General features: G+C 47.4%; 2 protein-coding genes, 2 long non-coding RNA genes and 3 pseudogenes across 11 annotated transcripts; 4 read left to right on the forward strand and 3 right to left on the reverse strand.

Annotated features, from left to right (window-relative positions):
- Positions 1–2,989: 2,989 nt before the first annotated feature.
- LOC120640788 (protein LAX PANICLE 2-like) lies at positions 2,990–15,359 on the forward strand. Of its 3 annotated transcripts, XR_005661994.1 has the most exons (5): positions 2,997–4,078; positions 4,310–4,360; positions 4,621–4,693; positions 14,387–14,637; positions 14,674–15,359. XR_005661994.1 is itself a non-coding variant. In XM_039916706.1 (4 exons), the coding sequence occupies exons 1-4, from the start codon at positions 3,330–3,332 to the stop codon at positions 8,161–8,163; spliced, it is 903 nt and encodes a 300-aa protein (XP_039772640.1). In that variant the 5' UTR covers positions 2,990–3,329; the 3' UTR covers positions 8,164–8,474. The 3 variants fall into 3 exon arrangements, 2 of the variants coding, with proteins under 2 accessions (XP_039772640.1, XP_039772639.1); XM_039916706.1 differs by lacking the exons at positions 14,387–14,637; positions 14,674–15,359 and adding an exon at positions 8,134–8,474 and having other exon boundaries at positions 2,990–4,078; XM_039916705.1 differs by having other exon boundaries at positions 2,998–4,078; positions 14,387–15,359.
- A 2,743-nt stretch (positions 15,360–18,102) lies between these two features.
- Positions 18,103–19,987, forward strand: LOC120640789 (60S ribosomal protein L12-1-like). Its single transcript, XM_039916707.1, has 2 exons — positions 18,103–18,676; positions 19,659–19,987. Exon 1 carries the CDS (start codon positions 18,173–18,175, stop codon positions 18,671–18,673), a length of 501 nt encoding a protein of 166 aa, XP_039772641.1. The 5' UTR covers positions 18,103–18,172; the 3' UTR covers positions 18,674–18,676; positions 19,659–19,987.
- A 1,435-nt stretch (positions 19,988–21,422) lies between these two features.
- LOC120640792 lies at positions 21,423–24,313 on the forward strand. The gene is made up of 3 exons (XR_005661995.1): positions 21,423–22,000; positions 22,810–23,235; positions 23,331–24,313. It is a non-coding gene; the product is annotated as an uncharacterized LOC120640792 (long non-coding RNA).
- A 501-nt stretch (positions 24,314–24,814) lies between these two features.
- Positions 24,815–26,337, reverse strand: LOC120640791 (annotated as a pseudogene).
- A 2,068-nt stretch (positions 26,338–28,405) lies between these two features.
- LOC120640084 lies at positions 28,406–32,195 on the reverse strand (annotated as a pseudogene).
- Positions 32,196–57,771: 25,576 nt separating this feature from the next.
- LOC120640085 lies at positions 57,772–59,102 on the reverse strand (annotated as a pseudogene).
- Positions 59,103–61,604: 2,502 nt separating this feature from the next.
- LOC120640793 lies at positions 61,605–65,521 on the forward strand. Of its 6 annotated transcripts, none has more exons than XR_005662000.1 (7): positions 61,605–62,279; positions 62,454–62,888; positions 62,986–63,507; positions 63,617–63,958; positions 64,083–64,148; positions 64,247–64,491; positions 65,036–65,521. It is a non-coding gene; the product is annotated as an uncharacterized LOC120640793 (long non-coding RNA). The 6 variants fall into 6 exon arrangements; XR_005661998.1 differs by having other exon boundaries at positions 61,610–62,279; positions 62,986–63,067; positions 63,459–63,958; XR_005661997.1 differs by having other exon boundaries at positions 61,614–62,279; positions 62,454–62,712; positions 62,795–62,888; positions 62,986–63,958.
- The last annotated feature ends 5,852 nt before the right edge of the window (positions 65,522–71,373 follow it).

The following is a 71,373-nucleotide window of genomic DNA, read 5'->3' on the forward strand; positions in this document are numbered from 1 at the left end:
AAAAACATCATTGGGTACGGAATCACTAGGCGTACATCAGTGGGTACTTTCTTTAACATCGGCTAAAAAGTGGAGGTTTACATGAGCTAGAGAGAGAGAGAAGGTGTCGACCATCGGGCTTGGTGGAGGACGCCATGGCCATGGATGGAGTGGACGGAGTCGACAACGAGGTCGATGAGGGCCGGAGTTGGGGACGCAGTGAGCGTCGGCGGTGAGGGAGGCAAGCTTGGTGTCAAGGTGGCCGGGTTGCACCGGAGCAGGGGCGCAAAGGTGGCGACGGCGATGGAGTTGTGGGAGTCTTCCCTTCACTTCAGCGCCACTTGATAGATCGGGTCAAGCTAGGGTTTATGCGGGGCACTGTCGCACATTCAACTTTGGTTGGCGTGCCCCCGTTGGGTGTTTATTTGGCGCTGCATGAAGGGGGCCCATAGGCCATAGCATAAATGACTGGAGAACCCCCAAATAGGGCGCGTGCGGATGGAGGAATCGATCTCCTCATCAACTGATTCGGAGATCAACACTAACATTCCCCCATTTGATCTCCGCCTCACATACGTCACTTATACTTCGTATTAGAACATCTACTTCTCAATGAATCGATGTAAAGAGCACGCTATATATCAGGACAGTCACTTCCATACCCTGACACAGCGACTACGGTGCACCTTTGCATCTCAAAATAGACACTTGTAGGCCCCTCTGTAATCTAGGAACCATAGGTGTGTGCGTGCGCCAATCCTTGGTTGTTTTTTTGGCAGAGCTCGTGCCTGGTATTTCAAAAAAAAAATCATGATTTTTAATTTGCAAGATTTGTTAGTATGAAATGAGGACTGTTTTTTTTGTTGTTCTTTCAAACCAACGGCCAGGATTTGAGCCAGAGCTACACGCTAGGCAGTCCTGCCAGGAAGCTTCATTCGCACCCTGTCCGTTGCTAATAAGCCAGGAACACGTAATCAACAATTGTATGTATGCATGCATGAAGACACGTAATCAACTCTTCTCCCTCTTGATGCAAGTGGGTACCCATTGGTGTTTTTGAGTTTGTCAGTTTAGTTCATTTTCTCTCCCAAACTAATTACGTATCATATCATTCTAGTTTATTTTATCAAATTTCTAGTTCATTTTATCAAATTTTGGGTCGACCCAATGATTCAAAAATAATGGGACTTGCATCCCTACTCTTGATGAAGAATGCATCAAAACGACATCACACAAAAAGGCCATCTAGATTTTTGCTTGTGCTCGTAGCAAGCGGGGACCAATTAAGCAAGTGATTCCACACTATCTAACTGCATACTTCAACACTGCCAAAACCCCACTCAGACGTGGCTTAAACGCCAGCGCTAGCTGCATAATCACGAGCCCAAAGTCTAAAGGCTCTCTCTTCCGTATGGCAGTATGTAAGCAAGTCATGTCACGCTGGCAATTAAGCTCTGATGTGGATGGAGATGCTTCTGTTTTCTCTGAAAACACACTGGCTGCCCGGCCGAGGTACGATTCAGTAGGAGGAACATCACCTTCTCCAAGATCCTTGGCATTATCACAAATTGCCATGGGAAAAGGGTACTACTCTTGGGTGCAAGCTAGAACCCTGTACTGGAGTAGCTAGTGACAGATCATCTACTGTTCATTAGGGCTAACACACTTGGGGTCATGGATCCCTAAGCAAAAAGCTTAAGTGGCAGCAGTGTAATTGAGCTGTACTGTGGCATGAGTGAGACACACTCAGAACAATTAAGTGGTGTGGGCCCTGCATGCCATGGATGATACTAAATGCTGGGAGGTGGTGCTGGATCACAATCCAGTTTAGGACACGAGGGATCATTTGGACTAAACCTGGCTGGGGTCATGCGTGGATGCTTTGTGCTGCTGGGCCACACGGCAACACAAGCCATGATGTGGTCCAGCCCAGTTGCACAAGAAGGGGTTTATGCTTCTCATATCATGCTTGGTTTGTTCTCTGAATAATCATGTATTGTCATCATCTGTTTAGTCTCTGTGATGCCTAGGAGAGATGGTTTATGTTTCAAATTGCCACTGAAATTCCGGCTGGTAAATACGATTTTAATATACTCTTTATATTTCTGAAATGCCATTGAAAACCATTGAATTAATTCAACTAAAATTACGTATCATCGTGAAAATTTAAGGCTCTAGTGGACTTTCTGTAGTCAATTTTCTCAAGGTATCCCCACGATCTTACTCCCTCCATTCTAAAATGCAGGCTCTTTTGGTAAATCTAGATATATAATTTTTTATTATACACCTACATATAAGCTATGTCTAGATACATATCAAAAATTTATAAATCTAAATTTGCTAAAACGATCTACAATCTAGAACGGAGGGGAGTTGTACAGTCTTTCACCAGGCTGAGAAAGAAAATCCAAGCAAACAAAATAACATTTTGGCTCACAAAGACTATGCTGGGAGTGAACAAGTTGGTTAATTAGGTTTCTTGTGAGAAATGCTCGCATATATGATGAATTTTCAATTTCGACTCGATCTGTAAAAATATGCTCGCCTATACGGTGATTGATGCAGTTACGGCGAAGAAAGAAGACGGAGAGGACGAGACGGCTCTCCCAGGAGCACTCAGTCGCACCTCCAGGGCTCTGTGCCGTAGTTTTCTGACGTCAGCGGCCACGTACGCCAGCGATGCTCCGGCGGCCACGCCGTTGGCCGTGACGAAACCAGCAAGGCAAGGCAACGCAACGGGTCGGTCCAGCGCGGCGGCTCGCCGGAGACGATGCTACCACCGCGAGCGGCGGGCCCCGCACTGACAGTGCCGCGCGGCCACGTAAGCCGCCCCGTGGGCCCCACGCGCCTCTCTTCCGCAGAAGCCCCCGGGAGACGGCGGTTTTGCGATTGGAAACATCCCCGGGCTTGGATGCACGGCCGCCTGCCGTTCTTTTTGCCCCCACGGGGGCCCAAAAGTAAAATCCTGCTTCTCTCTCCTGCCGCGTCGCAACTATATTTGCTCTCCACTCTCTCTCTCTAATATCTCTCCCCCCGTGCCATGCGGCTACTGCTCGGCTGCTCCCTCCTCCTCCCCTCTCCCACCTCCTCCTGCTCCAGCTGCTTCCTCTCTCTCTATCTCTCTCCGCCTACCTAATACTGCCCCTCTTTCTCTCTCCTCCCATCTCGTCTCATCTCCTGTACTAGGCTGTAGCCCGCACGAGCCGTCGCGTCGCCTGCCTCTCAGGCGCGGGGCGCTCGGCCGTCCTCCTCCTACAAGGAGGGAGGGGCGCACCGGAGGCGAGGCGGAGGCGGCGCGCTGGGCCGGGCCGGGCCGGCCGGGCGGATGGCATGAGCCGGCGGCGGCCCGGATGGTCCCGGCTCGGAACCTGCAGCTCCGCCGCGACGCGCATGCCGCGCCCTGCGCCGCCGCCGCCGCCGCCGCCGCAGCGGGGGGCATCGGCGTGACCACGGCGCCGCCGAGCCACATGGCCCAGGAGCCCATCGACCACCACCACCACCACAGCGAGCCGTCCAACTCCAAACTGCCGCCGCCGCCGCAGGAGCGGCAGGCGGACCTCCACGGGGCCCGCGCCCGCGGGGACGCGCCGCCGGAGCCGCCGGCGCTGCGGCCGCTGCAGGTGCAGCACGCCCACCACCAGGAGGCCGCGGGCACCAGCGGGAGCAGCAGCGGCAACGGCGGTGCCGGGGACTGGCTCCGGCTCGGCCTCGCCCCGGCGTCCCCCGCGGGCTCGCCGCTCGGAGCCTTCGCGGCGGGGCCGCCGCCGCTGCCGCCGCAGCCGCGGACGACGGCGGCGGCGGAGGCGCTGCCGGGCGTGGGCGCGCCGCCTGGCGCCTTCCTGCGGCACGCCGCGCCCGGCATTCCGCAGGCGTCGATAACCCTGCCCGCGCCGCGCGCCGGGCCGCCCTGGCTGCCGCCGTGGAGCCCCGCGGCGGCGCCACCGCCGCCGCTGATCCCGTTCGGGCACCGCGCTTTCTACACGCCCGGCGCCGGCGCCGGCGCCTCCAGCCTCGATGCGACGATCAGGGTCGTCCTGCCGCCGTCGGCCATAGCCGCGGCCGCCGGCGTCTGGTTCGTGCTTCAGGCCGCACCCCACCAGTAAGTACACTACTACCACTGCACCATGCGAGCATTTCATGTGCTCCTCTCTCTCTCTCTCTCTGCGGATCCGATTAACTCGTGCAGAATGTGGTGGTGCAATCATCTGCATGCTGTTTCGAATCGGTTATTACTTTTGCTCGATCGTATGTTTTGATTTCAGGTTCTCCTCTCTTCGGATCCTTTCCCCCCTCAAATTAACTTGGGACTTTTGATTATTGCTTCCTGCAGAGGGAGGGAACCATTCTTGCCTCAGATTCCGAGGAGCTACCTACGGATCAAGTACTATCTCTTTCCGAACTCATCCACTTCTTTAATCTGAACTTGTTGGTGCATCATCAATCAAGCATGTCATCCTGGCATTTGGATTCTTAATTGTAATGCTTCGCCAATGCTCCTCCCCTCCTCCCCAGAATCTTCATGCATGCAGCACAAAAATGCTGCACAACACATCCTGCAGTGAAAACACAATGAATTTGGTTGTTGAAACATACAAATTTTCATGATGTGGAAGTCATACTGTGCGGATGATGTTGTTGCAGGGACGGGAGGGTGACAGTCCGGCTGCTGATCAAGTACCTGGCCGCCAAGCTTGGGCTGGAGGACGAATCAGAGGTACAGTCTGCCAATTCATCCCCTTCCTAGAAGCATTGCTTACTATTCGCGTTGTTACTTCTTCTTGCTTGCTTGTGTGGATGGTTTGGTTTGGTTTCCATGCATCTTTAGTTTCTCCCCACTTTTTTTTTCGATGGGTGCTTTTTTTCTATGTTTTATTCCCCTCCTCTTTTTTCCCCTTTCTTTCTTCTTCACACTTCATCGTGCATGCTTCCTTGCTTTCCCAACATCGGTGATGAAAGGAACTCGAGAGCTAGAAAAGGGAATCGTTGTACCATACAGATGTGGGACTACCCACACATACATCTAGGTTTATATATATATGGCGCGCTCACCTTGCCAGCGTTTACATATATAATATATATGTATATGTTAACTAGTGCGTGTGGCTTATTCATCTAAAAAAATTAGTGCGTGCGACAACATGTTAGCGAGCGAGGTCTTGTTCCTGTTGTAGGTGAGGGGTGCATGTCCTGGGGTGGCACATCAACCCCCCTCTCTCTCTCTCCACACCACGGCACCACCCCTTGACGAGAGTAGCTCTCTCGCCCATCCATCTCTCCTAGCTAGAGAGAGAAAGTGAGGGGGTTAGATAGACGGTTAGTTATCACTGGCTAGTGATGAACTCTGCTTGCTGCTCCGTCCCTTCACCTGCATTTCTGCTGGGCGCACAGTACAGGACGTGTGCACACAAAAGCTCTCTTGAACTGCAGGCAGCAACAAAGGAGGCTAGCGAGTACCGAGAACTTAGGCAAGAGCCCCCATGGAGACGAGACGCCCTTTCTGTATGTTCTTTCTTTTCCTACGCACCCCGTAGCTAGGCTCAGAAAATGGCCTGGGTGCCCATCATTGCCACTAAAGCCGGCCGCCCTTTCTATTTCTCAGCCCCCTTTTTTTTCTTTCGATTTTCTTGTGATTCCTCCCATGGAGTAGAACAACATGCCGCATGCAGCTCATCATCTCATATATATGTTCTCATGGAACAACATGCATGCATGGACCACTAAATCTAGACGAAATAAAAAACTAATTGCATAATTTACTTATAAATTACGAGACGAATCTAATGAGTCTAATTAGGCCATGATTGAACACTAAATTGCTACAGTAATACTACAGATGCTAATGATGGATTAATTAGTCTTAATAAATTTGTTTTGTAATTTACAGACGAGTTCTGTAATTAATTTTATAATTAATTTATGTTTAATATTTCAAATGTGCAAAGATTCTCTTTCAAAAAATTTAAGGTGCAACCAAACAAAGCCTAGATTTGTGCAAAGTCGTACAGTGCCTGTGCGGCTCTGCTGCCAGCGTGTGCAAAAGTTTTGCGTGTGTGTGTGGAGTCGTGAGCGAGATAGATGGTGCCCTAGAAAGAGCCTCCTTCACCTACCATGCATCACTGAAAGCTATGCACCATCCTAGCTATACCTCACCGTATGTCAGGGAGCAACAAGTAGGTCTCTCGAGTGTCCTCTCTCTCCCCTCTCTTTCTCCCTCTACCGCCCCGCCCTATGTGTGTGTGGAGAGAGAAAGACTGCTGGTCGTGCACACACATCTCTCTCTCTCACTACACACACATCTTGCTGCTCCATCACTGGGAGATGGATCCTTTTCATAATGGCCTTGAGATCTTGCTTCCTTTTGCACTCGATAGGCCTAGCTCGCAAGCCTGCATATGCTCTCAGCAGCTGCAATGATAGGCTTCTTTTTGTTCAGGACTACACACACGCATATTTGTTCAGGACTACACACACGCATATACACGCCTCACCGGCCGTAGCTTTGTTTTCTTTTTCATTAACTATATATCTACATTTCATTTCGCACTACCACATATATATAGTCCTAAAAAAATGTATCTGTGTTTTGCCTGGCCGCATATATACTCTCTCTGTGATCAATCTTATTCAAAATTTTAACATGAATATAATGGTGCTAGCTCCTGTAGATTAGAACAAAAATATATACCAGCTGAGAGTGCTAGCTCTCTAGCTGATACCTGCACGCACATAGCTACCCATGCCATGTAGAGATAGAGATGCCATGCCAATGATGAAGGGGCGCGGGCGCGCGGCTAACTTTTCAGGTGGCTAATGCGCTTGCAATTCTGCACACATCATCAGATCTTAGAAAATGGGTGCTGGTATAAGCAAACAATTGTATACGAAAGATGCGTATATGGATACACACGTAAGTGAAGTGTACAGGCTGTATGTACGTTTGGACGGTAATCCATGTGGGTCTAGGAATTGACGGGCTAACCGCAGGTCTGAAGCGTACTAAGTAGTATCCTACATAAATTTTTGTTTAGATAATGGATCACGAAAATGGTTGCGGCTTTAATTAACCTCTCCCCACAGAGGGAAGAATATAATCAACAATAATCCATACTTATATTATTACATGTAGTAGTAGCCTAATGCTACGCGACTTTAATTTATGCAAGAGTTTACCGAAACAAAAGACAAACAGCTGAAAGATGTTTAGTTTAATTAATGCTGTGTGAATTAAGTTAGCAGACAATTAAAGTCAATGCAAGTAATACTAACTAATTGAATCGATTAGTCTGTTTGCTTCCCCTTTCTGAGGAATTGCAGTGTGATCAGTTGTACGTCGTAGCTCTCGATTGGTGACATGTGTGTTGGTTGTTAAGTGACACTAGGTTAAATTTAGATCATGGGTCAACTCAACCCTCTAGAATGAACAAATTGAAGTGGGGTGTGACTTGGCACGGCTCATAAAAATATGTATAGTGTACCCTTGGCTCAATTTTTTGCATATTTTTTCGATGTTGTGTAATAAATCCCAAAACAAGGTTCTTATTGCAAAATTTGAGCTTAGTTCATCATTATTATTTTGGCCTCCTAGTTCTGCTGAATTGAAAATCCCCAAAGACAAAAAAATGTACTAAAATAAACTGTGCTTCTTTTTCAGCTACATGCAATTAATTAAATGCAAGCTAAACTAGTGACTAGAAATTTCAAATTATTTCGGATAGAAGAAATTTAGTTCCACAAATTGATTTTATAGGGCAAATATCTAGCAAAAGAGGGTCATAGCACCTTATTTGTTAATATTTACAAGTCCCTATTTGCGAAATAGAATACTTATAACTTCCATGTCCTGTATCATCGTACTTTTCCTTTCAACTATCACCCACCATGCGTGCACAAATGTACTACCAATCAAGTGAACATGCAGATTGATGAATAAATGATTTTATTTTTAACTATCAGCTGTTGAATAATGACCTAGCTACCTTCACCGATGCCATGCAAAGACTATTTTTCTTTTTCCAATACAAAGATGCCATGCAAATAAATATTTCAAAAGTCAACTTTGTCTCTACCAACCAATTCTATATTATCTAAACTTTTTATCAACAATAATTGAGGAGGCTCTTTCCCTAAAGGGAGGTTATTGGTTTTATTTACTAGGTTGAAACATGTGTCAAGCTTGAGTGGTGAAAGGCCTGCGTGACTTGCTAGGGATATGATGTATGTGGATTTAACAATGTACAAGAATATGGAATGTGACAATGCTTTAGTTAATAGGATATTAATGAGGGCTTAGTGGCAGGTCATAGCTAATCAAAAGATTCCATCTATTTATGCTTTAATATAGAAGTGTACTGGACATCATCACCAAACAGCTCCACTTTCTATATGCCTGTGCATTGTACTTTCTTCCTTGTCTCTACTAGTTTGATGCCCTTTTTCCTTATTAGTTGTTATCCTAGTCGTGAAGTTAATGCAGCGAGCATCTAGCCGTCACTACAGACAACTCTGAGCCGGGAAATTTGTAAGTGGTAGGACGTCATCGACTGATTAATTTGCGAATTATGATATTCAAAATGAAATACTCACAACACAAACAAAACGAGTATTAATCTCTCACGGAAAGAGGAGATCAATAGAACATGAAACGAGAATGTTGTCAACACTGCGCTTGTTTTAGTTACTAACTTCTTGGTTTTCTTTTGGGAGGTGGAGTGTAAAAGTAATGACGCACACCCCTGTAACACCAGTAACTAACCCCTCACTACTCAAAACACCCCGAAGCTAGTCATTGTTTTCTATACCAAATTAATAATATAATGCAACGAGCCTCGTGAATGCTACTAATAATGTGCCGTACGTCATGCTATCGTAGAGCTTACCGCAGATCTCACTACTCCAGATTGTGAACCAAAACTATGTCTGCGATGTAGAGACGCATGATGTAAAGATTTCCTTTCACATCATACGACAAAGATCGGATTAGAGTAAGCTATATAGATTTATATGCACCATTACACTAGTAGTAGTTGCAGTGCTAGCCGGGGTGGTGTGTGTTGGATGACAAATACAAGGACGCTAAGTAGTGCCGCACTTTGTGTTGGATAGTATTAGAGACACACCCATCTTAGCTACGGCCAATGAAATGGATCCGCAGGGAGCACTAGTTTTATGCCCACACGATTAGCTTCCGAACAGAAAAAGGGTACGAAGAGAGAGCTACTAGAAAGAGAGAATGTGCGTGCATGGGAGTGGGGACACGCAAAAAACGCAAGCACAGTTTGTCTAGAGAGAGAAAGCAAGAGAGAGAGAGAGGACAGAGCGAGAGAGAATAATAGTAGCATGGCAAGTTGCCTCTGGTGAAGAGTAGTGAGAGGGCATCACGCAATAGAAGGAAAGAAAGCCAAGGGAGGGAATAGACGTATGAGCAAAAAGCCAAGAGGACCACCAGCTCTCTCATGCACTGCTAGTAGTACATCGGATTGCAATTCCCTCATGCATATGAATATTGTTCGTATACGAACGTGTCACGAACTGGCTCGATCAAGCCTGGAAACGGACGTGTCCCCTTCTTGATTTGCACTGTGCTGGTCCAGCCAATGCGTGTTTGGAGGAGGAATCGGTTGATTAAAATGCTGGAAGAATTGCATTGATCTACTAGATAGCTATAGCTTTTTAGAGGTAGAGAGAGCACTAGGAACAAGGAGTTGTGGACAAGAGGGCACTGAATGGCTAGCTTTAGTACTACTACTACACGTACTCCAATCTCCATGCTCGATCTCTCTCCTTTGCCATCACTTTCTCTCTCTTGGAGTATGCTTTGAGTTGGGGACCATGCATTCATATGCCTGCCCTCTGTGTGTGTGTGTGTGTGAGAGAGAGAGAGAGAGAGAGAGAGAGATTGAAGCACTGCGGTGCACCTACCAATCAAGGGGAGATTAGCAAATTAAGAAACCTAACACGACTGCAAATGAACACCTAATATGGGACATTACACAATAAATAGGCTCACCAGAATCACTATGCCGTAGTACTGCACCGGCATTTATTGCGTGCTCGATCCCCTCCAATTAGCAAATAGTTTAAGCGCAGGAAAAAAAATCCTGTACGTGATGATAAATTGTTTATCAATTTGGAAGGACCAAGAAGCTAGCGGTGGTTGGAGGGTATTTGTTGGTGACCCTAGAAAATATTCCCGGGTGTGTGGTGATTGATGGACGCATGCCCATGCATGCATGCATGTAGCCACGCCCAAGTCTGGCCAAGCAAACGTGAACGGTGCACTGCCTGCCTGTAAACTACTAGTACACTCCATTCTGGTTGGTGAACCTTGCACATCAATCCAATTTCCATGCAAGTAATACGCATGCATTGTTGTTTATTTGACGTTTTTTCCGTATTCTTTGCAAGTCTTATTTGTACTTGTATGGGAACGGTGGTTGCGAAATTGTACTACTACCTCTGTTTTTAAATTTGTAGCGTTTGGGATCAAGAACACGCTAATCGGTTTGTAACATTGTATTTTTTGAAAAACAGAGGGACTGAGGGAGTACGAACATAGTTTAGAAACTAAATACTCCCTACGCATCATGTAGCAAACACATCAAGTAACAATATTCTAGTGCTTATTTGTATTAGACTTGTAGTCTTTTAGCTGATAGCAAGCAGCAGCTGGTGATGAGTCACATTGGTGCATGTCGCAGCCGTAGCTCTTTTGGGGCAAATAAAGGGACGCTGGACGTTCGCCGGCCGCGACCAGATGTGGCCACCGGATCGCAGGCCATGGCCAATTAAATGTAGCCATGACAGGTTCTCGATCGTCATGTAGGTTAGGGACGCTCCTGTGAGGGAAAAAAAAACAAAAAGAATACACCCATCCATAGTAGTATATGACACTAGTTGTTTGGTTTCGTTCACGATTGTTGTAGGCATGTAATGCATCATCTTGCATATAACTGACACGCAACACCTAATTATTGGAAGGAATCTGATGATGACTATGCCCTCAAGAGCTGTTCATTTGTATATGTGTGCATTCCGGCCGGTGGTCTTTATATAATTCCCCTTGCTTGCCAAAGTGTCCGATCCCAAGCACGATCTAATACCCGTCACTTATGTTTACGCACGATCGAGGGCGATGATCAATGAGACTAGCTAAAGATTCGTGTATTTGTATTTTATTTATTTGCAATAGGTGCTCCTTTCTTTTCTGTTTTGGCGTGCTCTGCATGATTACGTTTTTTTATAATCCTGCTCATATTGCCCTTGCTTGATTGGTGGAGGGTTGCATTCCAAGTAGAAAAATGCATCCCCACATGTATGATCATGTTAGACCTAGCTAGCACTAGGGCTTAGTCAATATTATTTTGATTCTTGTTCCATAGCTTGTTTGAGCTTGCAGGCATTGTTTACAATCAGCGCTAATTATTGTTTCAGCAACTTTGAAATTAACTTTTTACCTACTGATTCCTGGATAAGTAATTTTTAGCTCTCGAATAAATGAATTGACTGCCTTAATGTTGCTGGAAATCAAACTTCTAACAGTGATTATTGCTTTTTGCTGCTCTGTTGTTTGAGATTTCTTCGAAAGAATGAATAAAGTTTTCATGAAAGAACACATAGTGTATTAAGTTACAAAGAGCATTATTATTTAACAAGCAAGAGTATAGGTAATTAGAATTTACCGGTACCATCTAAGTATACTGTTTTTTGTTCTACGTTTCTTTGTACAGATTGACAAAGTTAATTTGTACTTTTAGAAATGTCAGTGTTGCAATACGCAATGCTTGAGCTTGAACAATTAGTTCTAGATACTCAACTTATCTGAACATCTGGTTTCACATACATTACATTACTGTAGTGTGCAAAGCTAGGTGTAAAAATAGCTGTGCTACAATGGAATCTTAGGATTCATGATTTGATATGGTTTTCATCTGTAGGATCATAACTAAAAATTGTCATTTCTTGTAATTAGATTCGCAAATATATGCAAGAGATATAATTTGCACCAGCATGCTATTTTTGTAGAATTCAGAATTTGATTGATTTTCATTTGTTGGAACTTTGTTAATTTTCATTTTCTTGTGCGTGAGAGAGTTTTTTTTTCATTCTTCCAAGATAAAATTGTCACAATCAGCATGCCACAACCCTTTCACTTTGTCATTAAATTGCTCAACTCATTTCATTTAACTTATTCCAGGATAAAAATAACTTGAAACTCAAATGTGCTTGCTCCTTCTCCTATGCATGCCAAATAGGTGTAAATGATTGATTGCATTAGAGTAAACAGTAGCAAACAAAGATTATTATAGCTATAAGTAACAAAATTTGATTAGTCAAATCCTCTTTATAAGGTGACTGATGTACACAGGACTGTCTAGTTATAGTAGGTATGTGGTACTTTTACTTGTTTTTAGGCAATGGATGTGTATTATTGGACCACTAGATTGATCACTAATTAGGCGAAGGATGTGCAATAACTATCACTGATGCTAATCTTGTTCTGAACACTTCATTGTCTATTTATAATGGCACCTTAGGGTTTTCAATTTGTACTTCTTTGGCGTGTAAGCAAAACGTACAAGTAACGATGCTTCCACTTTAGTACAACACAAACAATATAATGACAGATAGATGATCAACACAAACAATAGAGTGATATTCTGGGCATAGGGGTTTTTTTTTGTTTCTTTACAGGTTAGTTTTTTCCCGGACAAGAAAACAAAACCTGTAACTTTGGGTGTTCTCACCCACTTCCTTCTTAATATATTGATACGAGAAAAAAAGAAAATGACTCTTTTGCTACACCATAATAAATTGATAGAAATAATAATGATTGCTTTTATACTATAAAGATATGAATAATGATTGGAGTCGATTTAAGGATTCATACCTAAGATACAATTTCAGTCAATTGATGCCACATAGGCCTAGCTGAGAAAAACATCCCCCATTGAATGAATTTGGAAATATTTGTGTGAGAGTATTTGGGAATATTACCTTCTTTTAAGGTGTACTATTAATCACATTGAGATGGAAAAGAGAGGAAAAGAAACATATATAGGAAACTGAATGACCACTTTCCCTTGGAGGAAGCAACTCAGACTCAGCACTCGAATTGAATTGGCGCCGGTGGAGGGGAGAGGTTGAGGGGTTGGACTTCATCTTGTAAACATGTCACCAGAAAGCGGCACTGATGCATGCACATTCCAATCTAGCATCTCTGCATGCATCTCTACTGCACTCATTGAAATTTGTCATATCCTTGGGCACTAATTATCGTCTTAGCAGGTAGCATGCAATTATTAGGTCAAATACAGCATCTATTTTATTCAGCGAGTATGCATCACGAGGCCTATTTTAGGTTGCGCAGCATGATCTGCTGTCGACGTCAGCAATGTCGGTGGCGCTGTTTACCTAAAATTAAAAAAAAAGAGAGAGTTCAGAGTAGGGCCAGGCGTTGCTGTCATGCTATGGCATGTTAGGTAGGCAAGCACGGCTAAAAGGCCAGTACAACACCTGCACATCACGGGTGTGGCTTTGCTTGCTAACCCATGCACATGCTCCTGGACGATTTTGGGATGGAAGAATCAACCAACCAATCAATCAACATTAATCCTTTCCTGGATCATGCCTAGTCTGAATTTCTGTGTTGTTTATGATAGGCATTCAGTATGCTTAGCACTTGTTTTCCAGATCTAAACCATTGACTTGAGAGCCTAGGGTGACTGATTAAACTAATGACCAACGTACATGGCCGGTAAAGAAAACAAAAAAAAAAGTGGGGGAACAAACAGGCAGGGAAGAGGTTCTTGTTAGCTGTGTGCATCTCAGATCTGTGCTAGGTAATTTGAATACATGTTTTGGACTACTTGCTCTTGAGATCTGTGCTTTGCAATTGCAACTTTGCAAGCACGTTTAGTTTGCTCTATTTTCTCCCGGATAAACCGTTTATGTTATAGAAGGTTGTCTGGCATCTCATCTCAGTACTCATGTGGGGAGAAGGTAATGCAGTGCCATTATCGCAAACTTACAGGGGAATCAGACATCGGCGTCAGGGCACCACTTCCTTTGTCTGGGCGTGCATCTTTTCTGTGTTGTAGCCTCGCAGAGATGGCATCGCCCATGGCGTTGCCAAGTTCTGCAATGCCTGTTTTATGCAGTGTGGGGTTGCTCCTAGGAGATACAATACAAGACCATCTGAACCCCATCACCATCTCACTCTTTTCCACGAATCATTAGAGTGCATCTGTGTGGAGTCGTATGCACACAATTTCAGTGCGAAGCAATGCTTTGATGTGCTACCTGTCATCTGTGCAAGTCTTGAGTTTGTTCTCTGATGACAGCGCTGAACTGAGCTGAAGTTACTGATCTGAACTGACGAAACATGCTTGTGTCTGATCTACCCGTGCAGGTGGAGATCACGTGCCGAGGGCGACCGCTCCCCGCGTTCCTGACCCTGCAGCATGTCCGGGACGGCATCTGGTGCCAGGGCGACGCTGCCGCCTCGCCGTCGGTGGCGCCACCGGACATGCCAGCCGCTAACCACCACCTCATGGTTTTGCAGTACGGCAGAAGACCGTAGTAGACAGACAACAGACCACCAACCAACCCAACACCCCCACCTCCGATGACAGAAATGTAGATCCTGGCATTCTGCCCCTCCTAACCCTTTTGTCGGCACGGCTGTTGCCGGACCGGCAATAGGCGGCATGACGGACGACGACGAGCTCCCGACCGCCTGCGCTGGCTGGCTCGCCTGTGCGCCGCCGATGATCTGCTGAAGAACCACAGGAGAGGTGCGAAGCCTTTTTTCCCCGCCGCCGGTGACCGTCGGCGCGGCAGCTCATCGGCACAGCGGAGGCCGTTTCTCTGCACACAAGTGCTGGATAGAATGTAACAGCTTGGAAGTTGCGCCTGACAGAGAGTCTGACGAGGCTGTGACGGCAAGAAGGGAAATTGAGCCCACTGAGGAGTAGCGACTTCCAAGCCATTTTGGCCTTGGTCACTTCACCCGATCTACTAATCTCCAGAGTTTCAGCCGTTACATTTTGTTAATTAATTGTTAATCCCTTGTGCTCGCTTCTGTTCTTTGTTGTGGAAGCAGCACATCTTGAAATGTTCCCGTTGCTAAAGGACCTGTCTTTCAGAGGGAAAACTTTGACATCTCACTGAGAATTCATTGATTCATGACTTGACCCCCCAGAAGCTCCTGTTTCTTTTAGCTATTAAAGTATTAATTCAGTGGATTGTGCCACAGAGATTCAGTTATAGCAAGCACCTTTCATGTCACAGATGTGTACCATTTGCCCTCCTTCATATTTATTGGAAAATTCAGCAAGCAGTTGCAGACTTCTGGTGGAAGTTGGAGACTTGGAGCTCCATCAGGGTCATTGTTCTTTCTTCAGATCTTCAGATTTTACATCTACCACACGATACATCTGTACAGTGACTCAAATAAGAAGAAGGACCTACTCTATCTTTTCTCGCCTTTTGAACGGTCAGAGCAGGAAGAGCAACAGCACATACATTGCAGCAACAAAACATGGTGAATCAGTCTGATGGAAAAGCAGCACGTCAGACGTCAATGTGTCACCAAATGCGCTCCTCCCAGCAGAAGGGGGCGCCAGTAGCAGGTCGCCGTCATCAGTAGGGAGCAGAGCCGAGGGTGATGCAGATGCCAAGGTGAGGTCAAGAGCGCCAAGCAACGGTACGCACAGGAGACGTCGACGCGTGCCAGGACGCACCCACGTGTGCTCCGTCTTCGCGCGACGCTTGCATAGCTGAATCATTGGGAGAAAAACTGAAAAAGAAAAAATAAAAAAAGGGAGTAGAGAGAGAATGATTGTACAAGCAAGATAGGAGACAGTCCAACGTACACTGCCACTGATCGAGAAAAACAATGGAGATCAGTGCAGGGCAAGCATGGATAAACCTACCCTTAGCTTCCTTCCCCTGAAGCAGCACTGAGGTCTAAGGATGAGCTTAACAAATGCTAAACGGCCTGCACGCTCGTTGCTCCTTTTCCTAGATAATGGAAGTACAGCTCCCTTAGCTCTGACAGCGGCGCCTGAACAACCCATCCGATCCATCACCTGACGGGAACAGGATAATGATAACAAGGCTGCAGTGGTTGGTTGATGCTCTTGCTCTCTTCTCCTTCTGAACTGTGTGTGATCTCTGATGCTGGCTCATCAGTGTAGCACCTACTCCTGTAGAGAAAAGAGGACGGACAGGACACCAAGTGGCGGCGGCAGGCCGGCCGGGCGGCGACCACACCGACGGATCATCGGAGGCGGCGCTTCGAAGGATGGGTGTCTCGACGAGACGGGACGGTGCAGCAGATGGCACGGAGAATCCACTGAAAACGAAGTGTGCCTGCAAGTTCAGGCTTTCCGCGGCGGTCTCGATGCCGTCTCTGAATGCCGAGTCGGAGAGCGACCTCGCGCTGGATCGGATGGATCTCCGGTCAGGCCTCGTGTTGGCGTGCATCAGCCCAGGTAAGGTTGACATCATCCATCATCTACTGACTAATGGCCAAGTCGTCGTCTCCGACTGATGCAGCGGCAGGTCGCCGGTCGATGTCCAGCGCTGCTTCAGTCCTGGTAATGATGACCATTAAGCTGCTGACACTGACCACTGCTACTAGTCTATTGCTCACGTCAAATATTCATGCACCGAAAAAAGAAGAAAAAGAGAGTAGATTCATCAGCAAGTACAGGAGTGGATGATTGGAAGGTTCCTTCCTGGCAGACTACTGCAAGCCGATTGCCCACATGCTAAATGTGGCCTGTCAGGTGATAGGGAGGAGTGCTAATCCGCCCACTAATGAAGGCAGCTGACAGTATTGGTTGAGGTAGGCTGTCGTGGGGCAGAGAAGGACCATCCATCAGCTGATCATCAGCCTCCCATGTTACTTGCAACCAATCGGGCGGCGGCGCTCGAGGCAAGCACAAGCTGACACAGAGAGCGAGCGAGGAGTACACTGTCGAATTGAAGCTGCAAGTGGGAGCTCACTCAGACTTAATGCAGTCTAACCAATGCTAATCCGTGGGATGAACAGTCTGAATTTTGGGCTCCTGAATCCAGGATCCATGGCGCGTCGGGATCGCGCGCACTGATTGGAGAAGGTGACGGGGCAGCAGCAGCAGCAGCAAGCAGCTGATTGCTTGGGATCCATGCAATGGTCAGCAGCACGCCGCGTCGTCGGCGTCATGCGTGGGGATACGCACTGCGATCGGCATGGCGTAGGCGTAGCCGTCGCCGTCGTCCTCTCCGTCGGCGGCTCATCATTGCTTCCAAGGCAGGAGATCGAAACCATGGCGGCAAATCCTTGACGAGACACAACCAGGTAGTAGTAGTACTGCAGAATCCTGTGAGCGAACAGAATCCCTAGTCTGGACGACGAAACAGAGCAGGCAGGATGTTGCAGATTTCACAAACTCCCATCTTGAGAATTGAGATGATGAGTGAGCCCAGGGCCTGAAAGGCAGAAACCACCTGGAGAGCGGATCGTGAGCAGGAGGCGTCAGGCAGGTAGCAGTCGCGATGTCATGTGTCGAGTTGATGATTTACTGATCCCACGAGGGATGAGTAATCTGCTGGAGATGTTCTTATGATACGATTGGTTGCACAATACACTTCGCATCAACTCGATCTCGAGTTGATGCGAGGTGCTCCAGCATTTCATCGCTAATATCAATTTTTCTGATCCCCAACATACACCTCCCTCTTGTTCCAGTGTAGGATTCCTCCCACCAACATACTATTTTTTGAGCAATCTGCTACAACACTTGCTATAAAAAATGTATAAAAATATTATTGATGATGAAAAAAGAAAATATATAGGATATGAAAGATAAGTAATTTGCTGGAGATGCTCTAAGCATCGACGACGATGGCGCTGAAATGAACGAAGAGTTGAAATGGACTCGTTGCGGATATGCATGGGCCTAAAAGGGAGGATGGGCCACATTACTTGCAATTGAAACGCCTTAAGGCCGAAATTTACAGCACTAGGAGATTCGGCCCATCGGCCCACCAAGAGATGCCGTGCTGGGTTCTATGTGGGCTTTCGCAGTGTCCCAAAGGCCCAAACCACTCTATATATAACCACGCCCAAACGGCCCGGCAAAAACCTTAGCCCCCGCCGCCGCCGCCAGTTCTCGCCCTCTCCCAAACCCTACCCGCCGCCGCCGCCATGCCGCCGAAGCTCGACCCGTCGCAGGTGGTGGAGGTGTTCGTCCGCGTGACGGGCGGCGAGGTCGGCGCGGCGTCGTCGCTGGCGCCCAAGATCGGCCCGCTGGGGCTCTCCCCGAAGAAGATCGGGGAGGACATCGCCAAGGAGACGGCCAAGGACTGGAAGGGCCTCCGCGTCACCGTCAAGCTCACGGTGCAGAACCGCCAGGCCAAGGTCTCGGTCGTGCCCTCCGCCGCCGCGCTCGTCATCAAGGCGCTCAAGGAGCCCGAGAGGGACCGGAAGAAGGTCAAGAACATCAAGCACAGCGGCAACATCGGCCTCGACGACGTCGTCGAGATCGCCAGGACCATGAGGCCCAGGTCCATGGCCAAGGAGATGGCCGGGACCGTCAAGGAGATCCTCGGCACCTGCGTCAGCGTCGGGTGCACCGTCGACGGCAAGGACCCCAAGGACCTGCAGCAGGAGATCGATGACGGCGACGTCGAGATCCCCTCAGCTTAAAAGGTGAAATTCCTCGTTACCTCTTCTTCGTCCTCTGCAGTGCTACTTTGTGATTTCTCTACTATCAGTGCGCTGCTGGATCGCTAGAATTTAGATGAGACCGATGGTGTTACTGTACTGTGTGGATTACTAAATTTAGATGAGACCAATAATAATTTTCCTGTGAGTTGTGGTAACATTTAGATGAGACCAATGTTAGTGTTTCTGTGTTCATTTCTTGGCGCTGGATTTGTTTCTGCGCATTGCTTCTGCGTAGATGTGATGTGATTGTTAGGTCAAAGCTTGACACTCTTACCAGGCATTCTGTATTACAATGATTACTTGGTGATACATAATGAACTGTCTTCATAGCTGATGAACTGTTTGTGCTTCGCTGAATTGTTTCCTGGATCCTGAGCAGCCTTGTTGTTTGGGAATTGGGTGGTCCATTTTCTAGTCAATGAACACATCATTGTGATGACATTTGGTCAGTCTATATGCTTCTGTAGGTCTATGTGCTTGATGCTGGATCACATATATTCTCCAGTTAACCACTCTAGTCAATTATTTTCAATGCTTCCTTTTCAGCAGTAATACACCACGAGTCTGTATTACAATGATTACTTGGTGATACATAATGAACTGTCTTCATAGCTGATGAACTGTTTGTGCTTCGCTGAATTGTTTCCTGGATCCTGAGCAGCCTTGTTGTTTGGGAATTGGGTGGTCCATTTTCTAGTCAATGAACACATCATTGTGATGACATTTGGTCCGTCTATATGCTTCTGTAGGTCTATGTGCTTGATGCTGGATCACATATATTCTCCAGTTAACCACTCTAGTCAATTATTTTCAATGCTTCCTTTTCAGCAGTAATACACCACGAGTCAACATGTGATTGATGAATGGCAGTAGTTACTACTGTCTAGTGCTGTTGTTTTTCTCATCATGTTATGGAGAACCATTTTGGCATATAATTTACTTATTTCATTTGTTTTGTACGCAGGCTAAGGAGACTGTAATTGATGCTGCTGAAGTGGTGTTTTGTTCTGCATGCTGTTGTACCTCCAAACAATGTGATTCCACCTTTTTCGTCTAGCTCTATTAGTGTTATTCTGTGAGAGAACTCAATGGTATTACCACATCCTTTTCCATTGGGAGTCCGGAATGGAGAGTTTCAAACGCATCTGCAGCTTGTGCCTCATGTTTCGGTGTTTGTTTCATGATCCTTTTTGTCCTATTTTTAGGGCAAAACGCTAGAGAGGGCAGCCTTTGGTAACTGCCTCTTATGGTTTGTTCGGAACAAAGAGGATTGCGGTGGATTCCGACTTGAAAGGCATTTAACCCCCTTGTCCCACAACTGCACCAAACTGAATATGTCCATACAACTGCAATGCTCTGCAAAACGTTAACAACATGCAGTCACTCAAGATTTGTAGTTGCCATTTCATACTGCCAGTAACCATTCACACACGTTTGTCGAATGACCAAGCCTGATCAGTAACAAAATGTTGGGATTGTTTTTTTTTGTAAATTAGATAAAACTTGAAGTTATTTGACTCATCGGAAAGTGAGTTGCATTCTTTTTGGGATGGAGGGCTGAAATTGTTTGAGAAATTTCTTTGCCGGATGATGATGAGGCTAAGGCCTTGCATTGTTTAGTTGGAGAATTTTTAAATTTTGGAACAGTAGTATTTTTGTTGTTATTTGACAATTAATATCCAATTATAAACTAGATTCGATGTGATGGATATTGTAGGAAAATTTTTGGGAACTAAACAGGGCCTATGTGAGATGTCCTGTGAGCCTTGGTTTTGTATTATACCCCGTTCCAAATTATAAGACATCTCAAAAATTTCGGAGAGTTGAAGCAATCTCAAGTTTGATCAAGATTATAGAGAGAAATATAAAGGTTTATGATATCAAATTGATGTACTATGAAAATATAACAAATAAAGAATCTAATGGTACTTAGTTTATATAATAAATTTTATTATTTTATTATATAAATTTGGTCAAACATAAAAAAGATTGACTCTCCAAGATTGTTGGAATGTCTTATAATTTGGAATGGAGGGGGTAGGATTTTATCTTGTTCTATATTCTATAGTTGTGTTTGATGCTGTTTATTTACTGTTCCTTGGCTACTCTCGTTAAGTTAATTACTAACATACTGCATCCTGCAACATGTGTGAATTAGTGGGCGCAACATTCAGTTTTTGATCTTGCTGTCGTTGTAGAGTGGAATGGTGGCCGCTGTGTGTTTGAGTTGAGTTGGAGTGGTACGGCGCGAGATTACACAGTATAACTTAGACATTAACAATGCACACATATTCATCCCTATGAATATACATATGCAAATCTTATCTCTGATTATCTTCGAAGATTGAGTTGGCAAATCCTCGAGATTGAACACATGCGGCTCGCAGTCAACCGGAATGTTGCCTACCAACCATTAGACTACACACTCTTTCACTGTTTCTTTGTTGTTTTGCTTAGTCTGGCTCTGGACTTTTCCTCAATTTTATTTATATAAAATTGGCGGTTCTCATGCATGAGTCGTTTTAAAAATAAAAACATCCTGCAGGTGTATTCCTTTCTATTTATTAGCTAAGAGCATCTCCAGCAGACCACCGATCTCATCTCCAATGCCAAAAAAATATCATTTAGGAGATGGGGGTGCTCCACCATACTACCGAATTCATCTTCAATACCTAAATATTTTTGGCAATCGCTAAAAACTCATCCAGTCTCCCCTACATGTACGCGGGGGGGGGGGGTACAGGCTTTCCCCTATGGCCCTATCCACGACCGCGTGCCATGGAGCCAGACCCCGCACCATTCTATCCCCGCGTCGCCGCCCTGCCTCCCTCCAGCTCGACGCCGCTGCCCGGCCTTGCTCCGCTCCGCCGCCGCACCATGGAGCCACACGAGCCATCCTGCCTCCCTCCACTTCTTTCTGACCCTTCTCCTTTGGCTCCTCCCTGCCGCAGCCAAGGACAGCACCCCGTCACCGCCGCGGTAGCTGATGTTCCTCCAGTGCGCTGCGTTCGTCGAGCGCCCCATCCTGCAGCTCGTGGAGGCACCGCAGCTCGCCCTGTCCACAAGGGAGAAGCCATCCCGAACCCTCGTTCTGCCTCCTATGGAGGAACCTCGATGTGCACATCCATATCGGCGCGGCGCAAGGCACACCTGAGCAAGCAGGCGCATGGAACTTTTGCTGCGCATCTTCCTCACGCTCCTGTGCTATATCCCATGCCGCAGAGTGCGCCAACTAGCGCCCCCCACTGCAGCAGGTGATGCTGACATGGACGATGCCTACCATATGCTCGAGGAAATGCCTCCAAGGTGAGTTGTTAACTTCTTTGCTTGCTGAGTTCTTGGATGGGATTTGTATTGCTTTGCTCTTGATGATACTTGTTAATCATGTCTTTCTCTAGAACAAGAATTAGGGAGTCAGTTCATCTAGCATCTCTGACAATATATATCAGTTGTCAATAACAATGTTGAGAGGCTAGAAATATGAGTTCTTGGTAAGTTCTGTCTAGCCAGGATCTTTGCCACACCCATGCGAATAAGCTTCCTCCTTGAGAAGGATGCAGAGCAATTTGCTGCCATGGCCGGTGTGGAGGTCATACCCAGCAGCCATGGAGGAAAGCACAGCATGGTTGAGCGCAATTCCCAACACTATGTGCTCAACGATGATGATATTCACTGGGTGCTCTAGGAACTTCTTGCTGCCCTATTCACATCTGCATATATACTGAGTTCGATATGCACTATTTATTTGTTTAAATAAAGAGAATGCTGCAAAGTAGACGTGTCAATCTTGGACCTTCTAGGAATAGTGAGAGGCATAATATTGTTTTCTAGGAACAGGTGCTCTGCTTTATCAAAGACAGGAGAAGTAGTTAATCAAGCTTGATTCAGTAAATTACACCGAGCAATACATCTAGTTTACAAGTGGTATTATAATTCCACTCCCTTTCTATGATTCAGTAAATTCGTAGGGGAGTGCATGAAAACCAATGCTTGTAAAATTGTATTGGACTACTATTTCTAGTTTAGAAGTGATAGAATTATTTCTTTGCATTTATAGCTCTCAAGTTTAATGGTGAAGATGATTGGTTAATTTTGTTATAATTCCATATATGCAGTGATCCAATGGCTAGCGGTGGTTCCTTTACGGGTATGCTGAGTGATGATGTTGGTATAGATGATATCTCCTTTTCAATGCCATATGAACAAGAGAGATATGCTCAACAGGATGCTTTGACATTCCTATACCAACTGCAAAAAAAGCTCGTCAGTCAAGATCATCCAACTACACAACACAAGAGGATGAGGCACTAGTCATGGCTTGGGAAAGTGTAAGTCTGGATCCAGTTAAAGGGAATGAACAAAGCAGCTGCACCTATTGGAAGCGCATATATGACCACTACCACCGCAACAAAAAGTGTGCGTCTGACTGATCTCTTAATTCACTTCAACATCGGTGGGGTACAATTCAAGAATGTTGCAACAAGTGGGCAAGCTCGCAAGTTGAGCGCCAAAGTCCAAGTGGTGTGCCGTACCAAGAGCATGTGAGTAATTGATCCCTAGCTAATTTCCATCGCGATTGCTCATAATATATTGCTAACATAATATATTGCTAACTAATACTTGCTCAATTTGGTAGATCAACATCGCCCAGGAGCGATACAAAGAAATGGATCCACTTAAGAAAGGGAGGCCATTTGTCATGCTACACTGTTGGGCCCTGCTACAACACCATCAAAAGTGGCTGAAAAGGAAAGATGAAGCTCCACCAAAGAGGCAAAAGTCAACCAACTCAATAGAGTTTGCTGGTGTTGAAGATATTGATGAAGATGGAGTACAAAATGAGGATGGGAGAGGCAGGAGTCCAACTCCATGCTCGACAGGACCTACAGATAAGAGACCCCCAGGAAGAAAAGCTTCAAAAGAGAAGTTAAAGAAAGGATCAGACAGTGGTATCTATAAGGAGATGTTTCAAGAAATGATCACAACAAGAAAAGAAAAGAAACAAGAAAATGAAACAAGGTGGATGGAGGTTAAAGCAATGGAGGAGCGAAAGGCAACCATCGAGGAGCGGAAGGCAACCATTGAGGAGCGCAAAGTGGCCATTGAAGAGGAAAAACTGAGGATCATGAGCAAGAAGGCGATGAACAAAAAGTTGGAGCAGGAACAAAAGATCATATTCATGGACAGCAGTTGTCTGGATGATGACCAAAAAGCATATGTGAGTGCAGTGCGTGCGCAGATATTAACAGCTCGAATTGGCACGTTTGTGGGTGGAACGTCAGGTGGTCTCACAAGAAGTTCGTGCTGAGCTTCATGATTTTTGCTGCTGCCTGCTACATGGTTGCCCTGCTGGTTTTTTGGAGAAACCACTTGCAAACCTGTTATTTGGATATTACTATGATGAGATTGAGTGTTCATATATCTCAGATAAACATATATAGTACTGCAGACCCGGTTGAACATTTGTGGCAACTTTATGGACAATAGTTTAGTTCCTATTATATGCTATCTCTTTTCTTTAAGGATATACTACTACCAGATTTGATCAGGACAATACCAGCTTTTCAACGGACATGCATATGATCCTAGTTCATGCAGAATTGCAACTGAATTGTATCATGCATGGCCTCTCTCCTTCAATTCAGTTTGAGTCTCTCTTTTCTTTTTCATTTTTGCAGATGAGTTCACTTCTTGGGGGGTTTTTTTTTCGGGCCATCCCATGTTAACGATGTGTCCGCTATTTCAGCTTCTTTTGCTCAATTATATTGTCACTGATTGGCATGGCAATGTGATTTGAATTCAAAATTTGAATTTCAAATTTATGAATTTGAAATATTGTCTAGTTATATGTGAGCCATTAAAAATGTTTGAACTATTGAGATGCGAAAGTATAACTAAAAGAGAGTGTATATTCATAAGAGGAAGAGAGATGGAAGAAAAGGAAATATAGGGTGGGAGGTTTTGGTAATCTGTTGGAGGAGATGACAAAAAACTGCATTACCAATAATAGGGGAGTACCCTACAAATGATTTTAGGAGATGAGGTTTTGGTAATCTGTTGGAGATGCTCTAACTGGTGCCGTACATGAGAATTTGGTCTGCCATCTTTGATAAAATCGGGAGAGCGAAAACCTAAAATAAGGTATAATATTATACCACATAACAAGTTTACATTGCCTATAAGACAAAACAAGTTTATTCGCGGGATTATTATTCAAGGATGGGCGCTAGAGCTTGAGGCTCTCGAGGAACCCTGTCCTCTTGGCCAGGGCACTGAACCTGACCTTGAGGTACTCCAACCTGGGGATGGACTTGTAGCGCGCCGCCTCGGCTGCTCCCCCGCGGAGCAGGTCCGGCAGCGGCGCCACCAGCCCGCCGACGGAGGCGTCCTGGAACACCACTGCCGTGGTCCGCCCCCGCCTGGCGGCGTCGGCGACCACCCGGTGCTCGACGCTCCGGTACGCGCCGTTGGTGAGGATGTGGAGGATGTCGCCGACGTTGACGACCAAGCCAGCGCCGCCCGGCGGTGGGCGCACGGGGAACCACCGCCCGCCCCGCAGCACCTGCAGCCCCGGCGTGTCGTCGGCGTGCAGCAGCACCGCCAGCGCGAGCCCGTCGGTGTGCGCCGTGTTGCCGATCACCTTGCCCGGGTGCCGGCACGGCGGGTAGTGGTGGATCGCCACGCTCTGGCGCTTCCCGGCGAACGCGCCCACCAGCGCCTCCCGGCCGACGCCGCGGTCCGCAGCCATGGCGCCCAGCAGCCGTGCCACGAGCTTCGTCACCGCCGCCGAGGCGCCGGGTACTCCTCGAGCGCATCCCTCGAAGAATCAAATCAATGGAATCCATACAGAATTAATTAACAAGCTTCCAGCAGCTTGCATGCATACAGATGATTGATCGAGTATTGAAACTGATGATTAGAGCAAGATCATGTGTCAAGATTGATTACCTGAACATTGGTGGATTTGTTGGCCAGAGCTCCATGTTCCTGTCCTGGACCGGCTGGGTGATGAGTATCACGCTCTCCGCCCAGTCCAGCTTCGACAGCCTGCTGTAGTGGTGGCCGTAGCCCTCGAAGCCGTCGCCTCGGACCGCCACGGCGTTCTTGCCGTCGAGTGGCAAGCCGAAGAACCGCACGGTGCTGTCCTTCATCCGCTGCATCGCAGCCTCGTCGACTCCATGGTTTGTGAGCTGCAGCAGAAACCAATGCAAACAAATTAAAGCTGTCGTCGTCAGGACTCTGAAAAATGCGACAGGTAACTGCAGGTGCAGTAGTCCTTGCTTGGAAGAAACCCCAGTCTCTGCAAGCAGAGCCAAGCTTCGACGTCTCCGACGCCGATGACTCGGGGTCGAGAAGCCTCGCCATGTCGACGACGGGCAGCTCGTGGGGCTCGTCTTCACCGACGACGGCGCTGGCACGGTGCTCATTGGTTCGGATGTACTTCTCGGGGATATCCCCGGAGTCGGAGGTGAAGGCGTCGTCCGTGATCCCGTCCCTGTGGACGATCTTGTTGCTTGCAGCCTCCATTGTTCCGCTTCTCCGGCCGCCCCTTTGGTTCGGCACAGAACCACACGGCTGCCTTTCTATAGGCTCACACAATTTCTATCTGATTGAGCCATTGAGGTAATCTAACTAGTACACGTGGATATTGCCCTCTTGCCACACCTAAATTTTATGCATGCAAAAAATTTGACCACTTTCAAGGGTGTGTTTTAGTATTCAGGTATTTTAGTGGAGTTTAACGGATGATTTTTAATAGTTACACCATTTTTTTTGAAGTACACCAATTATATTTAAGCTACACCAAAAGAATCACTTCATGTCTCGTTTAGATGCACCGTGTAAAGTTTTTGAAAGGAATTTTTTTTTCACAGTTGAAGTATTAAATATAAATTAATCACAAAACTAATTACAGAACTCGTCTGTAAACTACAAGACGAATCTAATGAGCCTAATTAATCCGTCATTAGCATATGTTTACTGCAGCTTTACTGTAGCAATTTAGTGTCTAATCACGACCTAATTAGATTCTTTTCGCAATTTACAAGCAAACTGTGCAATTATTTTTTTTTATTTTGTCTAGATTTAATTCTTCATGTAGGTGCCGCAACATTCTTTTGGAATTTTGAATTTTGGATCTAAATAAGACCAGCATGAGAAGAGAATGGTTCCTATAGTACTTTGTCTTTAGTAGAGGAGGTTTGAAGAGGCGCTAATAATTAAAGTATTACATCTACAAAGTAAGTTTAACTTATGCATAAATGAATTATAATTCTGATATTAACTAAGGATTGTATAATAAAAGGCATAAACAAAATTTTAATTATTAGCTGTAGTATGCTTGAATTTTTTTCTTGACACGTACTTTATCATCCTAACAAAGCACATATTTTGGTACATATTTCAAACACTAAAATTCAAGTGTTTTAGCCACCTTATTTAAATGCTTTAGGTGAGATTTCACTCGGCTTGAGGTTTATGCACACGTGGTATGTATTTCTTGTCCACTCGAATGTTATCTAGTCAGGGCTAAGGAAGCAAGACCTTACGAACCACAGAGTCTTCATTACTGTCGTTACTTTGTTCAACCATTAGAACCACTGGTTTGTGACCCTGATTTTTTCTTTCTATGTTCGCAAGTGAATGTAATTTTTTTTTTTTGCAAAACACAACAGACGCGATACCCGCATGCACGCACCCTAAAAATACACAAGAGCGACTTAAAAACTAAGAAAGTTAAGGATATTATTACTTTCTATGTCGAAAACAACCAATTGCACTCCAAATCTCATGATATGTGGCTTTATCTGACGAACATCATTTAGGGACCAATAATATCACCCAAATGTCAGCAGTATGTGTCGGACTGGGATGGGGGAGGATATTTTAGAATGAAGAGAGTTGTCCCTCCGTCTCAAAAAGAATGTAAATCTCGTTTCCCGAGGAGTCAAATAATTTCAAGTTTGATCGAATTTATACAAAATAGTATTAACATTTGTGTCACAACATAAATATCTTTAGATTAATCATGTAATATATTTCTATACTACATTTATACGGAGACATAAATGTTAGTAATTTTTTGAATAAATTTGGTCAAAATTAAAATAGCTTGACTTCTCGGAAAATGAGATTTATATTCTATTTGAAACGAAGAGAGTAGCTTTTTTGTTCTATCATTTGAAACGAGCGGAGTAGCTGTTTTGGCCCAAGGAAATGCAAGGGAAAGAGAAAGGTGACTATAACTACTCGAGTTTTTTTAGATTACACAGTACAATAGACACTCACAACGCAAGCACACACAACCCTATGACTATGAATGCATACACGCAAACTCTACTCATATGAGCATCTTCGATGTTGAGTTTTGCTGTCGACGGAAATGTTGCCTGCCATTGAAAACACAACGCCGTTAAATCCTAAAATATTCACTCTGACGGAGAGTCGAACCAGGACATTTGGTGCTACCTAGGCTCTTGTAACCACTAGCCTATATGCTCTTTCGCTATAATTTCTCGAGGTTGATTAAAAACTAAACATTTAATCTAAAAAAACTAAACAACATCTGCTTGAGTATACCATTAGCTTCTTTATTATTTTGTTGTGAATGGCTCCTAGGCATCATGAATTCAGCGATGGCTGATCGTATATGAAAAAATGGCATGTGGGGTAGCCCGGGACAAGGTGGCGGCCGTCGGCCGGCGGCGAGCTTCACTCACGGGCGCACACTATTATCTCGACAAACTTGCGGAAGTTGATCATGGATCCGCCGTCGAGCCGGAACGCCTCGTCCACCTCGGCCCGCAGCTCCCGCGCCCTGGTCCTCATCCGGGCCCCGTCCTTGCCGGAGAGCAGCGACGCCACCGCCGCCGCCACGCCGGCGCGCGTCATCAGCCCGTCGAACGACGTGCCGAAGCGCCACTGCTCCGCCACGGTGCGGGCGTTCATCTGCTGGTCGCCGAACAAGGGGCGGCACGCCATGGGCACCCCGCCCGACACCCCCTCGACGACCGATCCCCAGCCGGAGTGCGCCACGAACGCGCCCACCTCCGGGTGCTGCAGCACGGCGGCCTGCGGCGCCCACGGCACGACGAGGCCGCCGGCGGAGCCCTTGCTGTCCCCGGCGCGGCCCAGGAACCCCGGCGGGATCAGCGGCCACGACTCCTCCCGGAGCGACCACAGGAAGGGCGCACCGCTGGCCTCCAGCCCGGCGGCCAGCTCGCGCAGCTCGTCCGGCGGCGGCGCGGCGCCCGTGCCAAAGCTGACGTACACTACTGCGCGTTCGTGTCGCCGGTGGTCGAGCCAGGCGAGGCACCCGTGGGGGTCGTCGCCGGCCGCCGGGGCCGCGGCCCGATGGCGAGGGCGGCGGCGACCTCCGCCGGGTAGAGGCCCGGGAACGCGTTGAGCGCGACGGCGGTGGCGGAGCGGGGCAGCCTCTGCGCGACGCGGCGGCGGAGGAGGCTCATGACGCGGTGCATGTCGCCGGCGGCGTTGGGAGGTCCCGAGGCCCCGGTGGGAGGTCAGGAGCTCGTCGCCCCTGCTCGCCGCTGCAACGATGAGAGAACGAACTGAGAATGCATGGGCTCGAGAGTTCTTCTTCTTCTTCTTCCTCGGCGGGGGTGTTGGTGTCTTGGTGATCGATCGCACCGTGGCCGCCGATGTCCTCGCGCAGCGCGTCGCCGCGGAGGTGTGCCAGGAGCGCGCACGGGCCGCCCGTCCAGACCGCAACCCAGGGCACCCCGGCGTCCGCGGCCATGGACATGAAGGCGTCCCCGACCAAGCAGCTCACCCTCGCGGCCCCCGGCGCCGCGGCGCCGGCCGCTTCCAGCGACCGCTCGAGCCCGCCGGCCTCCGCGGCCTCCACGAACAGCTCCATACGGCGCCACGCCGGCGTCTCGTCGTCGTCGCCTTCCCCGCCGCCCCCCGTCGTGACCTCCACGATGTTGGGAATAAACCCATCGCCGTGACTTGACCATGGCGACGGGGGTGTGCGTGTGTTCGTGCCTGGCAGCGTGTGTGCGCACCAGGGCGTGGTGTGTGTGCGCCGAGCGCGTGGATTGTGCGCGCGGGCGTCGTGTGTGTCCAGTGCGTGTGTGTGCACGCAGTACGCGGCGTGATCGTGAGCGCGATCGAGGCCCTGGTCGTGTGGGCGATCAAAGGCTGGAGTGGTGATGCGATCCGCGTTGGACGCGTGGACGTAGAAGTCGTTAGGAGCTCCGCATTGGGCGCGGCATCTCAGTCCGTGGCGAGTGCGCGTCTGAGCGCGTCATGAGCGCCGTGGCGAAGCTGGCGCGCCCGTGCCGAAGTTCTAGGCTAGGGAGTGGGTCGTGTGGGCGTCCCTGGGGCTATAAAACCCCGTTGTACTCCATTGATGATGCCTGCGAGTTGAATTGGAGAGCGGCGTCCGGCGCCGTGCGTTAGAGCGCAAACTCGTCCCGCGGTACTGTTCATCTTCCCCAACTCGCCAGCCCAAATTCGCGCAGTGTGGTGACCAATTCATGAGGCTAGTGAGTAGGTGAGCTAGAGGGAGACGAAGTGCGTAGGCTGCGCATCAAATTCTTGGCCGGGGATCGCCGGAGGTGTGAGTTCACCGTCGACCCCCCGGCGGAGCTCTGTTCGTCATTCGCGGCGGCAATCGGGGAGATCCAACATTTGGCATCAGAGCCGGCGAGGTCCACGCACCATGTCGTTGCCACCGGAGCGCTCGTTGTCGCCGCTCCATCGTCGCGGTCGCTCTCCGCCGCGGAGGGTGCGGACCCGTGACGTCGTCATGGAGCGGGTCGCGACGTCGAGCTCCGTCAGCTATCCGGTGTTGGCGCCGTCGAGCTATACTGCATGGGCGATCAAGGTGGAGGCGATCCTTGATGCGTAGGGGCTCTGGGAGGCGGTGGCACCGGCGGACGGCGAGGAGGTGGATGTGCGCAAGAACAAGGCGGAGCGGGCCCATCTCCTCCAAGCTCTGCCAGAGGATATTTTGATGCAGGTGTTGACCAAGCCGACGGCGAGAGAAGTGTGGGAGGCGCTCAAGACGCGGTTCATCGGTGCGGATCGTGTGCGGACGGTGCGCCTTGCCACGCTCAAGGGGGAGTTCGACTCCCTGATCATGGCGGACGGCGATGCATTGGACGAGTTCGCGGGGAAGATCAGCGCCATGGCCGCATGGTTCGCCAGCCTAGGGTCCACGCTGGACGATGCGGGCATGGTCAAGAAGTTGCTTGACTCGGTGCCCGACCGACTATACCCGGCGGTCGCGGGCATCGAGCAGTTCTGCGATGTCATGGTCATGCCGTTCGAGGAGGCGCTTGGGCGGCTCAAGGCGTTCGACGAGCGGTCAAGGAGGCGCGCTCAGCTCTCCGGCGGTCAAGGCTCGTCAGGTGGCCAAGACGACGGCGGGCGGCTCCTGCTCACGGAGGAGGAGTGGAGTGCACGGCGCAAGGCGAAGTCGGGCATCGGCAAGTGCTTCAATTGCAGTGTCTGTGGGCATTTCGCCCATGATTGCCGCAAACCAAAGAAGGAGGTCGTCATGGCAGCCACGACGGAGGTCGACGACGAGCCGGCGTTGCTCTGAAGATCCGGCGTTGGCGGCGCTGGGTTTAGGGGGTGAATGTTGGGAATAAACCCATCGCCATGACTTGATCATGGCGACGGGGGTGTCCGTGTGTTTGTGCCTGGCAGCGTGTGTGCGCACCAGGGCGTGGTGTGTGTGCGTCGAGCGCGTGGATTGTGCGTGCGGGCGTCGTGTGTGTCCAGTGCGTGTGTGTGTGCACGCAGTACGCGGCGTGATCGTGAGCGCGATCGTGGCCCTGGTCGTGTGGGCGATCAAAGGCTGGAGTGGTGATGCGATCCGCGTTGGACGCGCGGACATAGAAGTGGTTAGGAGCTCCGCATTGGGCGCGGCATCTCAGTCCGTGGCGAGTGCGCGTCTGAGCGCGTCATGAGCACCGTGGCAAAGCTGGCCCGCCCGTGCCGAAGTTCTAGGCTAGGGAGTGGGTCGTGTGGGCGTCCCTGGGGCTATAAAACCCCGTTGTACTCCATTGATAATGCCTGCGAGTTGAATTGGAGAGCGGCGTCCGGCGCCGTGCGTTAGAGCGCAAACTCGTCCCGCGGTACTGTTCATCTTCCCCAACTCGCCAGCCCAAATTCGCGGAGTGTGGTGACCAATTCTTGAGGCTAGTGAGTAGGTGAGCTAGAGGGAGACGAAGTGCGTAGGCTGCGCATCAAGTTCCTGGCCGGGGATCGCCGGAGGTGTGAGTTCACCGTCGACCCCCCCGGCGGAGCTCTGTTCGCCGTTCGCGGCGGCGATCGGGGAGCTCCAACACACGAAGCGCAGGTTCCACGAGACTACCGCGCCGCGGAGGAGCCGCTCGAGGGAGCCAGAGGTGGAGAGGAAGGAGAAGGTCGCGGATGGCGCCGCGGTGGCAAGGGCGCGCGCGACTGCGAGGAGCTTCGGGGCGTGGGAGCTGAAGGGGAAGGCCACCACGGCGACATGCGGAGACCCCATCGTAGGTAGCAGAACAACCGGAGATGTGTTGCGAAACAGACCGGGTTCCCGAAAGGTGAACCCGACACTCTGTATTGTCGTGATAGTCCCTGGATCAGTAGCTATCACATACAGAACTCATTTCAATTGAATATCACAGACATAACTCACGTTTACAACATCACATGGGTTTATTTATTACATAATCCAAAGGATTGTAATACGAATCTCGGAGTACAAGCCCCTTGGGCTAAAAGAAAACAAACAGAAAACGGAAACGATATCTAGTCTTCTGGGCAAACTACATCTTCACGAATCCTCTCCACAGGCAGCTCGGAGTGTAGCTCGTGCCATCCTTCACATCATCTACCTTTGTCGTCCTGCCGTCTCCTTTACTCGAATCCAGCATCTATCAGGCTATCCCCAAGGACGGGATAGGTTCACGTCACCATCCGTATGCAAGCTTTATGTGGATGCAGATGGTATAAAAGTAATGCCAAGGGTAGGCTATGTTTTCCTAATGCAAGCAATATATATATAAGTCATCCACAACACCTTTCAACACGGGCAGCTCCGGCAACCCGGACTCCCAGTCTCCAATCTTCCACTACAACTGTCTCAACCCTGTTTCGGTGCGGGAACTCCCTCTCCCCGCACCTCAGCTGCTATCCAAGCAGGAAAAGTAGACTAGAGGGAGGTAGAAAGGTATATGTGGATCTACCTACAGTGTGGTGCCAGATCCAGAGTTATACATGACTGAGTACGCGGCTATACGTATAGTTTTCACCCTGCAGGGGTTGTACACCTGTACCCACTCGCCACGAATCCGGCCGGGAGCGACCCGACCTTCTCCGAGGCACCAGTCAAACGAAACTAACGGCTACGGCACCATCCTACTCCCGGTCTGGGGCGCGTCCTCTCGCAGAAGGTCGCCCGGGGCTGTGAAGCTATCTAGAATAGAATCTCCATGGATCCTACGATCGGGGGCGATAGGATCCTTCCCTCTCCCCCTGACACTGAAACACTATCCTCCTGCAGTAGTGGTGCCGCGCATAGCTAGCTCGGGCTGAGTCCCCCCTCATAAAGGATAAGTGGTGTGCACGTTTGACATAGTTCCGTCACTAGGGCCACAAAGTCAAGTCCTTCATCTAGCTGAGGCGAGTGTCTTCATCCAAAGTTAGCATCCCGTCAACACGGTCTGCAATCGATACCCATTACAGGTATCTCCTCCATAACTACACCTCTACTATGTTTCCACAGGAACGGTCTAGCACCCACTACAGGTGCCCGTCACCCATTACAGGTGCTCACAGGATCGTGCCCAACACACAATCCCCGGCTCTCGATTCGAAGATCAGAGAAAAGGGTCTGCTCGCCCCTGCTGTAACCTAATCACCAACTCCCATATATGTGGAGGCATCTTCTAGCAAGCAAGGACTATCACATCATATAATCCCATACCCAATCTCACTCATAGAAGCAATAGCATACAACAATTCACATCTAAGCATGGGAAACAAGGAATACAGTAAATAAATGGCCATGCAAGCTCATCTCATCACACTCAATTTGGGAGCGTAGCGTATCTAGCAAGCAAATGCCTAATAGGTATTCAATCGCGGACGGGCGTGAACCTGATAGGTCTTCGTAGTCTTCCTGGTCCTCCGGGGCTTCAGGTCTCCGGGTACATCCTTCTGGGTCCTTCGGGTGTTGGGGTAGTCCTTCTGGATCTTCTGGTCATCCGGGATGTCGGTCAACTCCTCCAGGTCAGGACCTAATCGCAATTACATATAAATACAGGGGCCAAAGTGTAAGAATGCACAAAACAGGCTCAAAAGAGATCAAACTCACAGCAAAACCTATTCTAATGCGTAGGTCATGATTTTAGAAGAATTATTAAACTGGTTTCATATTTTTCGGAGCTCTGGCTGAATTACTAAGATTTTTCTAAGATCAAAGCATTTTCTGGAATTAATAAATGATTATCGAAAAAGGAAAAACACAGAGGTGGCACGTGGCAGCACCAGAGCGTGCCACGTGGCATGATGACGTCAGCATGACCCAAAGGCACGTGGCAGTACCAGGTGGGTACGTTCTGCTGAAGTCAGCAGTGGGCCCTGCTGACGTCAGCGTTGACCTAGTCAACGCTGACCGTTGACCGATCAACCGGGTTAGTGGGTTCGCAAGTCGGTGGGCCCTACTGGTCAGCTCACAGTAGTGACTTACAAGTGGGGCCCGCGTGTCAGGTTAAACCAGAAAAGAAAAGAAAAAGGGTTAGGGGTTTATTGGGCCGTAAGTGAATCAGGCGGCCCAAATAGGCTCGGCTCACACTGGTGGGCGGCTCGGCCTGCGGGTTGCAGGCCGGCTTCGGTTCGGCTCAAGTAGATGGGCCGGCTCAGGTTCTTTGCTAGTAGGCCGGCTCGGCTTTGGCTCACGAAACAAGGCCAGCCTGGGTCTTTTGGTTCGTTGGGCTGGATGTGGCCCAAAGGGCCACGAGCTTTCCCTCCTCTCTCTACTCCCTGGCTCTCTCTGGCTCGCGGGCCGCTGGCGAGTGGGGCGCGCGTGTCGGTCCTCTCCTTCCTCCTCCCCTGCTTTCTCCCTTGGCTCCCTCTTTCCCCTCCTTCGCGCAGACCACAGCGGGCACGACGACGGTGAGGCTCTTCTTCAGCGGCGGCGGCGCTGAGATGGCTCACGGCCTCTCCTCCCTAGGCGGTGGCGGCTCCTCCCATGGCGGCTCGGGGTGGCGAGGTCCCGTGGTGAGGCAGATCCAAGGGGCGCGGTCTGAGCTCGACAATGGTGGGAAGCAGCATGAACGCGGAGGAGGGCGCGGTCCTGCGGCTTGGAGGCGCGAGCTTCGTCGGCGGCGACGAGGGTTCGGTGGAGATCCCCAGCAAGGCTTCTTGGTGACGGAGCATCGAGGCTTGGCGAGACATCGACGAGGTCTGGCGGTGCGTCCAGGGCCGAAAGGTAGGGCAAGGGTCAGGGGCTAGGAGCGGGCGGAGCTTGGCGGTGGTGCCATGGTAGGATCGCGATGGCAGCCGTGGTCCGAGTGCGGGGCGGCCAGGCTCAGGTCACGACGCAGATGCGTCGTGCGTCCATGACGTTGTGGCGTGGCCGTGGCCACGGCGGGTTCGTGCGTGCTCAGTAGGGCCAGGGCGCGTGACGAGCGCGGTGTTGGCTCGACTAGGCAACAAGGTAGGCCAAGGGCCAGGGCTAGGCTGGTGGGTCACGGTGCGTGCGCGACGTCGCGGTTGCGACACAGCGTGGCGCGACGTGGCCATGACAGCGACAGGGCTGCTACGTGTCAGTTGCGGCGAGGCGATTGTGACACGCAAGGGCTCAGCGTAGAGGTGGCCGTGGTGTGTGCGCGGCGCGTCGTGGCGAGGCCACGGCGAGACCGCAGCGGCGGCGGGCTCGAGCGGGGCCTCGACCGGCGAGAACGTGCGCGTGGTCGCGTGAGGGCGTGTGGTTCGTGGCGTGTGCCCGCGTGGGCTCCATGCCGCAATGTCGTGGCACGGCGTCGACGGCGGGGCACGGCGCGGTCACGATACGAGGGCGGCGAGGCTCGGATCAACGACGCACAGGCACGCAACACGAGGGAAGGCAAGGGCAGGGGTTGGCGACGCCTACCAGTGGGCTCGGGGGCGACAGAGTTATTGCAGCGGCGAGGCGGGGTAGGAGAGGGGCGAGGCCTTGTAGGAACAACCGCGACGGCGATGTAGACGATCAGGCGCAGGCCCGGCGTCGGCGTTCCCCGGCGGCGTCGCTCCGGATCCTCCTTCTCTCCTCCTCCTGCTCCTGGCGTTCGGCACCTCCTCCTTCTTCTTCTTCTCTCCCTCTCCTCTTTCTCTATTCTGGCGGCTGGCGGCGGCGGACAAGGGAAAAGCACTTGGGCTCTAGGGTTTGGGCGGAGGCTGCGGGTTAGAGCTCAGATTTAATTTGAATGGCTCAATTCAAATTAAACCCCACACAAGTGTTAGCGTTTGAAATTAAATTGAGGGGCACACCTCGATTTAATTTCCACACAATTTCACACAATAAAATAAATCCAAATCGAATTCGAATTAAACATGGTAGAGCCAAATAAAATCCAATTAACTCCAAATATTTTCACACTAGCAAAAATAATTCCTTAATTCAAATCAAAGTTTTTAATTACTAGGATTTTTTAGGAGGCATAAATCCTACTTAAGTTGATATTTACAGCATTGCCACGATTTTTTTTTTGAAATTCACATTTTTCGACTTTATAACATTCCGGAAAAATCCGGGATGTTACAGTCTTCCCCCCTCACGAGAATCTCGTCCCCGAGATTAAAGACTTCCTAGGGTTTCGTAAGGGTAAAAGATCACTGGCACTGTCGGTTCTGTAGATTTAGCACGTTGATTGTGGATCTTCTCCTTTTGTCCATATTTGTCTCCAATATTCCCTCCCGGTTTTCTAGGGCCGAGTGCTTTATTTTCCCACGAAACTTGGGGAGCGAACATGTGCGCTCCAGTACTTCGCAGAGTAGCTTTCCTCGAAGATTCCCTTGTTGATTTGTGGTTAGGCTCTCATCCATCGTAGCAGTTGAATTCCTTATATCCGATATCTGATTTTTGGTTTGATAATGGGTGATCAGTTACATTTTTGAGTGTTCACGTTTTCTCATCCATTCAGACGGGTGTGTATCGTTCCTTATATATGACACCAAATGGTAGTATCTGGCATTATCCAGGGTTGGTTGGCTTTACCATAGTTCTTACGTAACCTTCCTGAAATTCTGACCATTCCTTGAGATACCAACTGAAGCAACTAAAAGCTCGAGATCGGTTGAGATCTTTACTCCATTTATCCGAAAACATCCTTCCTGGGCGTTGTACCTCCCGTGAGATCCTTCTCACGGGGTCCTTGCACTACGAGTGCGTCTTCTGTGTACGGGGTCACCCTTGGAAAGGATACCAACTAATACTTACTAATCTCATTTGAAGTTGTTGGCTATCCTCTGGATATTTGCTTGAACTTCTTCTTGACTATTTTAGATACCAATTGAAATATCAATTGAACTAGTGGAGTCAATCAATTGTGATTTCGCCATAAATCCAACTGAAACTTCTGCCGGTAACTCTTAAGGGTCGTCCATGATTACTGGTAGTCTTCTCGTGGCGTCACTTGGCGACGGGGAAAGGATCAATGTTGATTCTTCGGCAGCTTCTTGCCGGTATGCTCTTCTTCTCAGGATTGCTTCTCGATCTGGTGGGACTTCTCCCATCAGGGTTGCTCCTTGATTTGGTTGTTCCCCCTCCAATCGGGGCTCTTGGACTCGTCACCTTCTTTCCTGTGTCCCTTCTCTAAGGATCTCTAGGGTATTTTCAAGAACTCCTTCGTCCAGCGACGTATCTTCAATTCTTCCTATTTGCAGCTTCCTTGTCGAAGTGTTCTCGGTACTTTACATCTTGCTTTGGTTCTTGATCCATTGATTCACTTTTCGTCTCTATTCTACACTGTCTTCTCCTTCGTCCACCTGTCCTGTAGGGCTTCTTGAAGCTCTGGCAGTCAGGGCTGCGTCTCTGCCTTGCTTCGTTGGTGGGTATGACATCGGAGCACAACTATCCGCCTTCTGGCTGACATTCCTACTAGGTGTGCTATCAGGGTTTGGATCTATGCACTTGACATTCTAAGAGAAAGATAGTCGAGCGGATAAAGATGGAGATGCATCTCTACTACAGAAGGGTTTATGGGTACTCACTGGTACGGTAGTGGTGGAAAGCTAATGACAGGCCTTGCACTGCCTTGTTGGTAGATCCTAGGGTTTGACAGCGCTTCCTGTTCTTCTTATTATGAGGGCATAAGGATGCTTTGTGTCCCACTTTGCCACAGTTGAAGCAGATGATTAGAAGGAAAGGAAGATAAGGCTCAGGTGTAGGCGGTTGCTTCTTGGTCTTCCGGTTTGGGCAAGCAGAGCACTTGTGTCCATACTCCTTGCACTTGTAACACTTGATCTCGCTTTTCTTCGGGGTGCTTTTAACTTCGTCGGCTTGTCCTCCCATGCTTGGTGCTTGAATAGAGTCTGACCCTAACTTGGCCTTCTTGTTGGAACAGCTTCCTTGAGACTCCTCGGAGTGCGGAACGAGATCTTGGTTATCCATAGCGCTCTGCACCGTATAGGGGTGATTAACTAATTTTAGAACGTCTCTCACCACAAGGAGACTACTTAACAAGACAATCATTACGAGTTCACTCAATAAGAAGATGCAATTAAAAAGGCATTAAATCAGCATAAGATCCAAGCATTCAATCATTATTAGAAGCCTTACACTCATGTCATCTCAAGGTTACATCAAACCTTACAGACAACACATCTACCGATCTAGGATTACATCGTGAAAGATTACAAAAGGGTGACTCTTAGCATAACAGCTTGACAACTCTGACTGATGCTGCTAAGGACTGCTCAGACGAATTCAGCCAGCATAGGACATCGGCTCTTGACTTGGATTCACGGAGGCTTACACCGGAATGGGTCATCGGAGGCTTGGTGCGACTCTGACTCTTGCCGGAATGGGACTTCGGCACCCTAATTATCTTACAACTCTACTTTATTCTGACGACTCGGGACTCGACTACTCGGAACTGCGGGGCCTCTTGTATTGGAGAACTCCCTTAGACTCCTCCGAGTAGAACGGTGGGTACAGACTGCTGATAGCGGCGTGAGCTTCCAACACTTCTTCTGTCTCGACTGGGGGTAGCAGGTCCCCTAAGGCACACTTCTCGGGGCGAAGCTTGGAGGGGATCAGCGTGAAATCCTCCTTCCGAATGGCGCGCTGGTGCTTCTCTGGTAGGCGGTCAAGCAACTCCTGGAGTTCGTCGACTCGAAGGGAATCGGACTCCATCCAAGTCTTCAGGGTGCGGTCGGCCAGGTCACGGTAGCACTCAGCAACCAGTGTCAAGTTGGTGAGGTTCTGCACGTTGTCTTCCAGGCGATCCCTCAAGCTGAGCATTCTGTGCTCGTTGGCACTCTCGAGGTGGCCTAGAAGAATCTTCTGGTCCTGTTGGTCTCCCAGCTAGCTTTGGAGGTCCTTGTTCTTCTTCTGCAGCTCCTTCTGCTTCTCCTCCAGCTCCTTCACCCTCTTTTCCAGCTTGTTGATGTTGTCGGGGTGCTCCTTCTCCCCATCTTGTAGGAGGACGAGCTGGTAATTGGCTGTCTCCAAGCCTCCTTTGGCGTCGGCGAGCTTCTCTTCAGCTTCAGCTCTTCGGGCTACTTCCTCCCGTAGCATCATCCGAGTCGAGTAGATCTCTTGGTTGGCGCGGAGGGCAGCTTCATTGGCCTTGGCGTAAGTGATTGACCATCCCTTAACTTCGGCTTCGAGGTCGAGGATGCGTCGGGCGTTCGCATCTTGCCCCAGGTGAATACGAGAGTTCTCGATCTCTAAGTCCCCCATGAGGTTGTCCACGTCGAACAGGTAGGAACTAGTGCAGTGCAGCAGGTGGGGGTCTCTTCCTCTCTCCTAGTTGGGCGCAGCTGCCATTGCTGCAATAGCAGCCCAATGGTCTTCCTTCACGGAGATGGCCCTCGGGATCAACCTGAAGATGCTCTCCTTGAACTTGGCATTCCAAAAGCGGGCGATTATCCTCTTGATCATATTTTTGGCCACAGACTGGATGGCAGTAGCAAGATTGAAACTGGTGCTGGACACCATCTCTCCTGGGAACTTAGGTACGGCGGGGTCAGGCTTAACCACGAGAATTGCGGTCGGGCTGCGGTAGAGCGGTGGAACATGAGCCTCCTGTGCTGACAGCTTGACATAAGCTTGGTTGATGCCGGCTGCTCGAAGAACGCATTCCATCCAGCGTACGAGTCCTTCATGGTGTCGGACGTACATCTCCGGATCATGGGTCACACTTTCCATCGCGGTCTTCATGGCAGCATCCATCTGCGCACACGTAAGAGTGGTGTTAGCGTAGGTAAGAGAAAAGGTAGAGCAAGGGGTAACGAAGTAGACAGGTAAGAGAATCAAGTAGAAAAGTAAGTCTAAAAATAGGTAGAATATAGTTCAAGGTAGTATATCAATTAGATAGAAGCGTTTAGAGAGTCCTGGATCTAACGACCATGTCTACGGCTCGAGCTACGGTCCGAGTATGCTCTGATACCAGCTGAAACAGACCGGGTTCCCGAAAGGTGAACCCGACCCTCTGTATTGTCGTGATAGTCCCTGGATCAGTAGCTATCACATACAGAACTCATTTCAATTGAATATCACAGACATAACTCACGTTTACAACATCACATGGATTTATTTATTACATAATCCAAAGGATTGTAATACGAATCTCGGAGTACAAGCCCCTTGGGCTAAAAGAAAACAAACAGAAAGCGGAAATGATATCTAGTCTTTTGGGCAAACTACATCTTCACGAATCCTCTCCACAGGCAGCTCGGAGTGTAGCTCGGGCCATCCTTCACATCATCTTCCTTTGTCGTCCTGTCGTCTCCTTTACTCGGATCCTGCATCTATCAGGCTATCCCCAAGGATGGGATAGGTTCACGTCACCATCCGTATGCAAGCTTTATGTGGATGCAGACGGTATAAAAGTAATGCCAAGGGTAGGCTATGTTTTCCTAATGCAAGCAATATATATATATAAGTCATCCAAAACACCTTTCAACACGGGCAGCTCCGGCAACCCGGACTCCCGGTCTCCTATCTTCCACTACAACTGTCTCAACCCTGTTTCGGTGCGGGAACTCCCTCTCCCCGCACCTCAGCTGCTATCCAAGCAGGAAAAGTAGACTAGAGGGAGGTAGAAAGGTATATGTGGATCTACCTACAGTGTGGTGCCAGATCCAGAGTTGTACATGACCGAGTACGCGGCTATACGTATAGTTTTCACCCTGTAGGGGTTGTACACCTGTACCCACTCACCACGAATCCGGCCGGGAGCGACCCGACCTTCTCCGAGGCACCAGTCAACGAAACTAATGGCTACGGCACCATCCTACTCCCGGTCTGGGGCGCGTCCTCCCGCAGATGGTCGCCCGGGGCCGTGAAGCTATCTAGAATGGAATCTCCATGGATCCTGTGATCGGGGTGATAGGGTCCTGCCCTCTCCCCCTGACACTAAAACACTATCATCCTGCAGTAATGGTGCCGCACATAGCTAGCTCGGGCTGGGTCCCCCCTCATAAAGGATAAGTGGTGTGCACGTTTGACATAGTTCCGTCACTAGGGCCACAAAGTCAAGTCCTTCATCCAGCTGAGGCGAGCGTCTTCGTCCAAAGTTAGCATCCCGTCAACATGGTCTGCAATCGATACCCATTACAGGTATCTCCTCCATAACTACACCTCTACTATGTTCCCACAGGAACGGTCTAGTACCCGCCACAGGTGCCCGTCACCCATTACAGGTGCTCACAGGATCGTGCCCAACACACAATCCCCAGCTCTCGATCCAAAGATCAGAGAAAAGGGTCTGCTCGCCCCTACTGTAACCTAATCACCAACTCCCATATATGTGGAGGCATCTTCTAGCAAGTAAGGACTATCACATCATATAATCCCATACCCAATCTCACTCATAGAAGCAATAGCATACAACAATTCACATCTAAGTATGGGAAACAAGGAATACAGTAAATAAATGGCCATGCAAGCTCATCTCATCACACTCAATTTGGGAGCGTAGCGTATCTAGCAAGCAAATGCCTAATAGGTATTCAATCGCGGACGAGCGTGAACCTGATAGGTCTTCGTAGTCTTCCTGGTCCTCCGGGGCTTTAGGTCTCTGGGTACGTCCTTCTGGGTCCTCCGGGTGTCGGGGTAGTCCTTCTGGATCTTCTGGTCGTCCGGGACGTCGGTCAACTCCTCCAGGTCAGGACCTAATCGTAATTACATATAAATACAGGGGCCAAAGTGCAAGAATGCACAAAACAGGCTTAAAAGAGATCAAACTCATAGCAAAACCTATTCTAACGCGTAGGTCATGATTTTAGAAGAATTATGAAATTGGTTTCATATTTGTCGGAGCTCCGGCTGAATTACTACGATTTTTCTAAGATCAAAGCATTTTTTGGAATTAATAAATGACTATCGAAAAAGGAAAACACAGAGGTGGCACGTGGCAGCACCATAGCATGCCACGTGGCATGATGACGTCAGCATGACGTCACCAGGTGGGTCCGTTCTGTTGACGTCAGCAGTGGGCCCTGCTGACATCAGCGTTGACCAAGTCAACGTTGACCGTTGACCGGTCAACCGGGTTAGTGGGTTCGCAAGTCGGTGGGCCCTACTGGTCAGCCTCATAGTAGTGACTTACAAGTGGGGCCCGCGTGTCAGGTTAAACCAGAAAAGAAAAGAAAAAGGGTTAGGGGTTTATTGGGCCGGAAGTGAATCAGGCGGCCCAAATAGGCTCGGCTCACACTGGTGGGCGGCTCGGCCTGCGGCTTGCAGGCCGGCTTCGGTTCGGCTCAGGTAGACGGGCCGGCTCGGGTTCTTTGCTAGCAGGCCGGCTCGGCTTTGGCTAAGGAAACAAGGCCAGCCTGGGTCTTTTGGTTCGTTGGGCTGGATGTGGCCCAAAGGGCCACGAGCTTTCCCTCCTCTCTCTCTACTCCCTAGCTCTCTCTCTGGCTCGCGGGACCGGGGCGACAGCACGCTGGCTGTCGCTGGCGAGTGGGGCGCGCGTGTCGGTCCTCTCCTTCCTCCTCCCCTGCTTTGTCCCTTGGCTCCCTCTTTCCCCTCCTTCGCGCAGACCGCAGCGGGCGCGGCGACAGTGAGGCTCTTCTTCGGCGGCGGCGGCGGCACTGAGATGGCTCACGGCCTCTCCTCCCTAGGTGGTGGCGGCTCCTCCCATGGCGGCTCGGGGTGGCGAGGTCACGTGGCGAGGCAGATCCAAGGGGCGCGGTCTGAGCTCGACGGTGGCGGGAAGCAGCGTGAACGCGGAGGAGGGCGCGGCCCTGCGGCTTGGAGGCGCGAGCTTCGTCGGCGGCGACGAGGGTTCGGTGGAGATCCCCGGCGGGGCTTCCTGGTGACGGAGCATCGAGTCTTGGCGAGACGTCGATGAGGTCCGGCGGCACGTCCAGGGCCGAAAGGTAGGGCAAGCGTCAGGGGCTAGGAGCGGGGCGAGGCCGTGCAGGAAGAACCGCGATGGCGATGTAGACGATCAGGCGCAGGCCCGGCGTCGGCGTTCCCCGGCGGCGTCGCTCTGGATCCTCCTTCTTCTCTCCTCCTCCTCCTGGCGTTCGGCACCTCCTCCTCCTTCTTCTTCTCTCCCTCTCCTCTTTCTCTGTTCTGGTGGCTGGCGGCGGCGGACAAGGGAAAAGCACTTGGGCTCTAGGGTTTGGGCGGAGGCTGCAGGTTAGAGCTCGGATTTAATTTGAATGGCTAAATTCAAATTAAACCCCACACAAGTGTTAGCGTTGGAAATTAAATTGAGGGGCACACCTCGATTTAATTTCCACACAATTTCACCCAATAAAATAAATCCAAATCGAATTCGAATTAAACATGGTAGAGCCAAATAAAATCCAATTAACTCCAAATATTTTCACACTAGCAAAAATAATTCCTTAATTCAAATCAAAGTTTTTAATTACTTGGATTTTTGAGGAGACATAAATCCTACTTAAGTTGATATTTACAGCAGTGCCACGATTTTTTTTTTGAAATTCACATTTTTTGACTTTATAACATTTCGGAAAAATCCGGGATGTTACATGTTGTGTGCTTATGGTTGCAGCTAAATTTTTACAAAGCACAGTACAGATACATAAATGTAAACGTATGCACACTGTAAGAAAAGAGGGCGTTAGTACCGGTCGGGAACCTCCGGTTTGTACCGGTTTCCCGACCGGTACCGCCTGATCAGTACTAAATGCGCCAACATTTAGTACCGGCCAGGTTGACCGGTACTAAAAGCTCAATTTAGTACCGGTAGCTAATACCAACCGGTACTAAACTGCCTGCCACGTATTAAAAACTTGGCTCCTGGCGCGGCAGGTTAGTACCGGTTGGTTGGTAAACCAACCGGTACTAAGTGTTTTTTGGTTTTTTCCTTTTAATTGTGTTTCTCCTCTTTTCATTTTAGTTTTAGTTAATTAGTATTAGTATTCGTAGGCATTTGATGTATTTGTATTCGTATCTTGCATTCATATATATTTGTTCGCGCAAAGAAAAAGCAATTATATATACATATTATATTAATATGCACTTCATTAATTACAATTGCTTATAATAGTAGTGCAATTTGGATTAAAAAATATTTACAAGTATCCATGGTCATTAGTTTTTTCTGACAAGTATCCAAAAAGGAGAATAATACTAGTCGTCGTCGTCTTCGTCGTTGTTGTCACCCCCGCGCTTGTTTCTATCAAGTTGACCCACGCTTATCCTTTGATCCGAATAAAATTCTCCTTTTCGATTTATGACCTCATATACCAGAAATCCACAGAGTGATTATTGAATTGCCCTGATTCTTTCCGGTTCGATGAGATCCTCCTTCATACGCCAAATCTGTCAAGTGCAAACACCAAAATTTTCAATTAGTACCTGCATGGAATTAAATGCAAAAATTGTTATTAATGTAACACGTACATCGAATTATTGTTGTGTCATCCTCTTGGTGGAGGAGCAAAAATACTGTATGTGCTCACATACATAGTAACCTCATAGGTTGGTTCCTTGCTCCTGTCTCAAATACTATATAGATATGTGGGTTATGAAATATTCACGACATTTAATGAAATCACAATAGATGCGCGATATGTATTCGTACTGGAAAGTCAGTCTTGATATAAAGATCAGAAGGCGTTGTCGCAACTCCTATGTGTTTACGGATAAACCGAGCCCATGTATTCGTACCGGAAAGTCAGTCTTGATATGAAGATCAGAAGGCGTTGTCGCAACTCCTATGTGTTTACGGATAAACCGAGCCCATGTGCTTTGAAGGATGTCTATGAGAGATTGATACCAGTGGAAGCTGTTGAAATTGAAGTGATGAAAAGAAGTTAAAGGACTCACTTAAATTTGTACGTGATGTAAAAAGTTAAAGGACTCATTGTACGGCAATAGAATGAATGTGCAAGCGTGTTGCCTATCCATGGCCGTGAATATAATATTCTTGGTGCGATTTGGCCATTTGCGTACCGAGTCCTCATTTACGACATGTGTGGATTAATGAAGACGATGTTGTAGATCCCCTTTTTTCGGCATTCTTACACCTTCATCCTACACGATTAGAAATAGAAGGACGGGATAAGAAACCACAGACTTAGTATAGCTAGAGAGTATAGATATGAGAGATGATACACTTACATGTAGAATGCACCGAGGAGGGAAATGTCTAGAGCATCTTGATGGTATAGATCCCACAGATTTTCAAGTTCGATCCATACGTCGTCCATCCCCCAATGGAAATTGTTATCTTTAATGTGAGCAGCGAACATAATATTTCCCTCTGAAGAATATTTCATGTACCATTTATGCAACTCACACATTTTCGTTGGGAGCCTGTCAATGTTCGTGGCTTTGTTTCAGGCTCACTTTCTCTAAAACTATCGAGAAGAAAAAAATGTTTGTTTCGAAACATGTCTATGTCGTTAACTTTGACCTGACGGTGATGACACTGGCATTCGAGGCTAGCATTGATATCCACGATACAGTGTGGTACAATAGGACGCGATGAAGGAGTACGGCCTTGGTCCGGATAATTTCATTCTCAACTCGCTCAAAGGTGAGGATTTCATTATTGGGACCAAGTCCGTACTGCTTCATCGCATCCCCATAAATACCTCACCACATCGTGGATATTGATGTTAGCTCCGAATAGCAGTGTTTCACTGCAGGATCAAGGTTAACGGCACATCCATGATCCGAAACAAAAAAATTTTAAGCTTCTCGATGGTTTCCATATGAGCCCGAATAAATACATCATTAGAGTGTCAAAATAATATAACTAAATGCATAACAAATACCAAACTAATTAACCATGCATGCCACTTGAAAAAAATTGAAAAAAAACACTATAAATTATCCACATTGAAGCTATCCAATAGACCTTCGCCAAATTCAAGCAATGGGTTCTATACATTTCAAATCCATGAATAAATCAAAAAAATCGTGCTCATTTTTACTATTTTTAAAAATCACAAATTTCTCTAACTATAGAGCATGAAACAAATAATGAATACCACCAAACAAGAGATGATGAAGTTGCAAACCTTTGGTGCACTTGGATGAGTGAAATCCCCACAAAACTTGAGAAAATGGGGCAGCACCACCTCTCTAACTCGACATGGAGAAGAAGAAGCTCAAGCTCGGTCTGTCTACTGGCTCGGGCTCGGGGAGGAAGAAAGTGGCTAATTTATAGTAGGCCCATTAGTACCGGCAGGTGGCTCCAACCGGTACAAAACGTAGAGGTTAGTGCCGGCTGGAGCCACCAGCCGGTACTAAAAAAATTTGGCGCCATTTAGTACCGGCTGGTGGCTCCAGCCGGTACTAATGGGCTCCTGGGGCACTATAGCTTTTGCCCGGTACTAAATTGAGACGTCGACCGGTACTAACGTGTGTGGACGAATGTGCCGTTTTCTGGCAGTGGCACACTTATCCCTATAAATACACGCATGTTGCGACTACAGGGCCAAACCAGCGCGTGACTCCTATCTTTGTAATCATATTGTTACATCTAAGAATGTCAAGGACGCTTATCCTAATCTTAGATATTGGACCATCAAAAAAAATCTTAGATATTGATTCTACAATGTTATACTAAAAGAATCTTGTGTGGCACACGTTATAATAATATACCTAGCAAGAGAAGAATGGTTTTGTTATGAGTTTATGCAAACATGCACAAGCTATGGCCCTAGCGGCCTAGTTTGACTTATAGGTATACAGTAGGTCAGGAAGAGGGAGCATATATAGGTTTCATTTCAGAAAGAAATTAAAGAAAAGGGGCCACAACTCAAAGTTAACCGATGGTTGAGTTTATTTTCTTCATAGTATACTATTTTCTATTAAGTTAATGTTTTAACGTTGACCATTGGCAACTAAAAGTTATATATATGGTTGACTATGTGAGAATTGTTTTACTAGATTCATCATGAAAGATACGATAATAATATACAAAAATTTATAATACTCCTTTTTTTATATATCATATTGGTTAGCTTTTGAACAAACCAGCATAATATATATAACGAACAGAGGAAATATTATATGATTTCTTATTGAAGTAATATATTTTAAAAAAATATTATCCATCATCAAAGTATCATATTTGTGACTATATCAATATCATAATATGATTATATATATTTGGAACTAAGGATCAGGTATTTATTATAGAGTTAAGGAAAGGTACTTAAAATAATGGAGTTAAGGCAACGCAAAATTGTGTGGTGGAATGCCATGCATGTATAGCTAGCATATGTATGGACATAACGGTGTTAGTCTGTCATATGAACTACATGACTCAATTCTAAAACTTCTAGTTATTTTCTAAAGGTACTCCTCACGAAAGAATGCAACTCTTGCTTCCTGAGAAGTTGAACAGTTTCAAGTTTGATTCAATTTATACAAAATTACTAATATTTATATCTCCAAATAGATTTAGCATGAAAATATATTACATGACTAATCTAATAATATTTATTTTATAATATAAATATTAATTTTATTTTATTTAAATTTGGTCAAACTAAAAATTGTTTGACTTCTCGAGAAGCGAGAATTGCATCCTTTTGTAAACGGAGGGAGTAGCTGCTATGGTGGTGGGTTACAACTTACAAGCTACGTCATACTAGACACAGCAGCTTGGCCTCCCTTTTTGCAATAGCGAGCTACTACTGACCGTGTTACATTTACCAAGGTTACTACAATACAATACTTCCATCTATATATCCAAATAAAAGTCCATTATTAGGACATTATACTCGCACATTTTTTCAATGTTCCATTTCACTACAAATATTTGTACATATATATTATTTGAAATATAAAGAGTTAGATATCATGAAAGCATGTTCCATGATGAATCAATCGACCTCAATCTCATATTGTTAGTGACTGTCTCTATGAATTTTTATTCATTGATGGTCATAACTTAAAATATTAATTTAGCAAGAAATGTAGATAGACTTAAATATATTTTTGATCGAAGGAAGTATTTATAATAAGCAGCTTGGGTCAAGAAAATTATTTATGTTGACATGAATGATTAATTTTTTCCCATATAATATTCTTTTTCCCCACATGAATGAAACTTCAGCCACCCAGCATTTGTTAAATATTCTTGTACATATCATTAAAGACTGATACCATAACATAAAGCTGCCCAAAATTAAAACCAATTTAGAGGGCCTCAAGCTTGTGAAAATTTTCCGTGTCATCCCATAAGATAGCTTAGGTAGCCCTTGTCATATGTCATTTGTTGAACATGCTTGGGGACATCTTTACAGTCTAAAACTACAGTTGAAAAGCAGCCAATCGAACCGAGTCTGAGTGCCCCAAAATAAAAAAAAAACCAATCATCATCACAACATTTCCATATCGTCAATATATAGGATATATATCTGATGAAACCCCAACCACTATCATTTCTTGAAATTCCTATGAATATATTTAAAGGCTAAAACCATGATTGAAAGCTGTCAAAATGAGCCGAGACAAATTTCTGCACAAGTAGATGATGAAACACCAGGCACCTATCATTTGTTGAACCTTATTGTTCCTAGGAACGTCTACAAGACTGTGACTGCAACTGAAAGAAACCCAAACAAACAGAACCAGAAACCATCAAAGTGGAGATGAACCATATGCACTCACAACTATTGATCACAGAATTGACTTTTTTGTATTCTTGCTACCCTTTCTTTGTCAAGTTTTCTATGATTACTTATAGAGAAAAGTCTGTTTTACCCTACTGAATTTGTTAATGAATCTGAAAAACAACCGTGAACTAAAAAACGAGAAATCTTGTATACCTCAACTTTCATTACCGATAAATTTACCCCCTTACCGTTTTGAAGTCATTTTCTATGGTGATTTTACTTATGTAGTAGCAGGGCCCACATGTTAGGAATTTCTCTCCTCCCCTCTATCTCTCTCTCCTACTCCAGACTGTTGCTCCTCTCTCCGCTCCCTTGGCTTTCTCCGAGTTCCCACTCCACCTCTCCTCCGGCCCTACCTCCACCGTCTCCTCTCCGACTCCTGTCAGACCTGGGGCAGCAGAACTGCTCACCGGGGCGGAATATTCTAGAGTAGGGAACAGAACATGGCAATGCCCTACCTCTTTTGTACCTACCCGAATAGGAGTAGAACTAGTCGACGTTTCCAGAAACTAGCCGAACGCCTCGGACTAGGATCCTAACCGAACTCGACTAGGATTTCCATGTAACCCTGTTCCCCCAGACCTTATAAGGGCGAGCAGGGACCCTCCAAAACATCGAACAATACCTGAGGAAATACAAACCACTACACAGGACGTAGGGTATTACGCTCTGGCGACCCGAACCTGTCTAAATCTTTGTGTTCCTTGCACCATCGCGTTTTGATCTCGGCGAGTCCCTACTCACAACCACTCTCCTTGGGATACCCCTCGGAGAACCCGATGGTAAAACACCGACCGCTGGCGCCCACCGTGGGGCATCTCGCCAACGATCGTCAGAAGAACTCGATGGCTTCTCTTGACGACACTCCGGTGCTCGAAAAAGGCACCTCCTTTCGCGTCGGCTCTTGGATCCTCATCGCCGACGGATCAGGCGGCTTCGAAAGCTATTCAATCAATCAAGATCCCCCAGAAGTTTCAGAAGCTGCAAAACGCCGTGAATTCGATGAATTCATCGATCAACTCAAAGAAATCGGATTTTCGAACCTCAGCAACGAAGCCCGGATTCAACCCGAATTCGACGCGATCAAAGCCAAAACACTCTCCGAATTGGAAGATGACTTGGAAAAACTGCTGGAAGATTCCAAGCAAGAAACCGCCACAGTTGGAAAGACATTACCTGCCAATTGCATCTGTCCCGCTGAACCAAGTCCTCGGATGAAAAAGTCAAAGACTAGCTTCAAGAAAACCACTCGCAAAAGGAAGCAGCCGAAAAACACCTTTTCAAACATCGATGATATCGATGAAAAGATCGAGCAATGCCTCCACAAAGCTGAAGACACGTTCAACATCAACACTCTCAACTCTACAGAACTGGAACAAGATCAGGCTTTCGTCAAATATCTCGAAGAATTGGATGAATCAATTTTTGAAGATGAACTAGCTGAATGGTCACACGACATTGACCTGTTCATGGAAGGATTAACTAATCCCAACAAGCTTGAAGCTCTGTGGGAGAAATCCAAAGCGAAGAAGCTGTGGGACGATTCACAAAACAAGTCAGCAACTCAAGTGGATCAATACCTATCACAATCCCACCCTGCAGAAGACTCTGTTTCAATAGAAAACTACATGAGTCGCTGGTGCAACACCATCCAAACTCCAAATTCCCCTACTCCGCAAGAAGATCTCTACATGCCGCAGTTATTTTCACCGAAGGAACATGACAATTTGGAAAAAATATGATAAATTCATAAATGAACTTTCAGTCCGAATCGAAGGCGGATGGCTCCCAGCTGACATCCTCCCATATGATGAAGACCTTCTTCGACATACTCTAGGACTCTCTCCAGATTCGAATCAGGTCCTCAAAAGAAACCGGCTCGCACTACGACCCGATTCGGACAAGAAGACTGAGTCCGACAAGGAGTCGACTTCTACGGCCACTACAAAAACGGAACTGCGGTCTTCAGAGAAGCAACAACTCTTAGAAGACGAAGAACTACCGTTCCAACAGGGCTTTCTGCTAAAGGAAGACAACATCAATTCCTCCCTGAACTGGAGATAACCGAAGCAGCAGCAGCTAGCCATGAAAATCCTCCACCGGGAATCACAGTCACCGTCCATCTAGATAACAACCCGAAGATGATTCTCAAGACAGAGCATCACCAACAACTTGGCAACTCGTTCGACTACTCCAACAGTGACCTACAGAATGTTATCAACATTGGCCGTAACGCAAAATCAGTCGTCATCAACAAAAGGGAAGATCATGAGGAAGTCGAAGCCTACAGTCCAACATCTAATTTCCGGAAACCTGATATCTACGGGTACAACCCGCGAAAACAACGTCGCGACAAGGCAGCACCTCCTTCTCAACCAAGGCAGTCAATGATTGACTCTACTCAATAGAAAATCCATTCAAAGTGCTTCTTGCATCCCAAAGGAAAGCACTCGAGTTTTCAATGCAACACTCTTCATAAAGCACTCGGAGCACCTCCAACTTCTGCCAACAAAGACAACCAAAAAGAGAGCCAACACGAGCAAAATCCTTCCCAATGAAGAATTAAGCATGCCAGTTGCTCAAATGAGTCATCTATTGGGCTTACCCCCGGTCTTACACCCAATAAAGGCTAGGATGGGTTCGCCCGAGCTCTGACTCGAGTCATCTATTGGGCTTACCCTCGGTCTTACACCCAATAAAGGCTAGGATGGGTTCGTTCGAGCTCTGACTCAACCCCAAAATTACTAGCATTGGCAATCGAGTCATCTATTGGGCTTACCCCCGGTCTTACACCCAATAAAGACTAGGATGGGTTCGCCCGAGCTCTAATTCAGTTCACTACTCGTGTTGACAGAAGGCAAAATACTAAAATGAGTCATCTACTGGGCTTACCCCCGGTCTTATACCCAATAAAGGCTAGGATGGATTCGCCCGAGCTCTGACTCAGTTCACGACCCGTGTTGGCAGAAGACAAATATTCAAGTCGATCCCCGATCTTACACCCAATAAAGACCAAGACGGATCCACTCGAATTAGACTCCAATATAAAGAAATCGAGTGCTTCAAAACTGGATGAAAAAGAAGATTTTGTCACCAGAGCCATGAGCTCCCCCCTCCCAAGGGATTACTTCTTCAGGAGTCGATACTCCATCAGTTATTCCGAATACCAACCTTTCCTTGTTAAGTTAAGGTCAAAGTCACGGCGAATCGGGTAGCTGGGGCTAGGGGACATGAGCTTCACGGCCCAAGAGACAAGTTCTCTACCATCTTCAGGAGTAAAACCTGGAGACATGAGCTACCCCTCCCCAAGGGTGGTTACTCCTTCGGCTACCTCGAATACCAACCTTTCTTTGTTCACTCAAAGTCAAAGGCACGGCAAATCGAGTAGTCGGGGCTAAGGGACACGAGCCTTACGTCCCTAGAGACAAGTTCTCTACACTATCGTCCATGAGACGACAACTGATCGACTACTACGGTACTCGATGGGGCAAGCTCCCTATTTTTCCAAGAGGAACTTCTCGTCCATGAGGCGACAAATCATCGACTACTTAGGTACTCAACCTTCGGACGGGACAAGCTCCCTATTCCCAAGAGGAACTTCTCGTCCATGAGACGATAATTAATCGACTACTTCGGTAGTCGACGTCCGGATGGGACAAGCTCCCTATCTCCCAAAAAGGATCTCTTCGTCCACGAGACGATAATTGATCGACTACTTCAGTACTTGATCCTCGGATGGGACAAGTTCCCTGTCTCCAAGAAGGACTTAGTCATCCAAAGAGATGACAATTCATCGACTGCTACGCACTCGACATCCAACTACTACCCTTCGTCCTCAAGACAACAACTCATCGATTACCACAGTACTCGACCAACGAACAACCTCTTCTTTTTCCACAAAGGAACTACTCGTCCACAAGACGATAAGAAAATCGACTACTACTGTACTCAAAAAAATGGTTCAAGACAGCCGAAGACAAGCTTCATAAAAAAGGCAACCAGCCAACCGGCCGTCAAATAAAAGAAAAAAAAGTACTATACATCACAATGTTAAAAGTACTTAAGTGGACTGACACCCACACAAAGGCCAAGAGGATATTACAACAACTGTTCAAGCGATGGGTTTCATCTCCGCAACATATTCAGAGAATTGCTCCTCCGAACAGCCAGCACCAACCCCATCGCCAATAAAGGACAAGTTCACGGAAGGGAGAAAGGACTTAACTAATCCTAAAGCATGAGCCAAGTAATCCCTAGAAGTGTCGGAGAAGAAGCTGCCGAGCCACTGAGGGGCTTCATGAAGATGCTCTAGCAGACTCTTCTCGCCAGCTTCTTCATCCTCGACCATCCTGACAACTACTTGAGCCGCCGCCTCAAGATCAGCTAGCTGCTGAGCCTTCTGATCACGATCAGCCGCCAAGTCTCTGATCTGCTTCATATCACTGACCATTTGCTTATCAGCGTCAGCCTTGATCTTGGTCGGCTTCTCCAAAACATCTGCGTGACGATACATAATATTGGTCAGATCAGTCACCTCATTATCCTTTCGCAACAACAAGGTTTTAAGTTCTGTCAAAGTAAGGAAAACATGAGAACACAAGAAAACTACCCGAAGGACAAGCATCAAAGAAGGAAAAGAATACCTTTCTTCTCCTTGGCAGCAGCCTTGACCTTCTCCTGCAGTTTGGAGGCCTTATCCTTAAGAGCAGAATTATCCTGCTCCAAAGCTTCGACTCGAGCCTCCAGAAGACAGATCTTCCGCAACTGCTCCTGAGAAGACCGCTCAAGAGCAACCATCTTCTCAAGTTGCCATGCTTGGTCAGCAGACAACTGGAGACCCTCTCCAGCTCGCCGAAGGAACTCAGCCTGCTCTGCGACTTGCTTAGCCAGATTCTATCATCAAGACAAAGTCAAGAAAGGAGTACTCAACAACTCGACAAAAGTACCCGAGCACAAGAAGCCACTCACGGCAAGAGTAGAATGACAGCCCAGAATCTCCTGGGCTATAGCAGTCGAGCCCTCGACTGGCTTCTCCGCCCCCTACCGCGGCACATCCAGCGGAATCAGATCAACATTTGCAGCAGGCGGAGGACTCTCCGGCCGATCCCCGGTCTATTTGTCTGAAAAGCACAAAAGACATTAGCAAAAGCTCGACGAAAAAACCAGTTGATTGCATCAAACCACTCACCAGTGCCAGTAGCAGGAGACTCCTTGCCCGCCTCCCCGATGGGCAGATCACTCACCGCGCCAGCAGCGGAATCGGCCAACTGCCCCTCCTTTGGCGAACCCAGTGGCAGCCGGGCAATACTCTTAAGGGAATCAAAAATCCCCTTCTCCGACTCGTCAAATCCAGAGCATCCGGATTACTACAAAAATAAGTACTCGACACTTCAATCACAGTATCAAAAGAGCAGATACAAGCAGTCGCTAAACTGACACACTTACTGAGAGGAGTGCTTCAGAACGAATCTCTTCGCCTTGACAAACTTCGGGACCACAGTCAGTCCCGAAGCGCTCTGCCCCTTAGCAGAGCTGCTCCCATCGGACTCAGCCGGCACAGCTAGAGTCGAGTCGGCAGGGCTCATGTTAGAGCCCACCGCCTGCCTCTTAAAAGAAGAAGGAGGCCTGAGAAAAAGAAAAGCCATCAAGAAAAGGCAACAACTCAGAAGGGTACCAAGCCATACTCACATGTCACTACTCCCAGCAGAGACGGAGCTCCGCTTCCGAGTCCTCACAGACTCGACGGCTGGCTCATCCGCCGCCCGCTCCTGGACGTCTGACGCCGTCCGACTTGCCGAAAGACGCAAACAAGATTCAACTACGATCAAACAAGGATCCAAAGGCAATTTCAAATCAGAATACAAGACAAAAGAAGTTAGATGCACACTTGAGTCAGTATGCGCCAAGGGCACATCTTCAGGCAGCGGAGGCCTACTCTGATAGTTTTCAGGATTAATCTGCATGAAAGATACCGAATCAACTCAATTACTCGACAAAAGTACCTGAACTACACTTCAGTCGACTACTCGAAACAGTACCTCCCGAGGACGCCTGATAGCGCTAAAAGTCCCAAAAATATTGGCCGTCCCGGGTACGTTCTTCAGCAGTTCCAACACCCGATCTCTCAGATCATCCTCAGCAATCTTGGTTCGAGTATAATGGGAAGGATCCGCCTCTCCCGTATACTGAAAGCCCAAATGGACCCGCCACTGCAACGGCTGGATCCTGCGCATCGACCAATGCGCAATCACAGAAGCACCGCAAATCTGGTGCTCTGCCTTCAACCTCTCAGTCTCCCTGAGAAGAAAGTTAACCTGGCCCCCCCCCGCTCCCCTTGGAATTCCAATTCGACTTCTTCACAGGGGGGCCAGGAGTACGAAGAGGAAGGGAAGAAGAAAGATTCCTAATATAAAACCACATCGACTTCCAGTCGATGACCTTGTCACTCAAATCGTAGGGGATATACTTGGGTTTCCTCTCCTAACGGAATTGCAACCCGCCCCCCCCCCCCCAACTACATCCACCTTGGATTCATTAGGATGAGGTTTCAGATGAAAGAAATACTGAAACAAATCGAAGTGTGGCTCAATCCCCCGGAAGGCCTCACACAAGTGGACAAAGATAGAGATGTGGAGGATGGAATTAGGGGTCAAGTGATGCACTTGAACCCCCCAGTAGTGAAGGAGGCCACGGAAGAAATCAGAAACGGGAAAACCAAGGCCCCGAAGAACATGAGGAAGAAAAATGACAGACTCGTTTCCCCCCTCATGAGGAAAAAGCTCTCCATCCGAACTCCTCCAATGGATCACGCTCTAGGGCTGAAGAAGGTGACCCTCTACCAGATTCAAAAGGTGGGAGTCGGTGCACTTACTCGACTTCCACTTTTGGACCTCCGCCCCATCACCGGCAGCCTCGTCCATCTTCCCCTTCGCAGCAGACCTTTTCGGCGCCATTAGAACGATTCTCTCTCACCTTGTCAGACCTGGAGCAGCAGGACTGCTTACCGGGGCAGAATATTCTAGAGTAGGGAACAGTACATGGCAATGCCTACCTCTTTTGTACCTATCCGAATAGGAGTAGAACTAGTCGATGGTTCCGAGAACTAGCCAAACCCCTCGGAATAAGATCCTAACCGAACTCGACTAGGATTTCCATGTAACCCTGTTCCCCCAGACCTTATAAGGGCGAGCGGGGACCCCTCCAAAACATCGAACAATACCTGAGGAAATACAAACCATCACACATGACATATGTTATTACACTTTGGCGGCCCAAACCTATCTAAATCCGTGTGTTCCTTTCAACATCGCGTTCTGATCTTAGCGAGTCCCTACTCATAACCACTCTCCTCGGAATACCCCTCGGAGAACCCGATGGTAAAACACCGACAACTCCTGATGCCGCCGCCTCCCCTTCCTCCTATGGCGGCAATAGCGCGGTCCCACCCACGATGTGTTGTGGCTACAAAAATGGGTGTCGTCCCGTCCCGTCCCATCCTGTCCTATCCCATCACAGCCCACCCCTCCCCTCCCCCCCCCCCCGTCCACTGCCTCTGCAACCTCGACCTTGCCTCCTAACGATGATGGCTTGTCCACCTTGCAGCCTTGCCCCCCCTCCCACCTCTGATGTCACCGAGCTCCTCAACGACCTGCTCGAGCACAACTAGGCGCAGCTTGACCGCTAGTTCGCGGTTGATTTTGCTTGTACTGCTGTTGATTTCAGAAGCGTCGCTGCCTAGGAGATGTCCACCACGACGAGCATCGTCCTGGAGCAGGGAGAGGGAGGGAGGGAGGGAGGGGAAATTCCTAACAAATGGGGTCCACTTCCATGCATTCAATGAGTACATGTGGGTCATACTGCCACATAAGCAAAACCACCGTAGAAAACTGGTTTGGAATGACAAAAGGGGTAATTTGACCGTCATTGAAAGTTGAGGTATGCAAGATTTCTGGTTTTTAAGTTCAGGGCTCAGATTCGGTGACAAGTTCAGGGAATAAAATGAAACTTTTACTTAATTAAAATGTTGCTTTCGAACAATTAGCCAAAAATACATTCCTTCTAATGTACCAAGAGATATCGTTGTATTGTACCATCGGAGATATCAAAACGGTACTATTTTTTTACGGGTTATCAAAATGGTACTATGAACCAAAATATTGGAGTCCCTGAAGGTTATACATTATTTGGTTGTATGATACCACTACCGCGTCCCAAGGATGATAAAAGCCAATATTCGAGCAGTAAATAAACTTAGCTTCCCAAATAAATTTAAAAGGAAATGAAAGCTGTTGTGTTTTATTCAAGGCACCAATAAAAGAAGATAGAGAAGTGGACATGACTTTAGCTGGAAACCTACAAATCCATTTGTGTTGTTCATCAAATTAAATGCTCAGATGAAGAACAAAACTATTACTTGAAGCAACCAATACTTCACCTTCATAAAAAGATTCTATAATAACATTTTATGGAAGATGAGATTATATATAATAAACTTTAGGCAGCTGTAAGTTTGGTTAAAGAAGCCGATAGATCAGGCGAAGTATTATAGTAGTTCAAACATACTAAAAAGATCAAATTTGTTGCACTGACGATCACAAAAGATCTTCGATCATTTGAACTCCAATCCAGACAGCACAAACACACGTCTAGTACATAGATGGATCACGCATGTAGGTGATGTTATTAATTTATCTCAACCTGCATATTAATGCATCTTATTTAGTACTACGTGCGAGGGGGAAATTAATCGTTGGCCAAACCATTACCTCAAGTGATGCCTAATCGCACCCAATAGATCAGGCGAAAGAGAAGCCTGATCCGCGAAGCCTCTCCTCCATGGCAGCATCCAAGCGCCGGGCCATCTCCGGTGTCATGTGATTCGCCCAGTCCCCCGCTTCCCCTCTTCTGAAGTAGGAGCTGTTCACGAAGGCACCATCACGAACGCCTCCCAGCAGGGACGATCCAGAGCCTACCCTGTTCACCTCCAGATCTTTCAGCTTCTGGAAGCTGCACAACCTCACTACGTCCATGGCGACCCCCGCCTCCTCCTCCGCCGGCGAGAACGGCCGTCCCAGGAACAGCGACAGCTTGACGACGTTGCCGACTGGGTCGCGCAGCATCTCCTCGTACCTCAAGAACAGCACCCTCTCCGGGCACGCATTGCTAGCGTTCCAGTACCCCAGGACATGGTCCCAGATGGGGCCGCTCAGGCAGCTGCCCTCGCAGGCTGCCTCCAACAGGTCGGAGAACGCGAGGTCCGGCTGGATCCTCCTCGAGAAGTGCCACATGGAAACCAACATGTCCTTCGGGTTCCTGAAGGGCAGGCGTTTCATTCGAATTAGAAGATCTGGCGATTAGAAATGACATCTATAACCATCAAGATTTTAAATCACCGGCAAAAACGTTTAGCGGCAGGGCTATCGTTACGGCGTTTAGTGAGCTATAGCCGGTTTTAGCAGGTTAAATGCAATAGCGGATGACCTTCCTAGCAGCTATATAGCCGTCTATAGCGGCAGCTATATAGTCGGCTATTTAAAATCTTTAATAATCATCTGCAAATGAAGTTAATTTACCTGCATATGTAGACGATTTTGCAGTCGGGGTTGTCGGCGATGGAGGCCGGCAGGATGGAGTGGTGCATGTGCGTGGCCATGAGCCTGGGCGACGGCAGCGCGTCCATGACCTTGCTCCCCAACCCGGCGGCGAAGAGCCTCTCCATGAAGGGGACGCAGTCGTGCGGGCTGGCGCGGAGGAGCGGGTGCCCGGGGCCGCCGGCCGGCGGGTGCGCGCCGCGCGCCATGGTGGCGAAGGCCAGGGCCTTGAGCCAGGTGGTTCCGCACTTGGGCGGGCTCGCGAGGACGACGTCGCCGCGGCGGGGCGCGAAGCCCCGCCGGATGGCGATGATCCCCGGCACCCACGTCTCCAGCACTCACGTGCCCTGGTAGCGGCGCAGGAACAGCTTTGGGTTGCTCGGGAGGGCGGAGACGGCGGCGGCGCCCGCGTACTCCTCCAGCACTGAGGCGTCGGCGTCGTCCCCGTCGCCGACCACGACGTCCTTGAACGGCACCGGCGCAGGTAGTGCAGAGAGTACAGTAGCTGGGCCAGTGCCAGTAGCAGCTTTAGCCATGCTAGCTAGCTGCATCCCTACTAGCTTCCTGATCGAGAACTACTATAACAGTCTCTTGTTAATTGAGCAGTAGAGTTCGTGCCTTTTTCGTTCGAAGAAAAATGCAAGCCAATGGCATATATTGATTTCAAGAATGACTTGATTTTCAGGATGGCCATCCACAGAGACTGTTCGTTTAGTCTTTAAATTTGGCGTCTGTTCATTTTGATAGTAGTAAAGTCCATCTAAATAAAACAATATCAAATACTAAGAAATAATTGTATTGAAAAAGATATGAAGCCAATCAAATGTGTAAGTAAATGTAACTTTTCTGGTTCCAATATAATGCATTTGTATTTATCGAGGATCTAGAGAAATAAATAAATAGCGCGGTCTTCAATCACAACTGCTATTGTTAATTAGAGGTATTGTGATCATTTTTTATTAATAATCTATCTATCTATCTATATTAAGATAAAAAACATTTCTCACTCAAAATTTTTTCTCACTCAAAATTTTTTCTCACCACATGTTTCCTTACCCACCCGTGCGCACCCATCGACGACGGATCGATCCACCCCAACCAAATACGATACCAGGCCGTCCCCTCCCATAAAATTAAATCTCAACGATCTCATCCACCGTACCTTACCTGGACACCAAATATTTGCTTAATTTCCATGTCATCACCTCCCTTTTCTTAGAGGAATTTCTACTTTATATACTTTTTCGCGGCATTGTAGTCATGTAGTCGCACACGACAACACCAATGCCAGCCAAACTGCCTGTCCTTTGAAATTATATAAAGGACAGTAGTGGAAAATTATACACAGTCTCTTAAAGTTCGCACATGACAAGATTCAAGATGGTGAAATATTTGACAAAGTGGAGATTGTTAGAAATGTGTCGAATATTATTTTTTATTTATACTAAATGGGTTATATGAACTTGGTGTTGTATTAGTGGCAGAGGATTGAATTTGGTAGACTTGTACCCGGCCTCTCTATATACAGTTCGGTATATTTTCACAGGATTATGGCCCTGTTTAGATCACACCCCATAAACCCTGTAAACAAAAAAAAAGTCACATCGAATGTTTCGACACATGTATGGAGTACTAAATGAAGTCTATTTACAAAACTTTTTGCATGGATGGGCTGTAAATCGCGAGACGAATCTAATGAGCCTACTTAATCCATGATTCGCAACAGTGATGCTACAATAACCATCCGCTAATTATTGATTAATCATGGATTAATTAGCATCATTAGATTCGTCTCGCGATTTACAACCTATCTGTACAAAAAATTTTATAAATAGACTTCATTTAGTACTTCAAATTAACAAGATTTCAACACAAAAATTTTTGCGCGTGTAACTAAACACGGCCTATATAATGCGAGCTTGTCATGTTCGTCCTTAGTGGAAAATTATACACAGTAGCAGCAGAAGGTTTTCTTTCTTTATCAATTCAGCAAGTAAATGCGTGCAGGACTGCAGGTGGAGGATGGATGAAGAGGACGCTCCCATGCTGCACCAGTACGTGGAATTCAAGATATGTTGTTGCAAAAGAAGAGAATCAGTTAAGTGGTGTGGTACCGTGTGTTTTAGATGGTGGATTATCTATACTATAATATGCCGATGACACAATTTTTTTTTTTGAAACATAGCCTGGAACAATATTTGCTCCCATGGAGAGTGGACCTCAGAACCTCAGGTGCTATCGAGACTCTTGTAATTATTGGAAAGTAGTTTTTTATCTTTTTTTCAAAAAATAAGGATGAAGAAGAGAAATAAGATACTCTTGGCAGCCGTTTTGTTTGAAATCGTAGCTTGCCGCAGTTTGCCACGCCTAATCTATACTATAAAGAATTTAAATAATTGGAACACTTTTTACTAAAAATTTTCTATTCATCCACCTCATAATCCACTCTTTAATGTGTAAGCCCAAATTGCTTGAGAGGATGGCTGGTTAACTGAAAACCACGCCCGCGCCAGTGCAATCGGGCGAGCGCGCCCCCGTCCGTGAGTTATTTTTTCACCGCGGGGTTCTCTACCCTCACCTCCATACCCGCAATCTGATTGGCTCTCCAGCTTCCGTGATTGCAGCGGCGAGATCCCTCCCCTCCCGCCACGGCGCTGCTCCCCTTCCTCCCCCTCCTCCCTGCGACCCTGCCTCGCTGCGCCGGCCCTCCTCCCCCACCGCACACCCCTCCCCCCTCCCCTGCTCGGTCCCCTGCGTGGAGCGGCGGCAGGGCCGACACGGGCGTGTGACGGCGCGGAGTGATGCAGCACCAACCCGCACACCCACGCCTCCATCCTCCTTCCCCGCCGCACGCCTGCTCCCAATCCCCTGCCCTCCGCAGACCCCATCCATCCCGGAGCGCTGATCCGTCCGTGCGGCCATGGCGTCCACGCGCCGGGGGCTGGGGCGGCGGCGGGGGAGTGGGCGGCGGTGTCCGGCGCAGGCGTGTGGCGCGTCGAGGCGGGCCCGCGCGCTTGGCGTCCCACCCGGCGAGGCGGCGGCCGCCCACGGCGCGGCGGCAGGCGCGGGCGGGGGGAGGGAGGCTGGAGTGCTCGGAGGCCGCGGTGGGGCCAGGGGTGGGCGCGGCGGAGGGGGTGCGGCCGGCGGCCAACCCCCTGCGCGTCGCACTCGAGAGACGGACGCGCACGCGCTGCATCCTCGCGCCCACGCGCTTGCCGTCGTCGTCGCCCCGCTCATCCCGCCCCCCGCTCACGGCCAACGTCACCCCCTCCGACTACCGCACATCGCGCCAATGCCCCCGCCCGCCGCAAATCGCGCCGCCACCCCCGCCTGCCGCACAGCACTGCCCCCATCCGAAGTGCCACCGCCGCGCGACTGTACTACCGCGCTCGACCCTCCCGCAGGCAGTCCCGCCGTGACGCCCGACGCCGCGACGCTGTCCCCGCCGCGGATTCCCCACGGGCGCGACGCCCGACGCCACGGCGGCCGCCATCTCCGCCGCCGATCCCCCACGCGCGGCGCGCGCGACTCCGGCCGCACCGTCGTGACTACCATCGTTCCCGACGGCCCGCGCGCGACTCCCGCATCCCCCACGCGTCGGCAGCAAAGGGTGAGGGCGGACGATGAAAGCTCATGAGAAGGCGAGGCGAGGGGATGCAGCCCAAGATTAGCGGGTTCTTCAAGCGGAAGAAATGGCCCCCAGATCCAAACAGGTTCTTCTTCTTCTTCTTTCCCCATTCGAATCGATAACCCTTGGTACCTAATCCTGCCGTATCCAATTGTTGTGACGTCTGACAAAATAATGCACGGAGAAGATGCATTGGCACATGTGCTACGTGGGGAGAAACAACTTGTGATTCCATTCTCATTTCTGTGAGTTTTCGCAGTGGCGATGGCGAGGGCCACGGGCAGGGAAGAGGCGGCAGCGCCGCAGCGGAGGAGAAGCGGAAGCCCAAGGGCGGCGGGCGCGGCAAGCTTGTTAGCAAGAAGAGGAGCTATGCGTAGTTTCATCTGGAGCTAGGGTGACCTGATTTCGTCCTCCACACCTGCTCTGTCTGCAGCATGATGTACGCCCATGGGAACGACAATGGCGAAAAGGTTCACAAGGCTTACCATAAGAGATACTTCGAGGGAGTCCCGTTCAAGGTCTTGTCGCTCACTTGCTCTCTGCATCATAGTCTTGTTGCGTGCATCTTTGGAGAGCGTCTTACTAACCGATTAGCTGCAGAGCTAGCACAATGAAACTGTGATTGCAAGGTCTGAAGGCGGAGACCGGGTAATTCTCACGATTGATGAAAAACTCTCATATGTGGAATAGTAAGGTACAACTAAAACTCAATTCCTTGTGTTAAAAATGTTATGAGCACAACAATTTCTTAAGAAATGCGGATTGTTAACCTGTAAAGTTTCACATGGCAGTTGACAGGTCAAGGAGGTGATCACAGTGGAGGAGAAGGAGCTGGGATTTGCTGAAGGGAAACTCCTGCATAAACTTTGCCAGGTAATTACATACTATTGGTTCCTTTATGATAATTTCTGCAGTATATTTATCTTATTTGGTAATAAAATCAAATAATCTTTTCATTTGTGGCATATGGAATTTCATCAATGGTACGGTCAGTTTTGAATCGCAGCAGAAACAAGAGGTTGTGATTGAGTTTTTGTGTGATGATCATGTCAGTCCATTAGAGTTAGGTACTGTAATTTGGATGCCAAGACCTTTTAGGTGCAAGGGGATACAGGATTGTCTTCATTGATGTTGAATTAATTTGATGAAAAACTTGGACTTAGGTTATGGTTGATTTAATTAGATGCTCCTTTCCTGACCTGATGTGCTCAAGTTTCATCAGTTACGTACTCTGCTTAATAGTAGCAAATATGACTTGTATCAGTTTCATATAGTTTATCATGGAACCTGGTGTGCTCAGCCTGCATACAGAGGTACATTATCTTTTATTAGCAGCCATTTTCATGTTTATATAGGTTTTAGTAGCATCAAGCATCTCAACTACATGATATTCTTATCTGATTCACTCATATTTTTTCTCAGGAATGATCGGCCTAATTTAAAGTTCACTTCTTTTTTATACCAACGAAGATTTGTTTCCTTATATTACATTTCTGGGTAAATGCGTAATGCATGCCCATAACCTGATGCTATTGTGCAAGTATTTAAGTTCATCTTCTCAGATTTGGGTCCATGATAGTTGAGACATTTGTTCATGTGGCCTTATCTCTCTGCAAACTCCTGAGTAATGGTTTTAGGATGGCATGGCCATAGAGAAAAGCTATCAGGTTCACATGGATAACAAACTCATCTTGAAAAAATTGATCAGAATTCGAGTAGGAATCCAGGCGGGATCATATGCAGGAGATGGTCACCGTTTGTTTGGTATGTGCAGTTCTGAAAATTGAATCCTTTCTGTTGTAGTTCATGTATGGTAATTCTCTATAGCCAGCATCATTGTTGCCTTCTTATTTTTGCATAATCATCTTTTTTTTTTGCTGCTGATCAGTTTAAGTGTGGAGAAGGTTGATGAGTAATGAATCAAGAATGACACGAAGAAAGACATAGTGAAAATGTAAGGCTTTCCTCTTTCTTTGATCGAAATTTTGGAATCTGCAATGTTTGGACATCTCTGCTCTTATTATTTCTTCTGTATTGTGATTTTTCGGATAGGCCTCTAACCTGCAGGAGTATGAGCCTTCGATGAGATCATGCATATTTTATATTGGGTGGCTATGGTCCGTCGCCCTCCCCCTCACTCCAAGAGTCCAGACATTTGCCTCCGTCGTCGCACCATCCCACCAAGCTCCCACCGTGCGTGGCATGCCTCCCCACCAACCGCCGCTTTGCTGTAAACCCGCAGCCGCGCCGTCGCCCCAGTTCTGCCACGAGATGCCGCGCCGAGTTACATCGGAAAGGTTGTTGACTTACTCTCTCATCTCCAATTCAGGGCAGCTTTTTATTCACGGCTTTTCCTTTAGTTTTTGTTTCCTTGTGCGCAATTGGGAGTGTGAGATGGGTGACCTCCCTTTAGCTTTTGCGATTTTGTAATTTGGAACTTGGATTCAACAGTGGTTCAGTAGTGGTAGAAACTGGTTAGTAGGATTGGCTTGGTTTAACTCTAATTTAGCATGTATCTAGCAAGGTGCATGGTACATCCATTCATTTTCTGTGTTACCCGGACACCCGTGTCTTAATTTTTTTGCCGAGTCGGATACCCCACACCCGTGTCGGATTCCGACACCCGTGTCGGATTCCAAGTGTTATTTGCCGTGTCCCCAAAAATTCTAACGAATCGGACACCCGCACCCAAGTCGGACACCGACACCCGCACCCGTGTCCATGTAACACTGTTCATTTTAGGATATAAACAAGGTGCATGGTACATCTTTTACCACCTCTGCTCCTTGATTTGTTGGATAAAGATTTTTAATTTTGTTGAACATTTAACTTCTGAAACAGGTGTTTGCCATGTCTCGCGTTATGGCGGCATGGCAGCCAATAGGCGTATCAATGGGAGTTTTTGACATGTGCCATAGGTGTATATCACATCACCATATCTGCTTTTAGTTTATTCATTCTGATCTATGTAAGACTCCCAATATCTCTCCATCTGTAGTTATCTTTTTGAAAGAAATAAAGAAAGCAATTTGGAGCTCCAGTGGAAGCTTTTCAGCTCAACCAAGAAAAGCTTGTTCGGATGCTCGGCAACATTCAGACCATGGTTCTCGTTGGCTGGCGACTGTGAGTCAGGCAAAATGGCATCAGGCCATAGTAGTTTAGGCAAGGTTTGTAAGTTGCAATATAGCCAGCAATGGTTGAACGGTTCGCTCATCTTGAGCCCGGTGATGTTTTCATAATTAGTTTTTTTTCCCGAGGACCAGGCCAAAGTTATATGCCGACTATATCAGAAAGAAGATTGAGGTTGCCAGAGCTATTCGAATCATTTCCCCAGTGTCACCTTGATTATTTTATTTATATATATGTTCGCATCCTTTTCATTATTGGACAAGCAAAATAGATCACTGGTCATTCTTGTGGTGATCATCACATTAACGTTGACACCATCAATGATCAGCTAATCCTCTTTCATCAATGATCATTCGTGTGGGTTGAATCTATTTATGTCAAGTATTTCTTTGAATCTAAGACTATTGAATTTTTGTATAGATTTGTTATGAGTGTAAATAAGGGTTGTTCTAATTATAACAGAATTTTAGTTAGTACTGTATTAACGTATAGCACAATAAATTTTCATATTTTTAATTATTATCATATCACTATTTACCTATTTTTATAATTCTATACTTTTGTCGTACTTCGAAACATTTTTCTTCAAACACGTGCGATGTCGCACGTGCGCTCTACTAGTATTATTATTAAGGTTTCACCAGTTTACGCACCTGTTTGATTTTAGCTGTAGTTGTGCCAAGATTTCATTGCAGAAAGCTTACTCCATTTGCCATAGACTAATAAAAGTTTGATAAGATTTTCTTATCTTCACCAAATGTAATAAAGAATTTGATGAACTAACCTTATTCAAGTTTTTTTAAACTGTAACAAATAGTGGAAAACTAAATAAATGAATTAAACATGCACAGTTTTTTAGATAAAAGAAACATCTCCGACCTCTGCAGCCGTACACGGCCACTAAACAGGCTCATATATAGTAGATCTAATGCCCAACCTCTTTCCTGAGGTTGCTAGCGACAGAACGTACAGAAATCCTATTAATGGCCGCGGCCCACGCTCGCCTGGGATCAGCAGCAGCCCCGGGCCGTCATGTTGAGGTTAGCGGCATTTTTTTATTTTTCAAAATTATTTTTTACAGAAATACATTTTCGGTTTCATAATTTACAGTTTTGTACCCCTACCGCCCGGCTGCAGGGCGGCCGGGCCCCTGCCACCCTGCTGCCGGGCGGTAGAGACCTGATTGTAAATAAAATTTATTTTTAATCGCATTTTGGCCCCTGGGGTGGCCGCCGCCCGGCAGCCGGGCAGCTGGCTCGCCGTCCGGTGGCAGGGCGGTAGGCCAGGCAGCCGCCCGGCAGGGGGGCGGCAGGCCCCCCCTCTATATAAAAGGCTGAGTTCCCCCCTCGTTTGCTTCCCACGACATCCAGAGAGGGGGAGGGAGAGAGGAGGGGTGAGGGAGAGAGTTGCAGCGGCGAAGCCCTGCCGGATTTTGGATCCGAACCGCAGGTAATAAATATTTCTCAACTTTCTTATTCTAAATTTTTTGTATGTTTAATTCTATAATTAGTGTATGCAGTAGTAATGATTTATGCAGAATTAGGATTAGTTTTTAGAAAAAACCATTTAGGTTTACCAACCATTTTTGTGGTATTGATTAGTTTTTTAATGCAAGAAAAAATTTTAAAAAATGCTCAGAAATTGTAGAAAATGCTAGAGAAGTATATGAAAAATCCAGATAAATTGTAGAAAATGCAAAAAAATTGTAGAAAATGTTAGAAAAATTTATTGTACAAAAATTGTAGGAAATGCTAGAAAAGTTTATGAAAATTTCAGATAAATTGTAGAAAATACAGAAAACTTATATTTTTTGTGTTAGGTATGGCCGAAGATACGCCAGCTCTACTTGACCTAGTCATAGACTCGTCGCACCGGTCCGATTCTGCTACAGCTTTGGTCGTACGAGAGGATAGCAATTGGTCGTCCGATTATCGACCACTCACCGTATGAGCCAGATATGTACGGTGACACCGAGGATGATAGGCCCACCATGGGGACTCTCTGGTACACTCGTTAGGTACGGAAATGACTGCTACTCGTACTATTCTCTTGACAATTCTGTTGCTTTTTTGACCCTATTTGTATTTCTTATTGGTATATATTATTAATTTCGTGCAGAAGAGTTGGGCCCACGTACAGTCTCGGTGGTCCTATCCTGAGTTTGTAGCTGAGTTTGATCGGTTGACACCTGAAGACGTTGTGTGGGAGCCCTACTCCCAGTTGGCTATAAACACTCGTGCACCGTTCGGGATATCTTCGATTTGCTCTCAGGACCAGGGCCTTTGGATGACAACTACAGCGTTGGTGTACGACGTTTACATTGAGGCCCACTGCCCGGACAGAGTCAGGAGGCAGTTCGGTCAAAGGCAGTTGTATCCTGTGCTGTCAGCATTGGATCGGGTCCAACGTCATGATCACAGGTAACGATTCATATGTCATTTCAGTGATAATGCATTACTGCTTTAACTAATCAATATTTAGTTTGTCGAGGGCTGGTCAACCCTTCTCGAACATGTGGGTGACAAGGGTGCAACCTTGGGTCGATGGCTAGGACCAGGCAGAGGAGAATGTGGCGCTTTCGACCCCTGCACACACGGAGGCTTCGTAAAGGGCGTATCTGAGCTGGTACCAGCCTAAGACTCGTTGCCGCTTGCTATATGCTGACATGCATCCACAGCCACATGCTGCGACCCCACAGGATGGCTATGCACGACATAGGGATGATGCATTAGCTGGGGCGGTGAGTCAAAGTTATCATCGCTTTTCAAATACTTTGGATTAGAGTGTTAATGTCTTTCTTTTTCTTGCATGCAGTTTGAAATGTGCAGGTTGATGGACGTAGATGCCAGGGCGAATTTGATGAGGATTCGAGCGGGATCTATGATGGATAGGAATGAGCAAGAGTCGGCTTGGACCCGAGTTTCACAAAGAGCCCATTCCATTCTTGAAGCCTTTGGTAGCCGGACATCGTATGAGGACTCCTACGGTTCGTCTCAAGCCTCGACCTCGTTTCCTTGTGGTCCCACATAGCAGCAGCCTTCCCCAGCACCTTATTAGTCTTAGCAGCATTATCCAGGTACGTGAGGATGCTTACTAACTTCCTACTTTGATAACAACAATTAATTCTCAGTCCATACAGGTGATGGACACCCACCTTATCAACCTCACGGAGGGACCCAGTTTAGTACCATGGCACCAGCTGCAGGGATGTCATTTCAACCAACACAGGCACCACCACGACATTTCGGTAAACATATAGTCCATATCTTAATTTCAATTAATTTTGGTATGAAGTCTAATTCCTTTTGCATTTACATATAGGATCACAACACTTATATGATGCGGGACCTTCTTCGTATTACCCTATGGCGACAGCAGAAGGAACGCAAGGTAAATACCTAATCCGTAACCCGAATTTATCATGTTCTTCTTATTTCTATGAATATTTTAAATAATTTGAACGGTTTACAGGATCGCACCACCAGCTTCCTGATATGGGTCATTCTTCGTATCCACCACCAACAGGTACGTATGATGAATATGTACCCAAATAGATTGTGGCAGAACCGCCTAAATTATCCCGGCTCAAGTGCGTAAACCATTACCATAAAGGCAACATTAGCTTAAACGCACTTCAAACGGAACAATTTTTTGTCTGTCGGGTAACGTCCCGATACAACCACCGATTCTCGGATCGAACAAGCATACCCCGCACGAAGGCGAGTTCAGAGATATTACAACCACAATTTTACAACTCAGGCATAATAATGATTACAAACCAGTTAAACACATTATTACAAAGCCAACTTAAATAACAGTTATACAAGCTATGATTATAAGTTCAGAGTCTAAACAGCGGAAGATGAAACACGATGACTACGACACGTCGCAAAAGTATACCAAGCTAGCCCAAGCATGGTATCACTCGTCATAGTCATTGCCGGCCGAAGACGTATCCCACTCTACGGACCAGCCAGGAGGCAACGAGCAAGGATAGGTCAAGCTAGCGATCTGATCCTCAAAACTCATACCTGAAAAAGGGTTTCAACAGCAAGGCTGAGTATTCTAATACTCAGCAAGACTTAACCGTCAACGGGTATAAGTAGCCCACCTTAGCTAGACTATGCAAGGCTTTGTGAGGCTCTAGTTTTCTTTTGCTGAAAAGCAATAAAAAGTATGTCCTTACTTTCAAGTTTTAGCTTTCAAGGTTCTAGTTGATTAACCGTTCTATGTAAGCAGCTTCTATCCAATCATGGTAGAAAATTAAGTAAACATCAAGATTGATTATAGTATTGTTGCTCTTCTTACTCTGTGTGGCAAAGAGATCAAGCAGTCTCATTTCATCGTGAGAGGCGGACGATTCTGAATCGAAATTCAACCTTGCAAGGATAACCTAGCACACACGTCTGGAACACAGTCGGGTCATTCCCAAACAACCGTTGACCTTTCTTTCCGGCTTGTGGATAGGAACACTCTCCCCGACTACAGGACTCCAAGGTCCACCCTTCTACGAGGTCCACCCTTGTCCCTTGAAGTCGCAGTGTTGCGCAACATAAAATAAAACCTATCTCTAAGAGAGAGTGTCAGGTATATCCACTCCCCGGTCCAATCGGCTACTAGGCTTGCCGCGTACCATATTTACGGCATGTGACTAGTACTTTCAAAAACTTAACCAGCACTACCACACACCGCGACCTTAGCAAGTTCATCAACACAGACGGGGTCTCACATAAAGTCATGATATCGATCACAAACCCGTCTGTCGTCCTTATATTGATAACAGAAAGTAAACAGGCAATTCCTATAAAGCTCGCGAGTGACAGGCAATCACTCGACTTTTACCGGTCCTATAAGCTTAGCAAGTAGTCGAACTCAAGTCTAGTGTTCAGTACATAGGTTCCTAGGATCATGCATCTAGGGTTTCAATTCAAATCCTAAGAACTGTAAATGCACAAGTAAGTAATAACAGTAAATGATAATAATTTGAAATATAGGTTATGTCCGGGGCTTGCCTTCTCGGTAGTTGCTAACTATTTCAGCTCTAGGCTCTTCCGAACTTTGGTCCGGGGCTTCAGTTAGTACGGCGGTGTTTACTTGAGCTTCGAGATCACCTCCGTCAGACTCCGGAATCAGCTCGTACGTCCCGTCCGATAAGGCAGTCGTGTCTATATGTAATGCAAGAACAACATTATAAACAAACATGAGCAATCGTTTATAGAGTAGTTAAATAACAAATTTAACTACACAAGGCATCATGATCAACAGCACAAAAGAAGTTAACTAACTTCATTAACAAGTGGGGGTTGATTCCCATAGCACTTAACTCAAGGTTTGCTAAATAAATAAACAACTTAGATCACAAATAGCAATAAATCTAGCAAAAATTACCCTAAACAGAACATGAACAGACTAAGCTACCCTACAAAAATCATGCCAAGACATGTAGCCATTTAATCACAATAAATCATTCATGCAGATAACACCTAGAGCAAGATTGAATTACACAGACTAAAAATATAGCAAAGTAGAAGCTCAAAATTTAACAGGAGATCTACACAGTGAGGATCTAGCTACTGTGAATTTTTCATGATTTTACCTACACAGAATTAATTCTGAGAAAATAAACAAAACAGACATCAGTTTAGCAAGATTAAATTTTATCTCCTGTTCTAGTCACGAACTGAAGCTCAAACTTCCTAGACAAGCTAAGATACTCCAGAGGAACACTCAGGAATAAATTCAGGATTTATCAAGAACACAAACTATTTATCATAAATAAAGTCTAATAAACAAGGATTAAATCAAATAAATAGCTACACAAGAGAACTAATCATGAAATTTTTATAGCAAAGCTAGTGTTACACAAGTAAACTTCCATAAAAGTTTCACTACAAGACATGGCTTTATGCAGTAGTTAAGAAAAAGATGAAAACAACTAACATTTATGTACTAGAAACACAAATCAAAATCTACAGCAAAAACTTGCAACTAAAGCCTAACATATTATGGTTCTACTGCATAGAGATCTTCAAGAGGATTCCAAAAAATCA

This window comes from Panicum virgatum, chromosome 7K (assembly GCF_016808335.1).
Source record: "Panicum virgatum strain AP13 chromosome 7K, P.virgatum_v5, whole genome shotgun sequence".
NCBI classification, from domain to species: domain Eukaryota; kingdom Viridiplantae; phylum Streptophyta; class Magnoliopsida; order Poales; family Poaceae; genus Panicum; species Panicum virgatum.

Coding starts and splice junctions, on each gene's coding strand:
- LOC120640789 (XM_039916707.1), top strand. CDS start 18,173: ATGCCGCCGAAGCTCGACCCGTCGCAGGTGGTGGAGGTGTTCGTCCGC.
- LOC120640788 (XM_039916705.1), top strand. CDS start 3,330: ATGGTCCCGGCTCGGAACCTGCAGCTCCGCCGCGACGCGCATGCCGCG. Junction 4,361..4,620: donor AGGAGCTACCTACGGATCAA/GTACTATCTCTT, acceptor ATGTTGTTGCAG/GGACGGGAGGGTGACAGTCC. Junction 4,694..14,386: donor GGCTGGAGGACGAATCAGAG/GTACAGTCTGCC, acceptor CTACCCGTGCAG/GTGGAGATCACGTGCCGAGG.